Raw genomic sequence first — 72,089 nt, forward strand, 5'->3', positions numbered from 1 at the left:
AAAGTAATGGCAAATACTCTGGTACCAGGAGATGGCAAGTTAGGGTCTAATTGGGAAGATCCATACAAAGTGGTTGGCTTAGCAAGAAAAAGGGCATATCACTTGGAGGATGGAGACAACAAAGCAATTCCCAAACCATGGAACACTGTCAATCTCAAACTGTTTTATTTTTAATTCTCCTTTAAAATACTTATTATTTTTCTTCTTTCAATAAAACAAGTAGTTCTCTTTTCAGTATGATTCTTTCTTTCTATAAAAGTTGTTTCAGTGAAACTAGGGGCAATGAAAAACAGAGTTAGCAGGAATAACCAACTTTGAGCTTTCTTCATCCAAGATCAGGATCTAGGCTGAAGAAGTTGGTAAGAATAACCAGCACTTAGCTCTAAGTTGGCAGGAACAACCAACTTTGAGCTCTCTTCAGCCAAGATCAGGATCTAGGCTGAAGAAGTTTGGCAAGAATAACCAAACACTTGGCTCTAAGTTGGCAAGAATAACCAACTTTGAGCTTTCTTCAACCAAGATCAGGATCTAGGCTGAAGAAGTTTGGCAGGAATAACCAAATACTTGGCTCTAAGTTGGCAGGAATAACCAACTTTGAGCTTTCTTCAGCCAAGATCAAGATCTAGGCTGAAGAAGTTGGCAGGAATAACCAACACTTGGCTCTAAGTTAGCAGGAATAACCAACTTTGAGCTCTCTTCAGCCAAGATCAGGAACTAGGCTGAAGAAATTTGACAGGAATAACCAAACACTTGGCTCTAAGTTGGCAGAAATAACCAACTTTGAGCTCTCTTCAACCAAGATTAGGATCTAGGCTGAAGAAGGTTGGCTGAAAAAACCAACACTTATCTCAGCCGAGATAAGGATCCAGGCTGAAGAGTGGTTGGCTGGAATAACCAACTTCTAGTACTCTTCAACCGAGATAAGAATCTAGACTGAAGAGTGGTTGGCTGGAATAACCAACTTTTGGTACTCTTTAACCGAGATAAGAATCTCGACTGAAGAGGTTGGCAGGTATGACCAAATAGATTACAAGGTTAAGACCGAGATAGGTATCTCGGCCCGAAAATGTTATACTAAATACAATTTACAGTTGAAAAATTAGTACAGGTATGGAACAGACCGAACAAAAAAAAGAAGATTTTCATTCAGAATTCAAGTCAAAGGTACAAAAAGTGGGGCTGCAACCCTATTACAAATTTCTTACAGTTAAGCATCAAAAGAAAAGAAAATACATGGTCAAGCAAAGAGGTCATCCAAATCAGTATCCAAGTCAACCTAAGCTTCACCAATCGGTAGCCCGGCATTGCCGGGTAGGTCGGTCCCTACCACGTCATCAACCGCAATGGGCACCGATGGCTCCACCCGAGATGACTGGGCAGTTGGGAGACCAGGATCATTGGTAGCAACAGGGGTATCGTTGGGCTCTGGAGTTGCCTCTTCTTCCTCCTCTGTTTGAAAAAATTTCTGTTGAATAGCATTAGCATACTCCACCATATAGCTCGGGATGAAGTGAGGAGGGGGATTCTGGAATACCTCGGTTTCATCTCCCTGACCGAGCTTCAAGACGGCTGCCTTTCACCCACACTTGAAAAAAATGTCTTTAGCAACTTCACACTGCAAGATGTATGTGGCTTTGCCTTCCTTGTAGCCGCGGTCTTCCGCGTCTTCCATCTTCTTCTCTAGCTCCATTATCTCGGCGTTCTTCTTCTTCTTGACCTTGGCCAGCTCACGCAGATAGCGGTCCTTCAGCTCGGTCAAGGCCTTTTGTTTTTTCGCCTCCGCTGAATTTACTAGCCCGGTGAATCGAGCAACTTCTGATTGAAGCTCGGCCATTTTTTGTTTGGCCTTGTTTAGCTCGGCCGTCTTGCTATCGGCCTCAGCTACGGCCATCCTTGTCGTCTTGCGCAGCTCCAGCACACGCTTATGTGCAATGTGGTTTTTCTGTATGGCCTGCAAGAGGGCGGTAAGCAATTTTGAGTGAAAACCGAGCAAACAGACACACAAAATGGGAAAACAAAGGAAAAAGTACTCACCAGCACCATCGATTTGGTGGCCGAACGGATGGCTTTAAGCTCGGTGAGATGGTTATGGTGTTCCATGTCAGGGAGCAAGCACACGCTCTTAGCGAGGTTGAAGGCGAGTGTGTGGTCTTTGTCCGCCACCTCTAAATCTGTGTCTCGTATGGCTCGGTTCCTGTATGATACTTTCAAGGCCCACTCAAAAGAGCTAGCCCGGTCAGAACGCTCAGGCTCTGGGCTTGGCGAAGTGATTGGTGGAATCATGGTTTCATCCTCGTCAACAAGGCGTGGCTCGGTTGTGGAAGTTTGAGCACGCTTGCTTGGCCGAGATGATGAAAGCTGGGCGGTTGAAAGGGCTACCCTGGCCTCTTGTGTTTGGCTCGCTTGTGGTACCTCGGCTTGATTTGTTTCGGTGATGAGGGCCGTAACTGCTCTCTTCTTGGCCATTTCTTGTTCTGCTGTTAGTGGGACCAGATTGATTTGAGGTAGTGTTAGATCTGGTTCTGGAGAGGGTTCCTATAAAATAATTGAGACATATGGCTTTCTATAAAATAACCATTTTCATTTACTTTTCAAGCAAACAAAATTGTAATTCTACATCTACAGGTAAGTGATGCTATATTTTTTGATTTTCAGGGGTCCTGGTGTTTCTGCACTCGTAATATCATGGGTTGTCACTTTATACACCTTATGGCAAATGGTTGAGATGCATGAGATAGTACCTGGAAAACGTTTCGACAGATACCATGAGCTGGGTCAGCATGCATTTGGAGAAAAGCTCGGTCTTTATATTGTGGTGCCCAACAGCTTATTGTTGAAATCAGCGTGAACATACTCTATATGGTCACTGGAGGAAAGTCACTCAAGAAATTCCACGAAGTGGTTTGCAAGGGCTGCTCAAATATAAAGCTGACCTACTTCATCATGATTTTTTCCTCTGTCCATTTCGTGCTCTCCCATCTTCTGAACTTTAACTCCATCTATGGTGTGTCTTTGGCTGCAGCAGTCATGTCCTTGAGGTACAGCCCTTTCTTCTTCTATGCATTTTCTCATTATTGTTTGCTAGCGTGGAAACTTGAAAGTTATGTCTAAAAATAAAAAGCAGGAAAATAAATCAGAAGACAAAAATACAAGAATCAATATAGTTCAAACACTAGTAGTTGCCACATTGACTAGCTAAGAAAGATGGACTGTTCTAAGAATGTAATGTGTTGCGTCCAACACGATACAACACTTGTCAGACACTTCCAATACTTGGACATACATAAAACATATAACAAGTTTGAATAATTTAACTTGGAATCCAATGATAAAACAAAACAATTTAAATTTATACCTCTTCTCCTTCTTTAGACTTCAAAAATTATTATATTTGACTAAGATGTTCATATAATAATTATCTATCCTTATATATGATATTTAATAAATATATAAAATTATATATTTTGCATGTATTCCTCACGTGTCATATCTTACATTTTGTAAAAATTCATGTGTCGTGTCTGTGTCATGGATGTTCTTCTTAGTTGATTGAACAAGATTAGTAGGCAGAGAAATGCTGCAATATAGGAGAAAAACCCTCATTCTCAATAGTTCAATGTTTAATATTGAATGGCAAGTACTAGCATGTTTGAGCTTTAATGTTGTCTGTCCTACAGTTACTCTACCATCGCTTGGGCTGCTTCTCTGCACAAGGGTGTGCAACCACATGTCGAATATGGATACAAAGCTAAGACAATAGTAGGAACAGTTTTTAACTTCTTCAGTGCCTTGGGTGAAGTGGCTTTTGCCTATGCGGGTCACAATGTGGTCTTGGAGATTCAAGCGACAATCCCTTCTACACCTGAGAAGCCTTCCAAGGGCCCTATGTGGAAGGGAGTGATAGTTGCCTACATAGTTGTGGCCTTGTGCTACTTCCCCGTCTCTCTAATTGGATAATGGGTATTTGGGAACAAAGTTGATGGCGACATCCTCATCACATTAGAGAAACCTGCTTGGCTCATTGCCATGGCTAACTTGTTTGTCGTTATTCGTGATATTGAAAGTTATCAGGTGCAAGCCAAAACTTTATTTGATTAAGTTGTTTCAAACGATTCATCATATTGATCAGTTCCGATGATGTTTCTCTTTCTAATTTTTTGTTATTTTCTGTTGTTTTAGATTTATGCAATGCCAGTGTTTGACATGATAGAAACCACTCTCGTAAAAAAATTGCATTTCAAGCCAACCATGATGCTTCGCTTTATTACACGAAATATATATGTTGGTAAGTGAATTGTACTCTTTATTCAATTACTGCATTATATGAATAAATTTGTGATTTTCTCGAAGTTGAAATTACATTTCTCTGATCTAAAGTTAATGTAATTTGTTTTTTCTTGCAGCATTGACACTGTTTGTTGCCATTACCTTCCCTTTCTTTAGTGGTCTTCTAGGATTCTTTGGAGGATTTGCATTTGCCCCAACAACATACTTTGTAAGCAACTATCTGACTCTTTGTTATTGAATTGACCTTGTTCAGTGCAGTTTATGAGGGATGCTTATAGCTTCTTCTTTTTTTTAATTTTATTTTAGGAATATGTGCCAAAATAAATAAATAAAGCAAGTTATAAAAAGGGTGTCATTTAGGCAGTTGACCAAATGGTGTTTCTTTCTTATTTTGCTTTCTTTTTTTTTTTTTTGATTGGCACCGGGGTATTCGAATCAAAACCCGACTAATCCTCAGGAGTGCACAAGCCCTCGGCAAAGATTTTTCCTCAAGTGCATCACGGTTAATTCAAGTGTTTTCCTCTAGTTCGATGACCTCAAGGAATTGTTAGCACCTAAGAGGTTTCAATTCCTGAACCTTCGAGAGAGCACACCCCCAAAACCCAAGGCCTTGCCACCAAGCCAACCCCTTAGGGTTCAAATGGTGTTTCTATAATTTTTTAAAGCTTAAGCTGAAGGAGGGAGATAATAACTTTCTTTTTTGTTCCTTTTTTTAAGTGCGATATCTTTAACTTGTGTTTAGATAATCAACTTTTTTTTTTTTCTTTCTTTTAAATAAGAATAATATTATTAAAGAAGCATCAAGATGATGCAAAGAACCCAATAACTACAATCAATGAACAAATAAAGACTCAATAATTGTCAGCTTTTAACTTGGCAAACTGCATCAAACCGGGTTTAGTATGGTTTATACAACAAAGATGATATAATTGTTTAAATATACTGTAATTGTTTTTCTTTCTGCAGCTGCCTTGCGTCATGTGGCTTGCCATCAAGAAACCAGAGAAGTTTGGCTTGTCTTGGCTTATTAACTGGGTATGACTCTGACTTAAAACTTTGCATTGATTTCATTCTTTACCTTACGCTTGGAAGTTTAAAGCTAAATTAATTTTGATTTGGCTTCATCAATTTTCAGATATGCATTATACTGGGTGTTCTTTTGATGATTGTGTCACCTATTGGAGGGCTAAGGCAAATTATAATTCAAGCAAAGACCTATCATTTCTACTCTTAAGTCTTAATCAAATCGTCCCACACCAAGAAGAATTGTCACAAATAGTGGAGAAACGAAAATCACAATGATACTTGCAATGGCCATGGAAAAATGGCAGCAACTCATGAAGTAACGAATGGGACCTCAAAAAGAGAATATTGCCCATGGAACCAATAGAAAGCTTCCTAGAGACCTTCATTATTTACACTTATCATTAAATGGTGTGCATATGTATGTCACTTTTCATGTTTGTTTTTTTCTCTAAAGCTTCATGTTATTTTTTTGAAGTTTACTCTCAGTGGTGAGATAGAAGTAGATTCTATAATAAGGTTGTGCAACTTTGTATTGTGTATGTTGTTGCCACTTTTTTTTTCTTTCTTTTTTTTCCCTTCCAAAGTGCAATATTGTGAGAATAAAATTCAACATTAAATGCTTTCATACATTTTTTTGCAGAAACTACACATCTCTTGCACAATCCTAATTATGTCTCCCCCTGTTGAGATATCAAGTTTTAATACCTATGGCCACATTAGTGTCTCAGGGAACTTTGGTTTCATAATAAAATTGTGTTACAGACGGGTCTTATCAAGTGGGAAACAAGTAAGGCAAAAAAAATTGTTCCTTACGAGAAAATGTGGCTTGAAAAGAGTCAGATGATTATGCATACTGCTCTGTTTGGAATATCAATGATGTCAATCATGTGGTGTTCCAAGGACAACAAAGGTACTTGAAGTCCATGGTTGCCAATATGAGAAACAAAAACACACAATCAAAGAAACAGGAAACGGAAATGTGAAACATGGTCCAAAAATAGCTAGGTGATTTAAGATAAAAGAATGAATTTAACATTTACAAAATAAACTATTAAGAACTTTAAAAATAGCAATATGAAGATTAGAATACTTTCATAATCAATTACATAACTATTCCCTAGAAAAGCACAAATCTTAAGTGGATACTTCACTATGAAATGACCAAATAGAGGAAATATAGGAAAACCAGCCAGAATTGTAACTGGAGCTGGCTGAACTGATACATGTGTTGCTTTTACAGCCTGTATCTTTTTCTTTCTCTACTGGACTTGGCTCGAGACAGGAGGCTCATTCACATCAATATCAATATTGTAAATCCATACAAATGTACATTATATAAGGCGATATATCAAATATGGTTTGAGATGCAGTAAAGATGCCTGCAATTTTGGTAGCAACCAAATAGAATGGCTAATAACCTTTGCACAAAAATTGCATGGATAAATCACTAAGCCATGATCTGTTTAGTACCTGCAACAGATATGAATAGCGCATTAATTATGATAAACCATACTTGTTTAACAGAAGGCATTCATCTTCATTTTCACAAGGGAATATTGCATCAAAGGTAAAATACCTCTATTTCACAGGGTTTGGCTTTTGCTTAGTTCTTTCGTATTTCTCGTAAATAGTCGTCTAGAAGCTTCCGTAAAATGAACAAGGTATTATCACTGAGATCATCAATATAAACTTCAATCTCATCCTCTCTAGCTTCCCATCCATTTGAAATCTGATCCCTCACAAATTCAAAAATATTGTCTGGCAACTCTCCCAGCAAAGCCTCAAAGTCTCTACTTAACTTATGTTTTTCCTCATATGTCATTATTCTCTTTGCATGGCCAGGCATAGCTTTATGTTGCGGTGAAGTAAGTTTTCTTTTTTTTGATGGAGGCATTGCCTTAATAGTCCCCTTTTCTTCATGTACGTCTGATTTTTCTGGTAATGGCTGGGAATCCTTCGGAAGTTTATTCACAATAACTTTCCATCTTGCTTCAAAAAATTTACTCAAAGTATCAGCAATGATGTGGAAATCATTTCCTGGTGGATTGTAGGTCATAGCATTAGAGAAAGTTAGTCTGACATCAGCTACAAATTCCAACGCACTTGAGTACTCACTGGAAGCAATCTTGCTCTTTATTGTCCCCAAATCCATTGGATGCTTTATAACAGTCAAATAATCAGGAATGTTCAACTTTACTACATCAACGGGAGTGTTAAAAACCCAACCATACTGATGTTGCATCAATTTTTTTAATAATGTCTTGCACTGTTCAATCGAAATTGCACTCAAAGTGCTTGATGCCCAACTTGCAGACACAAACCTTCCTGAAGTACCACGATTCCAGCCACGCCTCTTGCAGCCTTTCTTCCCTGGCCCAGAAGTCAACCCTTCCGATTTCTTGAAGTTCTCTGCTGAATACCCAATTAATAATGCTTCAGAGTGTTCAATCAAAATTGCATTCAAAGTGCTTGGTGCTGATGCCTGACTTGCAGACTCAAACCTTCCTGAAGTACCACTATCACCTGCAGGGTTTACTTTCTCTATCGAAGGCCCATTTTGTGTGTTGCTACAACTAAGAACATCACTTGATGACAATAGTGCAACAACATTTGTTCTTTGCATCTTCTCTCTTCTGGAGAATCTGCGAATCTGTTTGACTTCAACTCTCAATCTTTTAGTTTTGGATTGTGAGGTGAGAAAAGAAAGGAACTGATTATAGTTTCTCACCTAGCTGAGAGAAGAAAAGAAATTATTGTGGCTTCTCCTCTTCTCGTCTTCTTGTTTGGATGAACATTGTTTAAAAGAGGATACATGTATCTTTTTATTTTATTTGTTTTGCATTTAGAGGGGCAATTTAGGTATTATAAATTTTTTATAAAGAGTAATTTTGGTTTCTCACTACTTTGGTGAGAAACAACTTAAATTTTGAGTGATTTATCTTTCTCACTATTTCTCTTCCTTTCTCACCATTTTTCACCTCATTAATTATCCAAACAAGTGATGAGAAACCTCATTCTCTCCATTTTCTTTCTTTTCTCACCAAACCTCTCCATCCAAACGGTAAATCCTTTCTCTTGGAAGGTGATACTTTTTAGAGACACCAAAACCATGGCAAGTAGCAAAATTCAAATGGATGCATTTCCTCCTTGGACCACTTGAATCCTTCGAAGTATCTATGTCAACATGCCTTGAGCTATCCGATTCTTAATCAAGGAGTTAAATCAAAAAAATACCCTCCACGGTACCAATCCTTTCTTGACATCATCCACACGTAGCATGATTCTCAGACCGCTTATGTTCCCTTCTATCCAATATGTAACATAAATTGCTTACTTCTGCAAATTTTAATTGCGGGAAGTTAATTTCCTAGACCTGCACACTTTTTATACATCATAATAATATACATAAGAACATATACACATATTTTAATATTTAATTTAGAGTGCTACATTCGAACCCTATATTTCTGTTCCTTCTTTTCTTCTGTCTCCCCGTTTTTTAATAAGAAATCAGTAAAAATGATTCACATTCTCTAATGTATATATTCTTTTGCAACTAGAGTCATTAATACATGTTCTATTAACTTGATTAACTATTGTATATTCTTCAATAAGTTCAGCATTCATATTAAAGTAAAAATCCAACGAATCAAAAAAGTAGGTTTCAAGTACAAATGCAATTTCTGTTCAAAAAGAAGTACAAACGCAATTTATATCGAAGAGTGAAAAACAAAAAAGAAATGATTGTGGTTTCTCATCTATATGAGAAAAGAAAAAAAGTGAATATGTTTTCTGGTTATCATGTTTGGATGAGTGAAATATTCTTCCATTGCTCTTTATAAATCTTTTATAATCTAGATATTATAAATATTTTACAACCAATCAACTTGTATCTTACCAAATCTCACCATTTTAGTGAGAAATGAAATAGGTTTGGTAAGAGATTTCTCTTTGGGCAAATTACATTTGTAGTCTTTCTATTTTGGCCCTTGTGTCATTTTGGCTCCTATAATTTCAATTGGCTCAAAATTGACCTTGAATTTTAAGTTTGTCTCAATTAGTCCAATTTATCACAAATGTTAGCATTTTTTAATAGAAAATACATACATAAGTGGTATGTGTCATGTTTTAGAAGCAAAATTACAAACTTGGTCTGCTTAGTAAGTTAATCTCAACCAATTTAGTTATTATTTCTATAATAAAATAAATAAATAAAAGAAGAAGAAGAAGAAGAAGAAAAAAAACACTAACAATATTATTAATTGGACAAAATTAACACAAAATCTAAAATTAATGGTCAAAATTTAGTCAATTGAAAGTGTAGGGCCAACAATGACACAAGGAGCAAACTGTAGGGACTTCTGGTGTAACTTGCCCTTTCTCTTTTCTCACCATTTCTCACTATTTACAAACCAAACATGAGAAAAGATTATCATTTCTCACGAAATCACCCCCATTGAATGAATCAAATGAGTAGGTTTGAAGTACATGCTCCAATTTATACTCACACATGGCCCTTATTAGAAACAAGAAATGCAGATAAAAACCAAACCTTGAAGTCTTGTCCCAAAGGTCATCCTGAGTTCCAAATAGCGAAATCATTCAGCAAAGCAGAATCTAGGACACTTCTAGACATTGAATGAACGAAATTTCATATACAAAACCCAGAAACTATGACTCGTGTACCATGAACAAAACCCTAGATCAATTACTTCAACAAATTTAAAGCTCAAAGTTACCTTGAACAGCGACATTGTGATCCAAACCCTAAAAGGTAATAACATCGACTGATTCACAAAATCTGAATTTGCGAGCTGGAGCTCCGGAGGCGAAAGAGAAGAACTATTGAGGACAGAGATACAGAGAGAGAGAGAGAGAGAGAAAACAGAGAGAGAAGCGGGGTGTACTAGTGCTCCACTCCACCTATGGCTTTCTAGCAATCTGGATCGTTGATTTCCACGGCTTCGAATAATCTGACGGCTAGGGATACTGGGGACGTTTGCTATCAGATACAGATCCGATGGATGAGATGGGTTCCGACTTTCGAGTAATCTGAATCGTTGGGTTGGGTCCCACTCAAAAAGCGCGCTAATTATCCGGTTTGATGAATCCTATAAATTGGACATATTTTTTTTATTTTTTTTTAAAACCTAAATCCGATATCTGATCTGAATCTTAATCCGACGAGAATTTCACCGGCGACGATCATCTTCTCCGGCGAGCTTGTTCTCCTCCCAAACCTCGCTTTCATGGCGTTGGTGTAGTGAGAATTGACTGTAGTTGTTCATGGCTTCAGAAGCTGTGTTATAACCAGTGAAAACCTTAATTTGTTCATCAGCCAAAGGTACTTCAAATTAGAAAAGCTTCTATTTTCAGATTGCTTGTTTTCTGTGCCAAAGATGTGTTTGTTAATTCTTCAACGTGCTCAATTGGAATAACTATTGTAATTTATGTTTTTTTTTTTTTAAAAAAATAATTTATCACAGTTTGGAGGTGAGGCTTGAGAGTGTCAATGACACATGCTTGCTAGCTCACAGCTTTGAAGGCTTTGTGAGCACCCTTTCACTGAATATCTTGTTTAAATGCTCTCTTTACTCATTTTTTGGACACTTCACACTGTTTGGACATTTAGGAAAGAAGAAAAGGAAAGAAATGATTGTGATTTCTCTCCCATCTTGTTACCAAAATAAACTTTTATGTTCTTATTTCTTTTGTAGTTAGATGGGCAATGTTGGCAATAGACAAAATTAGTAATTCTTTTCTCTTTTATTTCTCCTCATTTATCTCCTGTGTACTAATCCAAACAAGTGATTAAGATTAAGAGAGATTGGTTTCTTTTCTTTTCTCTCCAAATCACTCAATCCAAACACAGTGTTAATGTGATGTGTGCTCTGTTTGGTTGCTGAGAAACAAAGGGGAATGAGCAGAAAAATAAAGCTTTATGTCAAATCCTTATGCTTTTGCATTTTCGAAGAAAGAATATCACCTCAGGTTCTTAGCTAAGCTAAATACTTCCGTTGCATTGGATTCAGACGACAAATGGTGAAATCATTTCCAACTGTGAAAAAGTTTGTTGAAATAATTCATATCATTTCCCTTATTTTCCCTAAAAACTTGTCAGGATCCAAACAGATCACTTTGTGTGTGTTGTGTGGATTGTTAGCCAAATGATAGATTATCATTGCTGAAGTCTGTCTCTCTGACTAATTGTTAGCTATGTTTAGAAATTTTGGGGTAGCAGGAACTCGACGGTCATTATTTAATTTGAAATTTCCATTCAAGTCTTCAATAAGGCAAATACACATGAAAAATAATCACAAAAGTGATTCAAGAGGTGCTTTAATTGTACTAGAAGGGTTGGATCGAAGTGGGAAGACTTTACAATCAAGAAAGCTGATTTCTTACGTGGAGGGACTCAGCTATTCAGTTGAATCATGGCGTTTTCCTGATAGAAATACTGGTGTTGGGCAAATGATTTCCTCTTATCTTGCTAACAAGTCAGAGTTGGATGATCACGCAATCCATCTACTCTTTAGTGCAAGTCGTTGGGAAAAGAGGTTCGTTTCAATGTCTCATGCATTATGCTACGTTCTGCTTCTTCAGAGGTCTTGTGAGAACCTCAAGTTTAAACCTTATATTTGTGTTTAATGTTGCTTCTATTAGTAGTTTGTCATTCACATGAAGAATTTTTAAGTTCAATGCACATCAATCAAATTTGTGCTAGAATGGAAATTCAATCCTTTAATTTGAAGCCATCCCCATTTCATCTAGGAGCAATATCAATGCCAAAACTGAAATACGATTGTTCAACTTAAGAATAAAGAGAGATTATTATACCCTAAATGGTTGTTAATTTTAAAATTACTCTCATACGTAGAACAGTGCTTGTTTAAATTTTCAAGACAAGGGCTCAGCCAGACCCCTAATTTGACACACTAGTTTTTGAAATATTTCATTATTATGCTCTTTCTAGTATTATTTTCTGATTCAAATTTCATTTCACTGCATAAATTTCATTCTTGCGATGCTAAAAAAATAATGATTGAATTTTCAGAACTTATCTTAATTTGAATATTGACTGGATTAGCTGTAGAATTTGTCTTCAATTGGTTTAGCACCCAGATCCCAGCCCAAACTTTTCACAATTTCACATAGATTTTGAGAGTTTTATTGCCATCTTGAAGGTAAAATAGTCTTACTTTGATAACTTCACTTTCTTTAAAATAAAAAATAAAATAATCATTATTGCCTTTTCTTTTTCCATCAACAGACGCATCTATTTACAGAAAAAGTTGTTAGAATGTTGGATTTGTATTCCCTATGTGCCCTTTTCATGGGATCAGTCTGTGATTGATAATGATTTTGATTTGTGCACAAGCAAATGTTTGACATGTCAAGACTTATAAGTCATAACTGATCATCTGCGATATATTTGCAGATCCTTGATGGAGAATAAACTGAGAAGTGGAACCACCCTAATTGTAGATCGCTATTCATTTTCTGGGGTGGCTTTTTCATCTGCCAAAGGACTTGATATTGAATGGTGTAAGGTGAAGACATGCTTCAAACTATTTTTAAGTGGGAATTTTTAATTTTTTATTTTTTATTTTTTATTTTTTATTTTTTTTTTCTGGGTGCCATTTCTTCCCTTTTGGTAGTGAAAAATGAGTTGTTACACAGGCACCAGAGATGGGGTTGCTCGCTCCAGATTTGGTATTATATCTTGACATACCACCAGAGGTAATTTGTTCTATTATCAAGTTTGTTGTTGAAGTTAAGGTACCATGACATCAAAGATCACAACCATGTATTGAACCTTGCAGATTGAGTAGTTTTCCACTCTCTTTCTCAACAAGTCCTGTTTGTCTGATGGCTAATTTAGTCCTTGATGATAAATTTAACTTCCTTTGTCATTGGTTGATGTTGTGTAAGGCACTTTAATTGGCTACATAGTTAGGGGACTCTTGGTCCAGTATGTGATGATCCTTGGTCAATTTATCACTCCTTCCTCATTCCATATGGTAAAATATAAGACTACTGTTGATTGAGCTGTTGAGGTCATCTATTTAAGACTGATTTTTGTGGTATCATATTATATAAATGAAGAGAGTCTATTTATTAGTTTCCTTTGTGTGTGCACATATGTGTCCACCAAGTAAAACAGCAGCCAGGGTAACTGAAAAGTCCTTTTGAAATTGCCAGAAAGCGGCTGAAAGAGGAGGCTATGGGGGGGAGAGATACGAGCAGCTTGAGTTTCAAAGAAAAGTTGCCCGCTCATATCAGATACTCCATGATGCCTCATGGAAGGTAACATATTTTTAATAGCTCTTTTATTGTTTTGTTTTCCAGTGCCAATGGAAATGGTCTGGTGGTGTTACTCTGACGAGACTATGTACACACTCCTTGTGATGTCATCCTTTGGGTCTCACCTCAGAGTTTATCACAACCTTTTAGCTTTAACATCAAGTCTTGCAGTATATTTTCAAAATGCTTTTTGGTTTTCATATGGAATGATAGTGAGATGGGGGAAAAGAAAAAATTGAAGGCATTAAATGTTAATACCGACAAAACTTGAACAGTGATCCATTTATCTTTTTATCATTTTTTAGCATAACAAAAAAAAAAAATGGTCTTTTGTTTTTAAAGTCAAGATTGGTGAATGTGTTCCGTTTTTTAAGGCTCCTTTTTTTGTGGATGTCTTGCAGACCATAGATGCCTGCCTCCCCATTGAAGATGTTGAGAAACAGTTGCAGGAGGTGGTATTGGATTGTGTGACGACATGCCAAAAGGGGAAACCCCTCTCACAACTCTGGTCAAGTTGAGATTGATTCCCTAGAAAGGAATGGGATAACTTAAATGTTGGCAACTAAGATTATAAACAATAGTTCAATCCGGTTTATTGTGAAGACATATGCTTTTGATCCTCTCTGCCATGTTTTTATAACCATATTTAGCTTTTTTGACACAACTTATAGATTGGTATATTTGTTCAGCGTATTTTTGTTTTTTATTCAATTTTGAGTCCTTTTTTATTTTTTTATTTATTTTTATTTTTTTATAGATCCGCTTAGATTAGATGATTTTAAATTTTTAACAAAATCAACTAAAAATGAAAATAAACCAAATTTTGAAGGAAAATAAATAAATAAATAAACCTTTAACAAGTGGCTTATTTTATTTTCAATGGCGCTAAAAGTAAAAAAAAAACTGATACTTGAAAACAAAATATAAATTAACCTATAAATCATAGCCAAAAAAAAATTCCAAAATTTTTGAAGGTGGAACAATATTTAAGCAGGTTCTAGGAGCGATGATTTTTTTTAATAATTTTTATTTATTTATTTATTTTAATAAAAAAATCGTGCTTGGTAAAAAAAATTTGAAAAAAAATCTTTAGTTAGTGAAAAAGTTGAATATATCCTAAACTTTTTTTAAATAAAAACTAAGGTATCATAGACCTTGAATTGAAACTAAAATCAATATCCATTTATAAGCAAATAGATTTTTTTTTATTTAGTCAAACTGGTTTTTATTTTTTATTTTTTTAGAGATGGCCAGCATTACTGTTCAATAAGACTACACCAAGCTCTCTCAACTCTTGTTCCCCATACATAGACACACCAACAAGAAACAAAAAGTTCTAACTCAATCTTATTTCTGCAACTACTATGAAAATTTTGCTTTCCTAATTTCTTATTTCCAATCAAACAATATTCCAAACAGTCGAAAAGAAAAGCGGGAAAAAATTGAGCTTTCACCGATTACAAAATTACACCATACTGTCCCCAAGAGAGAGAATGTGGTACCGTTTCAAACAAGGCCAAGAGGACTTCACTTGCACACACACAGCAACTCAATTCATGGACATTGTTCAAAGCTCCACTCTTATTTTCACCACCACCAACCACAACAATGATCAATCTGAAAATGATAGCATCAACCAAATACATACTGGAAGCTATCCAGGAAAATTTTGCATTCAACAACTATTCTAAACTAGTTCAAAATTCCAAAAGAACAACACATGTTTATACGAGTCGCTTATTTCTCCCTGAATTGAAAACTTAACTCTTTGGGTCACCCACATTACCAATGGACAAGTTGAACAAATTCTTCACAGCAGAAAAACATAATTGGCTTTATAAAATAATTATAATTATTGCCAATTCAAGTCCTCCCACAAGAGGATATATCTAGTTGACGACATCGAGCACCAACTTACGAGACTTGAGAACAGACCACCTCATGCGCCTGTAATAAGCAGCTTGAAGCAATGCCAATGACAGTACAAATATCCACTTGGAATCCCATCTGCATTAAGAGAAGTACACGCACGAGAAATTAACTACCTCCTAATGTAATGTCGTGTGATAATATTGAAGCCAACATACCAGTTTTCTCTCTTCCATTTCTGGTTCTGCAGCCCATGACAAAAATGTCACAACATCTTTTCCCATCTATACCAATATTAGAATATGAGCTTAACTGTCTCATATGATTTATGATAATAAGCACAACGATATAAAAGTACGAGAGAAACCAACCTGAGATTCCGTTGCAGGGGTACCATCTTCATACTCAACAGCACCATCGATAAGCATTTTAGGCATAGCAATGGCTCCCCCAGGAAAGTAAGGATTATAATGCAACCCTTCTCGGATCTACAATACCATTACAACTTGGCTGATTATGGAAAGAAACGTTACCCAAATTTACAGAAAAAACAATTTCAAAATGTAAGCAACCTTGTGGTGGTTAACCCTATTGTGTATTATCCTAACTTTCACAATTAATAAAAAAAAAAAATACAACCACCCAAATATAAGTTAATCGGGAAATAAGTGAAACAGTATGAACACAGGCAATTCTTTTCACCAACAATCCTTGAAACACGTGTTCTACCAAATAGAACAGATGGGGGGTGTATTATGCCTCTAATGAAAGCTTCTGCTTAAGCATACCTTTGAATCTGCTTATTCACCACGAAAGTCTACTTTTAATGCACCAAATCTAAAAAGTGAAATGCACCAACTACTAATGTCTAACAGAATATCAATGCAGACCCCAAAAAAATAAAAAAACACTACTTATAGATGGCGAAAGCTCCCATGCTATCATGATATAAATCTCTCAGGAACACAACAATGACATCCATCTGTAAGTGACATGAATTAATTTGCATAAATGACAGTATCAGCACTCCACATGATGCAGAAAAGGCTAAACTACCTACCACCCCCCAGACCTCAAACAATGAATAAGAATAATAAGAAGAAGCAGAGGACAAAGACAAAGACAGTTCCCTACATGCAAAACTACGACCAGCACAAACCATTACAAATTTATGACCATTCTTTGGGAGCTGCTATTGCCACAGCAGCAGAGGCTACTAAGCCTTCAAGACAAAAGTTCTAAAATCTGGCCATAGTTGCATTCGTCTTTTTCTATTACTTTTATTTGATTATTACTTTCGGGGTATCAATTCATTAACCAAAGTGATTATCATTATGGAGCATCTACATGATGGCAAACTATAAAATTCTCCAAATGCGAACATACAAAACCATCATTGATCATACTACAAGTTCAAGAAGAAAGTTGCAGAAGAGACTACAAATCAGAACTTACTGAAACACCAGCAGGAGGATCATGGTAACCAGTTAGAAGGGCAAATACATAGTTCTGACCATTGTGACGAGCCTGAAACGCCAAATAGTAAGAAACTGTAGAGATAGATAAATAACAAAAAAAAAAACCTTGAAATGAAGAAATTAAAAACAGAATAAAGGAATTTACTTTGGTGATAAGACTTAAATCTGGAGGATAGGCCCCTCCATTAGCAAACCTAGCAGCTTGTTCATTTGGATATGGCTGCGGAAAACGATCACTCAGTTTACCAGGCCGAGTAAACATTTCACCCTCATCATTAGGCCCATCAACGACCTCAATCTCAGCTGCCATAGCCTTTGTTTCCTCCTCAGTATATGCCACACCCACCAAGTCACGATATGAAATCAGGGACATTGAATGACAAGAAGCACAGACTTGCTGGGAAACTTGGTGACCACGACGGATCCTGTTTGTGTAAAATTGAACATATTAAGATTAGTGGAAGCATGAAACAGTAAAACAACTGCAAACAAGTGAATCAAAAAGCATTATGGCGTTCCAAAGGAAATGAATCTATTTAGAAGATATCATGTGTGAAACAATTCTTCAGCACCATGCTGCTGGCGGAATAGGAAGAAATATGTTTTGTAGTTAAAAAAGCTAAGAGAGGCGAATGGGATGAAAATATTTCATATTGATTTATCAAGAGAAGTGGTGATCTATGATTAAAATGGCTAACTCTCAGATGCACAACTGAGAAGTGAAACAAGAAATTATCAAATTGGAAAATTAAGGCTTAAGTAGTTTCAATTCAAGGGTTGACCATAAATCAACCAAACTGCAACAAGTTGCAACAATAGGTGGAATGATTTAAAAAGCAGTCCACAGATGACCTACTTCATCAGGCTAAAGATGTATTCAACTGCAATAGAACGCATCTGAAAAGCATGTCATAGGCTCAACAGATACTCATGAAGCATGGTCATATGAACTAAGAATGCCTTCGCGAGGCCAAGGATAGTTTGGACAAGGTAGACCATGTTCAGCCTCATCAGCAACTGCTATCGTTGTGAAGCTCAAAAGCCCCGATACACCTGCTCCAAGAAGTGCAAATGCTCTCAAGGAATTCATTCCAGCAGATCCAGCTCCCTCTTGATCTTTCTTTGAAACAAGGGATGACAAAACTGGAGGGGCCTGACAAATGAACACCACAAATCAAAAGTTCAAATTGCAAGTATGAAGTGAAAAAAAATAAAATATAAATAAACAAATAAAATTAAATAACCTAGTCCCGGACTCCCAACCCCGATATAACAACCACTTTTATCCAACACCACCCTTGCCCAACCAAGAATAACACTGATTCAACACCAACACTTTTCAAAGTCAGTTGCAACATGCATAGCCATTGGTTCAAAAAAATTTCCTTTCTTTAAGTTTTGCGTATATGTAATGGCAAACACATCAAAACAATACTAAATTCTTGGGAAAAAAACTGGAGAAGACCACAAAGAAAAACAATTATGAGAGTAAGATTCTAATTTCATATTATATTCCACATAAATTAAGTTTATAAGACCAAAAATAAAATCGTACAACTGATAAATAGGGAATGCTTGTGCAAATATTAATATATTATGAGTGAATTACTTAAAAACCTCACCGCTTTAAAACAAGGAACTTCGCTAACGCTGTGTTTGGTTGGGAAACTTAGGAAGAGATTTGAAAAAGGAAAGGGAAAAAGGTAGGGTGAAATGTGAATAAAATATGCTTACATTTCACCAAATTTCACACACATTTTCCCTTTCCCTTTTCAAATCCCTCCCCAAATCTCCCAACTAAACACACCATAAAGGTGCAACTTCCTGAATTGTGCCAATAATTTATTAGAAACTAAAAATAGAAGTATTTCCAAGCAGCTCATATTATGTCTCTCTATGACGAATTTTCAAGGACTTTTTGAAAGTTTAGAAAAAACAAAATAAACTTGAAGTGCATCTTATAGTTTAAAATATTCTATCTTCAGTTCAATTTGAACTTCATAATGACGAAATCCTTAACAAACATCTCTGTTTAACCACCTAGAAAGGGATATCTTCGCTCACACCGTTGATCAAGACAAGACATCAAAAAGAATGACTCTGAAATAACTTCCAGACTATGATCTCATTGAGTTAGAACCTCATCTTATTTCTAGCTTGAAACAGGGAAAAAATAGAGAAAATAAAAGGCATGAAACAATACAAGCTAACCATTCACACATGGCAGGTCATCATTATAGTAAAGAACCAAATGATATATGGCATGCATGTAGATGTAGTTCACTTCTGAAAGCTATTGTGCAACATTTTTATAAGGCTGTGCTTGTTTCAGTGTGAGAAATCTCCCAGAAACCATTTTTAGTTAGTCCCCCCCCCCCAAAAAAAAAACAAAAAAACAAAGGGTAAACGGTAAAGATTCATGTTCATGAACTTGTTAGATGATACTCATTGCAATTGGACAGCCTAACAAATGCTTCAATCTCTTTCTAAGCGATTTGACCAAACACACAAAAAATAAAAAGGTTTTCATAGATAACCTTCCATTTGGTACCTTGAAAACAGTACACCCAAGACTGAACTCCTTAACTAAAACTTCACATATTTTGTCTCTAGTATTTGTTTCAGGAAAAGAATAAAAAAAAAGAAAAAAAAAAGAGGAAACAACATATTTTGTGGGAACGAGGAAGAATGATCCCACAAGATATGTTGTTAGGTTGCTGTTTCACTGAACGTGGATTACAAAAGTCTGAGGGCTAATAATAAGCACCAGCCCTCCGTACCACGGGGTACCCAATTGGTCTCTCATTCTTGATTTCAGCGGCTCAAGTGCCGTGGTTTTCTTGCCTAAAAAAGAAAACACATAGATACAAACCACAACCAAAAACACAGAAAATTGATGAAAACCAGTCTTCTTTGCAACAGAAAATGATGGCCCACCAAAAACAAATACTACGAAACATTTGAACCTCATATAGTATACACCTAATAGGAAAATGCAATGAAGTTCAAAAGCTACAAGATTGCACTAGTGAAATACAAATATGAAACACTGCAAATGAGGAATGAGATTCTTACACTGGACTGAGATTGAAGTCTCCCCCTCAGTAACTGGCGGATAGCTCTACCAGCCATGTTAGTCAATCTGTTGATTTGTTCACCAAAAGAAACACAATTTTAATGAAAATAAACAAAAACTATGGATCTGGAAGAGCTCAACATTGACTTTATCAGAAGATTGGAGGCATCACTGAGAAGCATGGGAGATGAATCCATACGCCCAAAAAGGGCAAAGTAGTGACCAGATAATAAATTTTACCCCCAACCAATCAAACAAGACACTGCAAAAAAGGCTTGGTTTAGCGAAGTTTCATTGTATTTAATGGTATGTGGACAATTTTATGCATATCGCAAAGCAAAATCTCTACTTTTCAGCAGCAACTATCTCTTATAAACCACATATACAAAGCTAAGCCGCCAAAATTTGACAGCTCTGAAAGTCAGATGCCAAGAAAAATTTGCAAACAATGAGAAGTTGAGTCTTGCAGTGTGTTTGGAATTGTGGGATTTGACAGAATTTGATGGCATTGGCATTTCAAAATGGAATTCAATATGTTTGGAATGAACGGAATCTAAAATGGGGAAGGGGGAAAGCAAAATAAAGAAGTCTTGAAATCCAATGAAATGGCTGAATTTAAAGGAAATTAGAATTATAAAATCTTATCTAATCCCATATACCCATAATACACTCTCTTTTTATAAGTTCCCTACTAGCTAATAAGGGCATGATCTTCAACAAACAAAAAAACTCCTTTCCAATTCCTGATCAAACCAAACAAAAGAATGGAATAGTTTCCTTCTAATTCCAATTAGTTCTAAACACAAACACATACACACACATACACAAAAGGAATTCCTTAGAAACGTTTTCTTTTCCTTTCCCATTTTGAAATCTACAATTCTAAAAAGATTTGGTCCCAAACACAATGTTAAGAGCCTAGAGGTAGAAAAAGAAGAAAGTTGGGAGGAAAGGCTGACGAAATCATATATATGGTCTTGACCATGACCACAAAAATAAAATAAAATCACATATAGAGCCCTAGTCATCTAAGAGGTGGTGTAATTACACATTCCAAAATAAGAATGTAATCACAAAGTGAATAGTAGCTACTAGCTTCAAAGGATCTCTCGTGAGTTCCTGCCTTCGTACACATCACCAGCACAGGATTTTTCCATTGCCTCAGCAGCACTCTTGCAGTGAACTTTAGAAGACAAGGCAAGCTAAGAGTTGGTTAAACCTAGCTGAGCTGAATATAGAGTACACACAACTAGGCCTCATAGTATCAACCATTTTAAGTCGTTTAAGTTTTAGCTATTGCTTGCTTCCAAATTCACTTAGTTTATATCCCAAGTTACTTAGTTTATGTCCCAAGTTTCCTGGTTTCCCAAACTTGAGTCTACACGGGGTCATCTATATAAGCTATGAAACACGGGTACTCCAAAAATGATGCCGTATAAGTATCGGATACTTACCAAGTGCGGGTACACATACCGATAGAGCGGTACACGTACCGATACAGCGGTACACGTACCGGGTACGCCAAATACATGCGGGTACAATAAATACATTTGGGTACGTCATGAGTATGGCAAAATAATTTTATTTATTTATTTTTTTTAACTTCTGCTAGAATTTATTGCAACTTTTATTATTCTTTTTTCAATTTTGAAAATATCAAGTAATTTATTTCTAACACCCTCTATCCATGAGTCATGATTTTACTCTCTTTTGCATCTTGTTTTAGACAATCAAAAAATAAAAATAAAGAATTATATAATTTTTTAGATAAATTATTCTTTTTTTAGTTTTGATATTGAAACTTATGATTTGTATGTTGGATGTTTAGCTATAAATTTATATAATATATATATATATATTAAATAAATTGACATACCCCAGCCTCACCCGTAGCCTACATTTTTAAGAATTTGCAGTATCAACGTACCCATATCATACCTGCACCCATGTTTCATAGTATATAAGTGATGTACTCGTACATTTTCGGCAAACACTTGAAGTTAAAGAAGATCATCTGAGTCCTTTAGTTCTACATCCCTCATCTCATGGTAAGATACAATAAAGACACATCAGTAAGTGCTACTCTTAATGTCCTGGGAACATAAAATGCCTTAACCCATCTCTCTTTACTTTATCCTTCCTCTTCCTTGATTCATAACTTTTAGCAATCGCACTTGTTCCTCAATCTATCTTTCATTCAATTCTTCACCTTACATTAGCAAGATTGTCTTTTCACCTTACACAATCATGTACAAATTTCCATAATGTAAAAACAATGCTTGAATAGTGCTAAAACCCAAAATGAAAAACTAATATCCCCTCCAACAGAAAACCAAGACACCAAACAAAACAGAATTCAAAACCATAATCCATGTCAAAATCAGACATTTAGGGTGTGTTTGGTAACGTTTACGTTTTCAGTTTATATTTATAAAAATTTTATAAACTGATTTTTGTTTATTTTTAGAAAAACATAAACTACAAACGCGTTTGGTAATTGACAAAATGTTTAAAAAATTTTAAAAATATAAAAAAGAGTGAGAAATGGCAAGTGGTGGCAAGTGGCGGCGGAAGACGGTTGTGGAAAGTGGTGACGGTGGGTAGTGGGTAGCTGGTGGTGGCCGGTGGTGGCCGGTGGGTGGTGGTGGCCGGTGGGTGGGTGACGGTGGCGGGTGGTGGGTGGTAGTGAGTGAGAGGTGGTGGTGGCGGGTGGTGGGTGATGGCGGATGGTGGATGGCGAATGGCAAGTGGTGGTGGGTGGCGGGTGGTGGGCGGGTGACGGTGGTGGGTGGTAGTGAGTGAAAGGTGGTGGTGGCGGGTGGTGGGTGATGGCGGATGGTGGATGGCGAATGGCAAGTGGTGGTGGGTGGTGGGTGGTGAGTGGCCAATGGTGGGTGGTGGTGGGTGGCGGGTGGTGGTGGTGGGTGGGTGGGTGACGGTGGCGGGTGGCGGGTGGTGGTGGTGGTGGTGGCGGTGGCGGGTGGGTGGCGGGTGGTGGTGGGTGGATGGTGATGGTGGGTGTGTGGGTGGGTGACGGTGGCAGGTGATGGGTGGTAGTGAGTGGGTGGTGGTGGTGGTGGGGGCGGCGGCGGCGGCGGGTGGTGGGCAGTGGTGGTGGTGGTGGTGGTGGTGGTGGGTGGGTGGGTGACGGTGGCGGGTGGTAGGTGGTAGCGAGTGGGTGGTGGTGGTGGTGGTGGCAGGTGGGTGGCGGGTGGTGGTGGTGGTGGTGGTGGTGGTGGGTGGGTGGGTGGGTGACGGTGGCGGATGGTAAGTGGTAGCGAGTGGGTGGTGGCGGTGGTGGTGGTGGTGTGGGTGGGTGGTGGCGGCGGGTGAGTGGCGGGTGGGTAGTGGGTGATGGTGGTGGTGGTGGCGGGTGGGTGACAGGTGGCTGGTGGTGGTGGGTGGCTGGTGATGGCAGGTGGTGAATGGTGGTGGTAGGTGGGTAGTGAGTGGTGGTGGCAAGTAAGTGGCGGGTGGTGGTGGCGGCGGCCGGTGAATGGTAGTGGCAGGTGGTGGGTGGTGACGGGTGGATGACAAGTGGGTGGTGGTGGTGGTGGTGGTGGTGGTAGCGAGAGGTGGGTGGGTGGGTGGTGGTGGTAGTGATGACGAGGGGTGGGTGGTGGTGGCGAGTAGGTAGCAAGTGAGTGGTGGCTGGTGAGTGGTGGTGGTGGCGGGTAGTGGCTGGTGGTAGCAGGTGGGTGGTGAGTAGTGGTGGCAGGTGGTGGTGGAGGGTGGGTGGTGGGTGGTAGGTGGTGGGTGGTGGTGGCGGAAGATGGTGGTGGAAAATGTTGGCGGGTGGTGGCTAATGTTGGGTGATAAAAAAAAAAAAAACTAAAAACTCAAAATGGAAACACATTTTTTGTGTTTTCATTTTTTGGCCAAATTTATAAACTGAGACCACTGATTTATAAATCAAAAATTTTACCAAATAAGTTTTTATTTGAGTTTTTAAAATTTTTGTAAATATAAACAGAAAACTGAAAACGTAAGTGTTACCAAACGACACCTTAATATCATGTTATAAAAGATGAAAAATGCTTGGGAGCACTAGAAATGGAGCACTAGAATGAACACTAATGATGTGGCAGTGGGTCCCGCCCACTTTCTATGCCTTGTTTCTTTTTTTTTCCTTTTTTTTTTACCATTCCCAATGCATTAGTGCTATTAGTGGTGTATTTTTTAGTGGTCTAAATCATTGTTGATAAAAGATACCACTGTAGAAATTCACATCCATAACACTACAAATTATGAGACTTGATTGGATCCTAAAAACCAATTCCGTACATTAGCTTCAACGATGAATTGCCTTCCGCACCCTAAATAGATGGTGAATTTCCACCTTCAGAACCCACGAAAAAGAAAAATAAGGGAGGAAAAAAAAAATGGCTATCAGACATGTTATTTATCGACAGTATTTAAGGTTGACGTTGACCAGTAAACAAAAATAGTGTGTTTTCTCATCTGAAATTGCGAATACATGTGATGTGAGGAATAAGATACGACACACAACCCTAATGAGATACGATGTAACAGAGCAGATCGTGAAAGCTTTCAGTTTGGCCAGAAAATGATGAGAGACAAAACTCACAGGGGCGTCGTTGCTGGAGATAGCTAGATCGACGGATTTAATTAGCTCTTGTAACAGGGAAAGAGGTTGCAATAGCACTTACATCACGCAATTTGTTTCTTGGAAGCATGCGTAGGACAGCTTTGCGAATAACTTCTGTAGGATCCTTTGCCAGCTGATCTTTTAAACTTCTTTCCTTGCCAGCTGATCGCTTTCGCCACGTCAACAACCTGTTCCAGACTCCCAAATCTCCAATTTGGAACGATTCTCATTGACTCGTTAAAGTTCGAGTCAATGATGACGAGTTCAACTCGGGAACCCAGCCGAGTGGAAGTGAGTCAAAGTGACATTGCGGCGATCATGTACTCGTCGGGGACGACCGGAGAGGTTAAGGGAGTGATGCTGACTCACCGGAATCTGATAGCTGCTGTTGCGAGCTATTATGTGCAGCGGGTGGAGGAGAGGGATTCGGCGCCGGTGCTGTTGTAGACGATGCCATTTTTTCATGTGTACGGCTTTTTTAACAGTTTGAAGTCGGTGGCGGTGAGCGAGACGGTGGTGGTGATGGAGAGGTTTGATTTGAGGAAGATGATGAGGGTCGTGGAGGAGTTTAGGGTGACGAATGCTGCCGCGGCTCCGCCGATGGTGGTGGCGATGGCGAAGGAAGATGTGGCGGAGGGGTATGATTTGAGGTCGTTGGAGGGTATTGGGTGCGGTGGATCTCCGTTGGCGAAGGAGGTGATTGCTGCGTTTAAGGCCAAGTTTCCATTTGTGCGGTTGTTGCAGGTCAGTTTTGAGTTCGTGCTTGCTTTGGATTTTGCTTGTTTGGGTTTTTTTTTTTTAGAGTGAATTTTTAAAAAAAGTTTAAACTTTCAGACATGCGGATGAACTAAAAAATTCAAAATTAAGCAAAAAAATTTTACTCTTTTAATAAATAAATAAACAAAAAACCTTTTTTTTTTTAATTTTTTATATTCAACTCCACAATACATATTAGAAAAATAAAAAAAAAATTGACATAATTTTGAAAAAAAATTGCTAAAAACAACAAAATTCAAAGAAAGATGTAGCTTTTTTAAGTGTTCCCAAACACCCTTGTCAACTTCGGTCATAATTTTTTTTTTTCATAAATTATCTAGTGTCTAGGTTTACTTACGTGTATGTCAACTAATTTCGAGATCCTGAGTAAATAATTCGACAAACCTCGTACTTTCAAGGTTTTGAATAACTATGATCATAGTTTGTTATAGGTTTGAAAGTTAATAATCAAAATACTAGTAAAATTCTATTCATATACATAAATTTTTTACAAACATATTATAAAAATAAAATTGTCTATATTTTTTCAAAAACAATCTTATCTTTATATATGTTTTTTTAAAGAAAAAATGAGTAAAAATGTCCATTTCACTCACATGTCAATAAGTTAGATTTGACAATTACCAATTAAAAGTAAATTTATATATCATTTTTCTTAAAATAATTAGATAGAATTTGTAATTGTTCCAAACAATGTGATCCGGCTTCATCCACGCCTGAAAGTGGAGAACTATGAAGTAATGACAAGAAGTTATGAATAGTGTACTAACTGATTTTGATGCAAAATGCAGAGGGTTATGGATTGACTGAATCAACTGGGACAGCGTTCCGAGCAGTGACTCCAGAGGAATGTGAACGTTGGGGCTCAGTGGGGAGGCTTCTAAGAAACTGTCAAGCCAAGATTGTAGACCGCACACTGGAATTGCTTTGCCTCCATGCAACTGAGGGGAGCTTTGGATCAGAGGACCCATGGTTATGAAAGGTGACGACCCCACATTTGGGCCTAATTTAACCTTTTCCTCCTTCTAATATTCCCTTATCAAATAAGATGAATCAAATAAAAGCTAAATCAAATATAAATCCTAATCCAAACGCAACCTTACAGTCATTAAATTTGCCTCGAGATTTTTATATAATTCAATTCTTGGCTATATTTGGAGGCCATGAGTTGAAATATTAATAAACAAATACTATTGACATTATAATTGTAGGTTATGTTGGTAATAAGGAGGCAACATCCGCAACATTACTGGCAGATGGGTGGTTAAGAACGGGTGATCTTTGTTATATTGACAATGAAGGGTTTCTTTTTATTGTTGATAGGTCGAAGGAACTAATCAAATACAAGGGTTACCAAGTATATCTCTCTCTTAATTCATTTATTTATTTCAGTTGTTAATTAAAACTGGATACAAATACATTTTTCAAGTGCTAAATTATTGTGCAGGTTCCTCCAGCTGAACTAGAACAACTGCTTCAATCCCACCCTGAGATAGTAGATGCTGCAGTTGTACCGTAAGCCTCGTATTACTTGTTCGCGTATATCACGCCTTTTTAATTGGAAAATGAATATTTTTTTTACAATTTTATATTTCATATCAATCATCATAAAAAAATAATAAAATCTATCATTTTTCATCATAAGTATTTATGTCACGTGATATAAAATAGTGACAAAAAATTTGAGTGATATATAACATTTTTTTATTTTAGCAGGTGAGAGGGTGGTCATTTAAATCCCCTTAGGAAGAAAAAAAAAAAACAATTTGCGCTGAGCTTAATAGGAAACAAAATTATTGATCTTTGAAATTTGCACTGAGCTTCAAAATGGGTCTCCACTTTTGATAGTTTAGTCAAGACAATTTCAAGTGTTTTGACATGAGTATTGAGTCTCTACACTTGTCATTACTTGTTTGAAATAAGAATATAAAGCCATTGCAGAATTCAATACAATACAAAGGACTTGTTTGTTGCTGTTTTTGCATAGTTTCTAAATTTTGGAAGTTGAATCATAAAATTCTTCACAGATACCCTGACGAAGAAGTTGGTCAAGTACCCATGGCTTTTGTGGTAAGGCATCCCCAAAGCAACCTCAATGAAGCACAGGTCATGGATTTTGTTGCTAAGCTGGTGCCTCTCTCTCTCTCTCTCTCTCTCTCTCTCTCTCTCTCCCATATTTGTTCTATGAGCAATGTTATATATACAAACAAAAAAATATATATTAAAAAAAAAACTTATACAAAATGATATGATGCCACAGTGAGCCTACCACTTTATACTTATTAATTATAAAAATACTAGAGTCATATCATTCTAGTGATAAATTCCAATAAAAAAAATATATTTCTTTTTCCACTTTTTAACATCAGCAATAAGTGATTATCGAATACAGACTTTTAAAATTAAGAGAATCAAACTTTTCATGAAATTCAAACTTATAACTTACGTTTCATGAAGCACACTTGTCACGATTCAATAAACAACTTGACTAACCCCTTATGCATGATTTTATCAGCTACTGATCCACAAAGCCAAAGATTGATCTTAAAATGTATGCATATTTGGTTCAACCTTTGACTAATCTGATTGATAAATTGTCAAAATGGCATACATTAGGTCTGATACTCTTTTCTTCATAATAATTGCAGGTTGCACCCTACAAGAAAATTAGGCGTGTAGCATTTGTTAATTCAATACCCAAAAGCCCAGCTGGAAAAATACTGAGAAAAGAGCTGAGAAAAATTGCTATCCCGCCGACTTTTTCTAAGCTGTGATCTTCAACTTTTGTTTGTGTTTGTTTTTTTTTTAAAAAAACATTTTAAATCTAAAATGTACACAAAATATTTAGATCATTGGCTCGATAAATAATACTTGATGCATGCAAGTACATCATGTTACGCATGTATGTAGCCGATCTCTTTTTGATTGATATATAAACAAAATGGCAAATTACAGAAATGGTCCTTATAGTTTACCCGTGGTTTCATTTTGGTTTCTGTACTTTTGAATGTATCAATTTTGCCCCTGCAATTTTGTTTTTGGCTTGAAATGGTCTAATAATTAACAGTCGTTAGATTTTTTGACCGAAATTTCACACGTGCAAGGCATGCACGAGACTTGCACAACCTCTATGTTTTATTATGTTTATCAATGAACAATTTTGACTTTCTTGACTATTTTTGCAACAATTCAATTTGTTCTCTAATATCATCACTCAAATTTAACTCATTTAATAGATGTTTTACTTAATTTCATTATTTAATTATTTTTTTATTGATATTTTATTTATTTAATTTTTAAAAATAAATTTATTTAATTGTTTAAAAAATAAAATAAATTAAATTTTTATTTAATCTAGCTAAAAATAATTAAAATATTAAAAGTATGTTTAATATTGCTATTATTTAGTAAACAATTGAAAAATAGTAAAATAGTCTTTTGCACATTTATCCTTATCCAGTCCGTCTGACCAAACATTAGATTTACTAAAAATAGTCATTTCTAGACATCTAATCCCACGAGAAAACAAACACGGGATGCACATCTAATCCAATCAAATAATCCGGAGGATTCACAGTCCCAAGATTCAAGATTCTAATCCCCTCTTTTCTAATTGTTTACTAAGTAATAGCATAACGATAAAATAGACATTTCTCACATTGGTCCCATAGGATATCAATCCTATGAAAATAATCCCACCCCCCCTAAGATTGTTTAGTCCCTCATATGAGGGATATGGAGTTAGGTCGGATTCTATATCCTCCATATTCGGCAGACGAAATTATTAATAAAAAATAATTTATTATTAAAATAGGCATTTATAAATATATTAGTAAAAAATATAGACATTTATAAATTATATTTTTAGTGTTGTTAATTTAAAATTATATATTAATAAAAAAAACATAAATTATAAATTTAATTTAATTAAAAATATTAAATTAAAAATTATGACTTTATAATTTATATTTTTTATTGTTTATCCATCGTTTGATTCAAATTGTTGTTCATTTAAATTATTTTTAAATTATTAATTTAGTCCATTGTTTGCTTTAATAAATTATTTTTTATTAATAATTTAGGCCATTGAACATGCAGTTCGGCCGAACTCCATATCTCTCATGTGAGGGACTAAACAATTCTGGGAAGGGTGAGATTATTCCCATGAGATTGATACCCTATGGGAGGGGTGGGCAACGGTTTATCCGAACCGCTCAAACCGCCCAATCCGCCCAACCCGCATATAAATGGGCGGTTTCACAAATATAATGCGGGCGGATGCGGTTTGAAATATAACAAATTTGCGGGTTGCGGGCGGGTCGCGGTTTAAACCCGCAACCCGCAAAAACCGCCCGCACTTTAATTATTATTATTATTATTATTATTATTACTTTTTATATACCAACTTTGTAACTTTTACAGGAACACCATTATATTATCTATGACACTAGGATCCTTATTTTTAAGTATTTCTCAACTTTCTTAATGCCGTAGAATTATCAAGTCCTAAACTTGGTTTCTTATATGATTTTCATTAATGATTCATCCACTTTTTCCTAATAAAATTTTCCTTCTAATGGTCGATGGAACTTATAGTTTGATTATTGATTACTGAACTAGCAATTCTAATTGAGTACAACCTTTAATGCATTGATATACATTTTTTTCATAGCAAAAATGCTAGTGTAAGGTCTCTTTGTTTTGGGTACTTTCATTTAATGCATTGATATTCAACTTTTATTTGTAAACTCATCAAAAAATTGTTATCACAAATATATAAAATGAATTTGATGCCTAAATTCACTGGGAAAAAAAAACTCGAAAATTAATTTTTAAAGAAAAAAAGTGTAAACCGCAAACCGCCCGCACATTTGCAAACCCTATCCGCACAAACCGCAAACCGCACTGCGGGCGGTTGCGGGTTGACTTTTTCCCAAACCGCATAGGTGCGGGCGGGTCAAAACCGAACCGCAAACCGCACAAAACCGATCCGCGAACACCCCTACTAATGTGTGAAACGTCTATTTTACCTTTATGCTATTACTTAGCAAACAATTAGAAAAGAGAGCAATAGAATCTATTAGACTCGAATCCTGAGACTCTGAATCCCCCGGACTATTTGGTTGGATTGGATGTATATCCCGTGTTTGTTTTCTCATGGGTTAGATGTTTGGAAAGGACTATTTCTAGTGAATCTAATATTTGGTTGAACGGACTGGATAATGATAAGTGTGCAGAAGACTATTTTACAATTTTTCAATTGTTAACTAAGTAATAGCAATATTAAACATATCTTTAGTTAGATTAAATAAAAATTTATTTTATTTTATTTTTTACACAATTAAATAAATTTATTTTTAAAAATAAAATAAATAAAATATCAATAAAAAAATATATTATTTTTTAATTAAAATTTTAAATAAATTTATTTTAAAAAATAATAATAATTAAATAATGAAATTAAATAAAACACCTATTAAATGAGTTAAATTAGAGTGACGATATTAGAGAACAAATTAAATTGTTGCAAAAATAGTCAAGAAAGTCAAAATTGTTCATTAATAAAAATAATGAAATATAGAGACTGTGCAAGTCTTGTGCGTGTTTTGCACGCGTGAAATTTCCGTCCAAAAGTCTAACCACTGTTAACTATTGGATCATTTTGAGCCAAAAATTAAACTGCAATGGCAAAATTAATACATTTAGAAGTGCAGGTACCAAAATGAAACCACGGATAAATTATAGAGACCATTTCTGTAATTTACCCTCAACAAAAAATTTATATAAAATTTATCACAAAGGTAATGTGACAATAATATTTTGAAAAATAAAAGTCATTTTAATGAATTTTTTATTTTAATATAAGACAACCTAAGGAAGCCACATCGCTAAATTGAAATAGAAGCGTGTGTAAATTTTCTATTTCTTTAGCAATACTCTTTTGATAATAATAATAATAATAAATAAATAAATATCTCAAATTCTATCTCTTTTTAAATTTCATGAGATTATAATAAATAATTTTTGTTAAAAATTTGATTCATTCTTAGTTTGATATAAAGTCGACAAAATGAGGCACGACCAATTTTTTATTATTATTAAATTTGAATTTAATGAAATAATTAGATATGCTATAGCATAACCAATCAAGTATCAAAAGCAGGGAAACTATATACATCCTATCACAAAAATATATAAATTTATATAAAATTTCATAATATTAATCAAAAACTTTATAACATTGTCATAAATTAGCGTAACAAAATGTTTAAAAATTTATGATTTGATTATATCAATTTATGACGAAATTATACATATTATGATAGAGCGCATATAACATGCACACCATAATATTTCCCTTGTAATTCGTTAAAATCTACAATAATCCTCTATTCTCAAATAATCATGTCTTCTATCCCAATTTACTTACAACCATCAGATCATATGAAAATTTTAAAATATAAAAATCTCAAAACATATCGACTAATTGTGAATAAATTAAAATAGAGAATAGAATTATTTGAGCACGGAGGATCCTTGCACCGTTAAAACACTATGCCCTGAGTGGGATGGTTATAGGCCTTTGGCCCACTTATTTGCAAGCCCGTAATTCGTTATCACACACCGAACTTCATCGAAGCAGATCTCGAGAGAGAGAGGGTTGATCGGAGATTCAAAAATGGCGAACTATCACTTCGTGTACAAGGACGTGGAAGGAGCTTCGACTCAATGGGACGATATTCAGAGAAAATTGGGAAACCTCCCTCCGAAGCCCCCTGCATTAAAGCCCCCATCTTTCACGCCCGCCGAGGACGAAGACTCTAAACACAAAGACAAAGCCTGGATCGATGATAGGACCGAAGAACAACTCGAAGATCTCGAGGACGATCCCGATCTCGACGACGATCGCTTCCTTCAGGAGTACAGGTATCATTTTCCGTCTTCTGATTCTCCTAATTATGCGCTTGGTTCACAAACAAATGAAATGTGGAACTTAAGCATCAGTCATCAAACAAAATTCATCTGCTTAGGCAATATCCCCACCAAGAATTGGCCTAATGATCTGTCTAAATATTAGCATATCACGGACCATGAATTAGTCAGACAAGGTCCAGTGCTTTGAAGATGAATTACTGATGCAAAGAATTACATGCTCACCCAGGATCGTTTGAAATTCTGAATAAGTGCCTAAATGCAGGTCGAATATCAGGTGGACTATCTGCTAACCGGTTGACTGGAGGCTGTACATAAGCTGTTTCAGTTAATAATTCTATCAGACGACATCCTAGCTGTATTACATTAGAAAAAGAAAATAATTAGTAACTATAGAACATAAAGAGATATATATATACCCATCACTTATTCATTTCAGAAGGAATAAATATTGATGGCCACAAACCTTAGCCTGTGTGTCACGACCCCAAGGCTTAATTTCTTCATCTTTCACCAGCTTTTGCACCTCAAGTATCTTTCTTCTTCTGATCAAACTTTTTACACGTTTCCTTCGTATCTCAACATCCTTACGAAAGCTTTCTTCAGTTGGAGCTACAATCTTCTTTCTCTGGTACATCTTAGTTTTCTCCAAGAAACTATGAATTCTAACCTGTACTAATTGCAAAAATAATAAGATTATCAATAATTTTATATTTATCCCAAATAAGAGATAATGGATAAAAGAAAATTTAATTAGACAAAATCTTTTTTCCTGATGGCTGATATCGATACTTCAAATAATAATCGAAGTGAGATTAAAGGGCTCTATTCATTTCTCGAATTAGATGATGCATGCATATCGTTATGCCCAACTTAATCAATTCACTTAGTCTCATTATTTGCCAATCCCCTAATAAGCTGATTTGCTTATTCAAAACGGCTTGCATTAGTTACAAGTTACAACTTATGCGTAAGCTCCCAATGAATGTCAATTAAAACGGAGATCAATGGTTAATGCAATACCTTCCAATGCAATTCAAATTTGATTCGAAATTTGATGAAACCTTTAACCAAATCTCTCCAAACTAAAAGTCTGAAGTAAGAAATACACATTTATCTAATGCTTGAATACAAAAATAGACTTAATGAACAATGAAGCCACTTGTGTTCCTAATGAGATTAATCAAAATACATAACACTGACTGGACATAAATTCATTAAAAATGATTGAGATTACTTGTCGACACTACAGATGAGGAAAGGCTAAAAGGATTTTATTTGGGGTACGCCAATAGATCTGATTGTGACAAATGACAGAGCCAGATATAGTAAGAAAACAAACTTATGAAATCAAAATTAATCTTAGATGTGTCAACTGTAGCAGTATAATTGGAAATATCTCAGTTTGCTAGTGGACCCACAATCACTTCCCATTGCTTCTTATCTTCTTTAAGGCTTCAGTCCTTATAGAAGCAGGACATAATCTGTAAAAACCCAATCCCAAATATGATTGTAACTGACTTATTACTAGATATATCTTATACAGAAACACACATGTAGGTATACAAGCTCGAGATTCTAATTCCTTATTCTCTTTCCCTAGAAAACCGTAACAAATTAAGAAAATCCTTCCACACTGTACACTACATGCTAATGCGGTGTAGTGGGAGTAGCCTTATACAATGGTATAACTGAAGTGAACATCAAGCTACTTATAGATAAGAGTCTGATTTTCTATCAACAATTAGAAATCAATTATACATATCTACTAAAATGCATTTATATTTTTCAATTTTTCTTATGGCCAAATTAATCATCTAAAACATTTCTAAGTGCATCCTACAATAGTTGAACTATTGATGCATTATGTCCCTAGTTTCTTCGATCTTCTACTGTAAAAATTCCATTGTTTTTAGCATTAATATATTTTAGTCAATGCTTTTCTTCATTAGGAAAATTAAAAAAACTGTTTGGATCACTCTGGATAGCTTTAATTTAGTATTTTGGTCCAAAAATGTAATATATTTCTGTGTATTGGGTATTTCTGGCTTCATGCACCTAAACGCTCGTTGTTGACTATAGAGGTTTTGGTTCCACTAAGAAGCCCCGAGTCCTATGGAATAGTGTGATTTGTGTTGTGCTTTCAGTTAGAACAGAAAGAAATACAAGATTTTTAATGATAAGTTTAAATAAGTTGCAGACCTATAGGGGAAGATTTTTTACTTGTCTCCTTTTTGGGTTTCAATATCAATATCTTTAAAAGAATGCCTTTGTTTTTTTATTTCTAGAGATTGGAAATTGTCTGTTATTTGTAGTTGTGATTAATTTTTCTCTTCCTTTTCTTATGTTTTGATGCCTTAGCGTACTTTGTACTTTCTTTATTCTCTGACTTTAACAATAAGTCAGCCACGTGGCCCGAGCCAAGCGAATAAGGACCAAATATCAAAGTCTGTGATAATCACAATAGATCACTCAAAAAATATAATGCAAAAATGAATTACTACAAATGCAATTTCAAATAATCAAATAATATATTTCCCTGTAGTTCTATAAATTATGAACACATGATGCTATTCTATAAAGGCAGCTTGAGAGGTCAAGAAAGTAACAAAACAAAATCCAATTAGTTGAAAGAAAAACTAGATCCGAAATTTCAAATGGATTTAATTAGCTCTTGTAACAGGGAAAGAGGTTGCAATAGCACTTACATCACGCAATTTGTTTCTTGGAAGCATGCGTAGGACAGCTTTGCGAATAACTTCTGTAGGATCCTTTGCCAGCTGATCTTTTAAACTTCTTTCCTTGAGGTGGCCAATGTACCTATGAGCCAAAATAGTTCATTTTTAAGATAGAAATTCTACACAAAAAATACATAAAGTTGGGACATTTGGTTAACTGCATAAATGATGTCATACTATGACAGTCATTTACTAATGTTTTTTCAGCATTTGACTAGTCCGTGTTTTAAATCAATCTATATATTAGAACTTGCTAAGAGAAAGTCATAGCAGATTTCCACAGCACCAAAATACAATCTTATGATTCTTAACACATTTTTATTATAAATTTAAATGGGGTAAGAAAACCAGACAGAAATATTTCATTTTCATGCAATAAGAAGTCAGCACTAGAAAATTGGTTACTTGCCCAGTATGCCAGCGATAAAACTTGTCCGTAAGTTTCCTTCCTGTGACACAAATATCCTTCGCATTGAACACAATGCACATATCCCCATCATCACAATTAGGTGCATATGTTGGTTTATCCTTGCCTTGAATCACAGTAGATATTTGAGATGCTAACCTCCCAAGGACCTATATGACAAGTGACATTTATTATTTAATCACGACTTAAAAGAAAATAAAGTTGGTAGCAAACATCTGTGCTTTCCACATAGATGGGACAGTTGGGCATCTCAAGACACTGTGAATAACACATTGCAATGCATCAATGCTTGAAAACATAAATGCAAGAGAAGAAAATAATGACTATGTCTTTGGAGTTCAGGACAGCTTAGAAGCTAACTTCAAGGATAGTAAAGCAGGCAGAAAAGAAAATCCTGAATGTTTGAAAAGCTAGGCACGTATCATGCTGAGTATGTTTAAAATTGTTTTAGGCATGAAAAAGCATAGTTGATTATTTCTCAAATTCGAAATTAACTCATTAAACAAATCCAAGAATCAAAGCATACCCACTATGAAATAGAACACCAAAACTCAATCATTTCATTATAATATAGCATTACATGAGTCACTCGGTACTTTCCGCAAACATCTGGTATGCATTCTCAATTGTAGACAAAATTATTTCTTTTATCAAAGAATGACAAAAATGTCACAATTTGGCTAGATAAGCTTGGCAATTCAAATTTCCTTTTCTTTCTATACATTTATTTTCCTTTGCTTTCTCAGCAGCCAAACAAGAGGAACGGTAACGAATAAAGATCGAATTTTTTTTTTTAAAAAAAAAAAAAACAAAGAAGTAGAGAAGCTTGCCTTCAAGTTGCCATTGAAAGACTGAGCTGCGGTCGTCATAGCTTCCTGGATTCGCTCTCCCCGAAAGCTACGATCATTCAAGGAAACAGCGAATCAACAGAGATCGCAAGATGATGATTTGGGAATGAAGAAGTGACTTCGATTTGTAAAACCCTAGAGAGAGAGTTTTTGGGTCATTACCTTCTAGTTGCGCACACAATTTTTCCAAGTACACGCACCAATGAAGTAGCCTATTTGATTTTTTTATTATTATTTTAATTTGATTAAAAAAATTTCGTTTAAGAAAATAGTTGAATTTTTTTTTATAATTAATTGGATAGTGTACGGGAAAGAAATAAACTTTCTCGTATAATCCTGTTGACCAAGTCTGCGCTCCTCCGTACGACGTCGTCTTATCACCTGAAAACACAAACGTGAGCGAGCTAGCCAGCGGGTGTGTGCCGGAAACCTCTCCGATGCCTAAGTTAGTAAGTTTGACAAATAAACAAAAGCTCTGTGTATTCAGAAAGCAAAGTTGTGTGTTACCTCTCCCAATGTGATATTTGTGAGCTTTTATAGGTTTCGTGTGGCACAATCCTAGTAGGACTTCTAATATTTATCCTTCAACACCCCTCACTGCTTAAACCAAGTGAGATGGTTCCAACCATGGCCGAACTACAACATGACCGAAATAAAACTGGCTATGCTGAGCTACAAAGTAAGCCGAACTATCCTTGGTTCGGTTCTCTCTTTTCTACTCCCTATCTCGGTTCTTTCATGTACAAACCATGGTATGTTTAGACCGAGCTACCGAGTAGCAAGGTTCTGACCGTTCTAACCACACTACGTCATGACCGGACTAACTCTGAAACCGGCCTAATATCAAGTTGCTTCCGGACCGGAGTAACTTTACATCATCTTGGGCTGGAGTAACTTTATCTCTCTTGGACCGGAGTAACTTTTCGACCATTTTACCCAGTCCTTCATACTTTGGGCCATAAAGTCCATCTCATAGCTCGGCCCAATTTTCACAAAAATTACCCTCTCAGCTGGTTGTGAAAGAAAAAATAAAATGATTATAAGTTAGATGTGATATTTTACCTTATTGAATCTTTTAACTTATTTTATCTTTTAATAAGTTATTTTAATCCAATCTTCTTCCTAACACCTTCAAAATTATAATTTCCTTTTATGATTTTCAAAATAGAGATAAAAATATTAAATAATTAATTACTTTAATGTATTTGACAAACCAACAAAAATTAGACCAAAATTTCTTTGGCTCTTTTTAAAATGACACCAACCTACTAAAAAAATATATTGAAAGATTTTGAAATACGAACAAGGCTACAGTTACAGACTAAAAATATCAAAAAAAATGTCTAGAAGATAGCATTAATGGCCTAAATTCCCATAAAATATGATCTCACAATCACAATAACACCTTTAAATCTGCACCATTGATATAAGGATCTGGTTAATTTTCTGGTACACTTTTTGAACCTAGGCTTTTCGTTCAAATAATGATCAAAAGTAATCAAACACCAAAAATAATGATCAAACTCAGAATTTATTCTTGAAAAAAAAAAAAAAATCGGTAGTTTAAATTCGTGGTAGTCATGAAATTTATATTTTATTAATTTAATTTTCACCACACAAATATATTAGAGATAAATTATGAGTTAATAAAGGTTGATTTATAACATTTTTGCTTGAAAAACCTTTCCACAATAAATTAATACAATCATACCTTAAAAATATTTGTATACAAAGGGATAAGAGCTTAACGTTGTATTCAGATTATGAATTTAAGTAAGAATTTAAAAAAATAAAAAATAAATAAATAAATAAAATATAATTATATTTCACTCATTTTCCAATACTTTCATTCTAAATTCTTACCAATTATCCAACCCCAAAAATGACAGGAGAGCAAAAACAGAGTGGTAACGAAAGAGGGAGGCATGCGGTAGAAGAAAAGGGTGCCAAAGTAAAATAAATGTTCATTAAAAACATCCATTCATCAATAAACCAGTAAAAGAAACTGATCCAAACCAAGTTAAAATAAATTTAAATTTTGAAAAAATTGGTAAAGTTTGACAGTTTAATTTGGAACACGTAATAGTTATGTTAAATGACTTTTAGTAACGGTTTTAATTAATTTATTTTTATATTAAAAAAAACTGACTTTATCTTCTGTTTTTTTATAAAAACAACTGAAACCCACACTTTGACAACTAAAATACAACTGCTTTAGAATGTTAATTCGAATTTTAAGCTAAATAAACTACAAATAAATTAAAATAAACCAATAAATCTGGACCATCACTAGGCAATAGTTAAAACTGGACTTGAATAAACATTCTTACACCTGATAATTTAATATACAAGCTATCCGGGTTGCAAAATTCTAAACTCTCTCTAACAACTACTGATGTATGTACATGAGATGATACATATTCTGTTAATTAAACACAGATAGACCCTACAGCTTTGGATCCCCACTAGCATTTTACTTCACATCAGCTTCACAACATTGCAGCAACTTTGGAGTTTCTAGTACAAGTATGTCATCATAGGCTGCATTCTGCTTCGTATCTATACATCCTTTGGTTTTCAAAACCTGAAGTCATCGGATTTTGATTCATGTTAACTCTTCATTTAACTCTGCAAAGTTGGGACAAACACTGGTATAGGAAGAAAGGAATGGAAGGAAAACAGCGTACCAGTATCTCGTAGAATACCCTTGCACTTTCGCCCTTGGTTTTCCGTTTCAGAACCTGTGATAAGTTTACTACCCCATCTTCTCTTTGTTTCTTTCGATGTAGAATGCTTCTGTGCAGGTACCTTGCTAGCGTTCTGTTCACCACAAGTTAAACAAATTGAAAGATTTTTTTCATAAATTCACAATAGGAGCTGTGAAATTAAAGCGAAAAGAGAAATTCTATCCATCAACCTACCTGGTTCTGACCGACCATTCACCTGCAACCAAAATAAGAGTTGGATAAGAGCGCCATATAAAATGCACCAAAACCTGTTTGGAAGAACAAAATAAGCAGTTTTTTGGAAAATTTGTGAAAAAATTATTTTACCCTCAATACTTTGAGAAATTTCAGTCCCCCATAGGGCTCTACAACACTATAAGGGTAATATGGTAATTTCCCATCAAAAAGCCAGTTTGAAAAGGCTCAAAAAAGTAAAATAAAAAAATAAAAAAATTAGCAATTACCAAAAGCATAAGCTTTTTTAGATTTTAAAAAAGAAAAGAAAAAGCAATTGCCAAACCCCACGTAAATGTCCAAAATACTGTTTAATTTTTTAAAAAGAAAAAGAAAAAGAAAAAATGAGACCATATGTACAAGAATGGAATTAATTTGGAAGTGCCCTTACTCATTTCGTGACTAACTCCTTCGCATGAATTAATCTCCTGACATGGAATTAAGAGCAACATTCTATCATCACAGTTTGCCAGGTAAGTTGAATTCCAACAAAATTGTGCACTAAACAATCCAGCATTTAAGAACAGAATATGAAAATGCAATCAGCGTAACAACGTAGCATTTGATTAGTCTGAACTTATCACAAGCAGACTATAGAAGTCTCTCTATTCTGTACTATTCTTTTGACAGAAATTTTGTTAAATGCTCCCAAGAAAAATTGATAGACAAGAATGCATAGTCTACATAAACATTAAGTCACCTCATTTAGCAGGCTAAAATCAAATTCTTTATCCTCAGATGACTCTTTCTCTATGCTTTCAAATGATCTTGAGGGTCCCACTCTATCCAACTTAGTAATTTCAAGAGCCACTTGCAACCTCAAAGGAGGAGTTGAGCGGGTAACAGGTGTTGAAGGAGCAACAATTTCTGTTTCATCCAAAGATCTATGAACAGTTGGGGATCCTAATGTCTAACTTTTCAGGAGCTTCCGTAGTTTTAACTGCATCTGGACTTAATATATCTAATTTTTCAGAAGCTTCCACGGTTTCAACCGCCTCTCGGCTTTTTAATTTCTTTCTGCAGAAGAGAGATATGAGCTCTGATGAAATACCTGCAGGAAAGGTATCATTAGTAAAATAGAATGACATCTATGGCCACCACATATCAGAAAATTAAATAGAACTCACAAGGAATCAAAGACTCCGAGAAAGTGTGAGGGCGATTTGAAATTTGATACGCCTTCCAGGCATGGAGAGAAGTATGAGGAACTTTCCTTTGTTTACAAATCAAGTCACTCGAGTCATCAATGCTTTCCTTAAGTACCCTGTAAGAATGAAATGATGAAGTACCGTACAAAATTAATTTTCTCCTCCGCATAAGTTTGGACCATTTTAAAGCGTGTATGATAGTGATCAAATAGATGTCTCCTATGGATGTCAACAGATTTTCAAATTCCATGCATATACTAGCGAATTCCAGATGTTACAAGGCTTGGTCCGAGCGCTAAGATCATTAGAACCAGAAGTGAATTCATAGCTAGAATTGTAATGACAACTCAAAAACAGGAGTTCAACCTTATAGCCTACCAATTGATTGGAAATTCACCAGTTTTTCTTGCAAGTGATTTAATTGTAGAATTGATTTGAAATTAGATGTCATTTCCACTAAAGAGTGTTCCCCGTTGTGTATATATACTCGTATGATTGTCAAAAAGAAGGAGTTAAACTTTTTTAATAGAACAGTTAAATATTGATTTAACATGTCCAATATGGACTATTATCAAGAGTAAAAAAATTATTGGAAGCCACAATAATTACAATAAAAGACCCATCACCTTTGAAACTACCAATAAGCACCATTAGGATTATCGGTTAAAAGCCATCATAAAAACCATTTTGAAAAGACAATATTATCTAGCGTAGAATTCTAGCATCAGCAAGTTGGAATCACCTCTATGTAGAATTCAAACACAAACTTATTCTCACATACTTGTTAGGCAACACGATGATGTCATCAAACAAACACCTTCTCTTCCTTGAAACTCTAGCTTGCTCCTTAGCAGCTGGAGTTGGACAACCATGAACTCTGGTGTAGTGGCGCCTGCATTAATAGAAGAATTGTCGATCTATGATAAAATTTTCAAACATAAATAACTTCTCAGAAATTAATATCATAACTTTCACTTGATTTCGCAAAACATAAAACCAGTAAAAGCTAAGAATTGAAGAAACAATAAGAGCACAATCAAGTAAAAGCTAAGGTTTGCAGAAACCAGTAAAAACCAAGATTTGGCCAATCTCAAGTTGGTGAGAGCACAATCAACCCTTTTACTGAGGATACAGTCAGAAAAGATTCTACAATTTTCATTTCCAATATAAAAAAAAAAAAGGATTGAGCCAGCATATACCTGAAGCATTTGGGTACTTGGACTGGAAAGTTACATCAACAGTAATGGGTTCCAGGTTGTCTTCTGTATTAATCCGACACTTTCCGCTTTCTGGTGATATCATTTCTGGGATTTTTATCTGCTCTGCATTCATATGTTGCTCTTGATCAAATGATCTAATACGGTCTGGGGGCTTATCCTCAGCCCTAACAGTTACAGTGGCGGGAAACTTTATCTGCTGTGTGTCAATCTGATACTTCTCACCCAATGGTCTAACAATACCTGGTTCTCCCTCACACTCACCAAGTGGCATAGGATCCAGACGTTCTTCCAGTGAAAAAATATTGCCTCTAAGTTTCTCTATGCTTGCTTTGCTTAAATTATGCGATGCACTTGCCACCATCACGTCATTCTTCATGATGTAATGTGAAAGAACACTGCAACAGGGATACGAAAGTATATTTTCAACAAGCTCAAAGAAATATATCTAGAGCAATTCCAAGAAGAAACATGAGGGATTTTGTGTACATACTCTTTAACCGGAGTGTAAGATGTAGAGTAAGTTTCAAAATTTGCAGCATCTTCCTCAGAGTGATACTGCAAATTGAAAAGGCTAAATTATGTATATTCAATGAGAGAGAGAGAGAGAGAGAGCATCTTAGTGATACTGCAAATTGAAAAGGCTAAATTATGTATATTCAATGAGAGAGAGAGAGAGAGAGAGAGAGAGATCCAAATGTTTGTCCTATAATTAATTCGAATTTTCTCAGCACCTTCATAGCAAATTTCTCCTTTTGCATGTCAACCTAACAATAACATTGTATGAGTACATAACAAAACCAACCAATTTCTTGGATTGGTAATTAAGGAAAAGGACATTATCCATGGGTTAAGCAGGTTCTTTGAAGAGGAAAGAATGATCTAGGGTGTTGTGTGGCTGAAGAATTCCTTTCAAATCATTAGAAACTCTTGAGAGAAGATCACAAGGCCAACTATGATTTGGGTGGAGAACACTCATTAGCGAAGAGTAGCTTAATTAAATGGCAATAATATGAGCAAGATAAGAATGGGCACCTAAAAAATACACTATACAAGTAAGTAGAATTTTAAATGCTTATTCAAGCAATAAGAGTTGCCAAACAGAAACTGAAGAAATTGAGTAAGTTGGTTGTAGCATTTATTTGGTTTAGTTAATAACCCATTAAGTATCATGCTGAAGAAGAAGAATAATGAAAAAATAAAATCTTTGCACAGATGTTTTCAATACTGTTTTACTAATTATGCAATGAGTCACTACAATAATCTGCTGCTGGGTGCCACTATGAGAAAATGAACCAAAGAGACCATCTATACGAGGATGATACTGTCGCTTGACATAGGCAGAGAGATAGGGCCATACTGTCCCCTCACCTTTATTTTGCCAATAATACATACAATACTAATCCAACCATTTCGTAGCAATTTGCTAAAAGGAAAAAAACTATTGATCTTTAAGTTCTGAGCTAAGAAGATGGGAAAATCCTAACCACCGCCCAATGGGTCTTGATTAATATTGGTATGTGTAAAATGTTTATCGAAATAAGCGAAAGGTGTATAGAAATATATGTGTGTAGGGAAATATGTCAAATGTGTATTGGATTTCTAACTTTTTTTATATTATTTGATCCCTAACCAACGCCCATTAAAGGTGGTTATCAAGACCCATAACACACAAGTTAACCAACAAACTTTCAAAGACATAATCTTACAAAAAAATACCATCTTAAATGGTTTTTGTGGTATCAAACAATCTTACACATGATTTTGACAGAATTTGAACGAAGTAGAAACAAATCATGAGAAATCAAATTTGAAGAATAAACGCGTGCATAATGGGCTAGAGAAGTCAAAAATAAATTTATAACCTCCTATGTTCAATTTGATCCTATGGTGTTCTCAAAAACTTAATTATATTCTTTCATAAACAGGGAAAAAAGACACTGAAGATGTTGCATTGCAACACAAACAATGCACACCTTGTCGAACGAGTCATGTCCAGCGCCGTCATTTTTCCTTGCATCTGTTTTATATAAAGGCCAAATTATGTAAAGTGCAACCAAGCCAATGAAATTATAAAGAACTTACTGTAATTTTAATACCTGCAAGCATAATATCTTCATCAGGTCTTTCATTGACCCTGCAAAATCAGAGTAAAGAGGTGGCCAAGAGTTAGCAGGAAAGATGAAAACTTCAAACTTTTGAAATGGTGATTATTATATAGCTCACCCGCTTCCATCTTCCAATATCTGCAGATCAAAAGCATCGAGTTCAAACCTTTTTGGTCGAGTGATGGAGAGATAAGGTGGGCACATAGCTTGAATATGCACATTAGTTATTTTGCTACCCACAAAATCATTAACTTTAACCAGCACCTTACGGCAGTCATGGAACAGATACTCAACCTTCTTTGAGTATATCCTCACAACACCTAGGAGAAGGTGCCCTAGTACTCTATATGTGACAACAGGAACTTCATCTACCAATATCTTGTCTGTATTAAGAAAGAAGAAGATAACTAAGGCTGTCAAAATATTCAAGACACCAGCAATTGGAAGTAATTGGCAATAAGATAACCATTCCAAACCAAACACTAAAATTGACTAAAGATATGAACTCCATTCACAGTGCCGCAAGAAGAAACATATCTTTTGCTTTGGGAGTCTCAGGCCTTGTTTGGTTTGTATTTGTATTTGAGAAACATGTTTTGAGATAAAAAGTACGAAAATTTGTTTGGTTTGGTTTTTTTTTAAAAGATGTTTTGAAAAATTATTTTAAGAGAGAGTTTTGAAAAAAGTGATGGATTTGATGTATATGAGAGAGAGATTTGTTTGGAAAATTTGTAAACCAAATAAGTTTTGGAAAAAAAAAAATTGGAAAAATTTGTTTGGTTTGATTACTTTTGAAAACTTATTTGCAGAGAATTTTTCTCAAAATTTTTTGAGAAACACAAACCAAACAAGGCCTCAATCTCCCCCACAATACCAGAGTTACGCCTTAAACATTTGGTCAAAACATCTCAAACACTGTTCATTTTTTATTTGTTTACTATGATATTGTGAGAATATTGTTGATAAAATTGATTGAGAAAAATTGGATTGAGAGACTAAAATTGACAAACCTTTTAGCCTATTCAAACCCTTCTAGGCACAAACATATCCACCTCTAGGGGTGAGCATCAGTCTGTTTGGTTCAGGTTAGCACTAAACTTATAACCAAACCAAACCAATCATGATCGGTTTCAAGTTTTTGGGCCTAGAACTGAACCAATCGTGCACTAGAACTAAACCAACCCAATGTAGCTCAGGTTGGAACCACGGTTCCACTATACTAAAAATTAGTGAACCAATCAACAATAAATGATTAGAGAAAATAAGCCTGTAACATTTTTTTAACATAACACAAACAAAGAAGAACAACATATGGTTTTAAAATATAATACAAGCCAACAACGATAAATAATCATGTTATGTTAAGTAGCTTGTGTACATTCCAAAAAAGTTTATGTGAATAAGTCAATATGAAAAAATAAATACCCTTAACTGTTAATGAGCCAATGTAGAAAATTTTAAAAAAAATTATCTAGTTTCTATAAATGAGTTGTCTAAATGAAGGTAAGAAATGAATTCTATTTAATCCAATATGTGAACATATATAGAATTTTATACAATATATATATATATAGGTTCGGGTCTTGGTTTAATCATGGCCTAAACCAAGGCCTAACCCAATCTTGTTGGGTTGATGATTGTAAGACCCAAAACCGAACCAATGTCTTGAAAAAACTGAATTTACTGGGTATTTTGTGAACCCTACCTTTTTTTTTTCCAAAAGGTTTCCAATAATTTCACAAATTAGGAAAAGGTTAGCCGATAACTATTTCATTCATTATATCACAAGTTATTGTTATCGACAATTTTCAAATCACCTGATTTCAACAAACAAACAATTATTTCTCAATTAATTCTTATCATCCAGTTCCTACAATGTCCATAGTAACCTACAGAAAAGTAACTAATCAATACAATTCAAAATGAAGTACCCATGGAAAGCCCAAAGCTAGGTTACAAATACATGTAGTAGAGAAAAGTTAACACAGTAAAAAAATCGAAATTTTAGGGTAGAAAACCCAAAAATAAATAACATATATGAAATGCCCATTTCTCTCCTTGCACTATCTTTCCAAAAACAGAACAAAACCAGCACACCATCTGTTTGGTTATTGGGAAAATTTATAGAAAGAAAAATAAATTAACTCTAAAAAAGGGTTAGAAAATGAAGACATTATCAACTAAATTAAAGCATTATTCATTTCATTTCTCACTTAAAGCTCTCCGGGAAAAGAAAATCAGCAGAAAGTATGAAATGGGCAGTGAAAAGAGAGACAAAAAAAGATAAATTGGGAACTTACCCACTGAAAAAGAGATGTTAATCTGAGCAACTTGGTGTTTCTTCACCCTTTTGAGACAATGAGCAGCGACCCATATGGTTCCTAAAGGCCCTTTCCTAGAAAGGAAACAGTGCGAGTAGAACATGTTTCTCTTCACTTCGCTCTCTCTCTCTCTCTCTCTCTCTGAGTTTGATTCAGAAATTTCAAAAGATGTCCTGCAACTGATACATGAGAGGGTGGTTTTGTGTGCGCATGAGAAAGAAGAAACGGTCGACCTGAAACAAAAGAGTATCAGAGAATTCTCAGGGAAAAAAATTGAATGAGAAGAGTACCAAATAAGTCTTAAAATAATAATAATAAAAAAAAACAATTAATGAATTAAATTTAATTACAAATGCATCCCTAGCGTTTATTTAAATTACAATTAATTTCCTGAGTTTTTTTGGAAAATACCTCTCACCCCTTGAGTTATATGGTATTTTAATTTCTCTGTTGGTTGGTTAATTATTGCATCAATTAGTTGATGGCTGTTGGTTGGTTAATTATTGCATCAATTAGTTGATGTCAATAATTTTATTTTTCAAAATGCCTAAACTTATAGTCTATCTTTATTATTATTTCTAAAATGCCTAATCCATATAGACGAAGGGAAAAAAAATGTAATAATGCAATGGAAAAAGTGAATTATATCACATAAATGTTATATGCTCTTTCATATTGCAAATATTATTGAAAATCAAAGAGGACTTTTGCCAATTGATGGCAAACTTGAGGTTTTAATAAGTTCGGCAACAATATTTGACCTTTTGTTTGTTAATTGTTATCAAATACCCCTTAATATTCTTAATAGTATAATGCTTAGGATCCTCAGTGGGCGGTCATTGGCAAATTTTTTTTTTTCTTCTCTCTAATCACTGACCCCATGTGTAACGCCCTCAAATTAAACCCATAATGTACATAACATTAACGTGCATTATTAAAAGAAAACGAATCTTTTGAATTATTCATCAGAGTACTTTTATTAAAAGTCATTACATGGAACATCAAAATAAATGCCCTAAGGGCTTACATCTTTCCAAGCTAACACTTGGACACAAAAGAATGAGTATTAACCCATTTACAAGTTAAGCCCTTGGCTTGAATGTTTACATGTAACCTTATTTAAAATAAATAATTAAAGACAAGTCTTCAAAATCCGCATCCTTCCAAACTAAGTCCTGGGAGGTTGCTTGTCACCTGAACCTGAAAATGATGTTCCCATAAAGGGTGAGCCACAGCCCAGTAGAAATATACTAAACCACATATAAGCAATGAATAAAGCAATAGTATTTGACAGATGGTTAACCAAGATAATCAACCACTTCATTTTACAGTCTCATGACACTATTGTCAAAGATACAATTTACTCTCCAATTTTATCAACATGGCTCAGAACCTGGCCAACCTACAACAGTGAATTACATATACCATATTCACATCCTTCCAATAACAACAAACAAATGAGACTCAAGCTCAATTCACAACACTTCATACTTCCAGATTGATACACATTTTAGTGCTGTATCAATAAAAACACTTCAATATAATAAGCACACATAAAAGTGATGCTAATGGAGTCCATCCCCTATCTCCTCCCAAACAAAAATCCGGTTTAGAGGTCCATCCCCTATCTTCCCCTAAACCGTGGAGTACATCCCCTATCTCCTCCCACACAAAACAATGTATGCAAATGCAATGCTCAATCAATACACGTATTTTCTGTATCAATGCAATAGTCAAAGTTAATGACTTAACCAATGTGATTAGTTTCAGTTATTCCTAATCCACATGCAATGTCTACAACAATCACGACTATCCTCCACCGATAGCCCAAAACAGTTATTTCTAAACAGGAAATAAATGTATCAACTAACATAATTCCAACATTTTCATAGGTGAGTGATTAAACTAACCAACTACACCATTAAATCAATAAATTCATTAATTCCATGAATTCAACTAAATTCCCCAATTTTCCCTGAATTGATTATATAAATTAATTTATTACAATAACTGGGGTTTTCCAAAAAATTACCAAAGTAACCCAACACATCAAAATACCAAAACTTAGAGCAAAACCTATAAAATGGAGTAGGAAATCCTTACCTCAAAGAAAACAACCCAAAAAGGTGAAGAAAGAGATGAATGCCCAAAATACCAAAGTGCTCCAAATCGTCAAATGCTCAGATTAAATGGTAGCCCTTGCCTCACTCTATCTTTTAAATGAAGGATCTAGGGTAGAAACACACCCTAAGTGGATAAAATCTAAGAAAGAAGGTGAGTAGGGAGAGAGAAAAGTCGAACCTGGGGTTTTGAATCAAAAGAATATGAAAAAGACTGATCAAATCCCGCTGCTGTGTATATAAACTGGACAGGCTCGCTCGAGCGAAGACTTGGTCGCTCGAGCGACCAGACACAGAGAAACTACGCTCGAGCCAAGGAAACCTTGCTCGAGCCAACAACTCAAATGCTCGCTCGAGCGAAAGAAAGCTCGGTCGAGCGAAGAACTCAAACCCTCAGGTCTGAACCCAGACACACGCTTGAGCGAAGGAACCATAGCTCGAGCGAAGGATGAACTAACTCGCTCGAGCGAAGAAAAGCTCGCTCGAGCCAAGAATGCACAGCTACAGGTCCAAATCAAACACTACCACTCGCTCGAGCGAACAACTCCTCGCTCGAGCGAAGAACCAAAAACCTGGACAGCAACTCTTGGTTTCTAAACCCAACCAACCTGAAACAAACCTACCCAACACATCCTATAATTCCAAAAGAGAAAATAAGGAATAACAACAACAACCATATACAATGACAAAATCTACGGAACAGTCCGGATACAATAATTAAATGGGAAAAGACCAGGGTCGCTATACCATGTGTGTGTGGGAATAGTGGCAGTGGGGAATCGTGAAGGTCTGTGTCATGGTTATTCTTAATATAAACAATTTAACTCTTTCAGATAAAAGATAGTCGATAATGGTTGCGCCACCAAACTATCAGATATTAGGCATATTGTTGGTCTTTTTCACAATTTTTGCTAAACTTGTTTTCCATTTAGAGCACTTTAGGTTAATTCAATATGATAATACCTCAACAAAATTGCTAATGCCTTCAATAATCTCCAAATATCAGATAATAAAATTGTCAATTTTAGTTTTTTTATTGCGTGGGAGTAATAATGTTGAGTTTTAATAGCTAACTTGAACAATTGAAGTCTATTGTATGATTTGAAACCTAAATAGATGACTACAAACAACAAAATTTGAAAGCAAGCACATGCTAATACAGCAAGTCATTGAAATATTGAGAGCAACTTTTTAATTTTTTTAAGCGTTTCAAATTACTTTTATTTAAGGAGGGATGTAAAGTGACGAAAGTGGCCATGATAGCCAAGAACGGATGGTAAGTATAAAGGGTAGAGAGCGAAGGTTTGTGATAGAGTGGCTTGATAATACTTGATGTGTCATTTTCTTTTAGTATTAATAATTTATTTTAAGAGAAAGAAACTATGATAGGAGAATTTAGAATTCATATGACTAAGGGGGAAATTTATTGTTATTTTTTTTTATAAAGTTTAAGGAGATTGTTATAGTTGAGTTCAAAGGCTATGGTCTTGTTTAGGAAGGTTATTTGGATTAAAATAGTCAATAAAGATAAATAATTTAAAATAGTCAATAAAACAAAATGTCACATTTAATTTATAATTATTTTATTTTTTCTCTCATAACTATCGAATTAATTGTATTTGTAAATATAACTTTTTTTAGTTAACTTAAAATGATTAACTTTCCAAACGAGACGTATATGATGGATGAAAAGAAATGCAGGGTGAAGTTGTAAAATAACATAAAATTCGATTTATGAGCAAATTTTAAATTTTACCGACAGTAAAATTTGACGGCTTTGCGTTTCATACTTATCCTTTTAGGGCCGCACACTTCAATTAGCGGATTGTGGTAAGCCATATGATTAATTTGACCATGCCACGTGTCATTGTCCACGTTCCTTAACGAACTGTATTCTGTCGTTTGGTTATGGGTGATGATTTTGTCTTTATTTTTTTGGAAATATTAAATTATTTATATTTATAAAAATAATTAAAATCAATAATAAATTTTATAAACATTAATAGTTATAATTATAATTTTTTTTATGAATTTATAATTATTTTTTAAAATGTGGACTGAACAATAATTTTTATTTATTTATTTTTAAATTGTCACATATACTTTATTATTTGGTATACACATAATTACATTATATTTTTGAAATATCAAATAATTTCTTGACAATGTTATGACAATAAGATCATGTTTGATTCACAAGACTAATAGTGAAAGTATTAATAATCTCATTAAATTAGTGTGACATTCACTATTTAATTCGATTAGTAGGATAAATTATTCCCTTATCTATTGTTTGATTTGCATTGGATAAGAAAACATATAAATGTAAGATTATAATTATATTTATTTTATTTTCCAATCTTACCCTCCATTAATATTTCTTCACAATCTTTATTTTATCAAAATTTCTTCATAAACGTGGTTTTAAAAAAAATTGTAAATAAAAATAATTAAAAGCAAAATAAAAATACAAAGCCATGTTTGGTTTGTTTTTTATTTTTTATTTTTTAAAATATAAACTAATTTGATAAATAAATATCAAAAAATATTTTTAAATTTTTTTAAAAAAAATTTAGCCTTCTAAAATATAAAATTATATAAAAATAATAAGTGTTTTACTTTTTAGTCAAGGGTAAAATAGTCTTTTATTTTATTTCCCAACTCAGGATAAATAATCTCACCCCTAACCCATTACTAATAATCCTACAAATTTGTTAGATTAATAATCCTGAAATAAAATTTCGAAAAAAATACAGAATTATTAGACTCACGAATTAATAATCCCAATTTTATCATCTAATTTTGTCAATTAAACATGCCTAAAGAATTTAGGCAACATATTACCGTTTACATTCCTTAAAACTGTATTTGGATCATAAAGTATAATTTTTTTTAAAAAGGTGAAAATATAAATGAATCAAAAATTATACGGACCCTTTTTTTTTTTATTCTCACAACCCTCACAGACACATGTTAGCCAAAGATGAGAGAAAAAAAAACAAAAAATAAAAAGTTAACCAATCACAATACATCGAGAAGGGTAGGAATTCCCAATAGGAGCCCAACCTTTTCCATATAATTATACTTCAGTCACATTTTCTTTTCTATTTCCCTACCTGTATCTATATCTAAACACAGGCTAAAAGATCATTAACAAACCCCTTTTTTCCTAAGAAAAAACTCGGAGCAATCAGGCACCATAACACAAAAATATGTTGGAAGAAAGAGCTCACGGAGCAAGGTGAATATTTCCTTCATATTATCTTTGTTTATACAATTATACATGAAATAATTATCTACTCTTGTCCTTGAATACACGCATCAAAACAACAACAATGAAATGCCCAAAGTCCGGTAATTTCTACTTCTTAAACAATGCATCATGAGTCATCACTTAGGCCCCATCCAACAAGTTACTGGGTTTGTGGACCAAGCAATCACAAATGTCTCGTTGTTCCATGCCCAAACCTAGATCATGGCCGCTAGATCAGACACCCGGAGTCATGTCATCCAGTATTCTTCTTCATTTTCCGCTTCAACACCTTATCAAACTCGCCATCTGAAAGAGATATATAGCACTTGGTTCAGCAGCAACAGCAACCTTACTCCACTCTCAGTCACAATTGCATACCTAGGTTTAATCCTCTCATCCAAGCTGTAACCGAAATACTGAGGAAATTTAATCAGTTCAGATTTCGGGTAATCCATTGTCAAAAAGAACTCCCACTTGGGTATCAAATTATCCAACAAGCTAAAAGTATACAGAGAGCTCCGTATCTTGAAATCATAGTTGCAACATCCTCTATACTGTAACCCCTCTCCAAGAAAAATTCTGTCACGGGCTTCAAATTGGCCTCAATACTTAGACCAAAAGTTTGTGGAGATCTGTGGAGAAGAAGCGCAACATCAACTCCCAAAGAACGAAAATATTCAGTTGTAGGCCGTAACTTATCCTCCACACTATAGCTTATAATATGTGGGCAGCGTGTTAGAATCCTGCCCACGCTCTCCGCTGAAAGCCCCATTTCATAAAGAAAATCCCCGGTTGACATCAATTTTTGCCTGCTATAAGTGAGAAGTGCTGGGAATCGGTAAATCACCTTCGCCCATTGTTTCTTGTCCACACCCAAGTCCTCTAAAAATGTCATAGTGGGTATTAAGTTTTCGGAGAGGCTGATTCCACAAAGTTGAGGCCTTTTGGTGAGGATGGTGGGAATATCTGATTTTGATACCCCGAGATCAAGAAGGAACTCAACAATAGGCTTAACTTTCCCCTCTAAGCTGTACTAGGCAAAGGCAGGGAATTTACGTGTCACTTCTTTGATCAGCTCAAGTTCCATGCCAAGTTCTATGAGGTAGATAATGTGAGGAGGGAGCTTCCCAGGACTGACATTAGTCACTCTGGCCAAGTCTTTTAACTTCTTGGAGTTGAAGGCGGTATTGGGGGCCGAAACTGGCACAACCGATCTGTGTTCAATTGATGGGTTTGGTAACTTTTCTAATGGCTTTCCTTTAATTGGTGGATTTGGAAAGTTTTCCACTACATCTATCAGAATGTCTCCATACTCCTCATAAAGGGTATCAAGATATGAAATAAGAGCATCCCTGATCTCAAGAGTTGTAACTTGTAAGCTCTCGTCCTGCAATGTCAAAGAAAAATCCAATAAGTGGGGCAGTAAAGCTTGAAACAGAAGACAATCATAAAACTTATGCTTCAGGTAAAACAGTGACGTGTTTAACTCGAACCTACTAGATACCGGGCTTTATGAACAGAATGAAGCCTTGAAACGAGGTGATCAATGAAAAGTTCTGACTTGTTGATAGTTCTTGCTGCAACTGAATTGCTTAAGCCTTGTTTTTTCAAGAACAAGGTCAGTACAGCCTTGGCTTCTTCTTTCTCAGCCACTAACAAATTTGAAGGCACCACTCTTAAGCTGAACGACCCATCATTCCCAGATTCAGCTGCTAATGTATCAAAACAAATTCTCCGATATTGTTAAGATGAACCAAATAATACAAGCATGATAGTGAACTTCTGAGTGAAAGTAGGATGGTCCATCAGATGTAACGAGAAGATGAATGAAAAAGGAATTGCTTACCAAACTTTGCCTGGCAGAAGAACAGTTTCTTAGGAAAATTGAGCTGAGTCCTGAGAAGATACTAAACTATAATCAGTTTTGCCAACTTGGAAATAGAAATATACATATATATATATATAGAGAGAGAGAGAGAGAGAACTGGTAGCTGTTGTTTCCATTACCATTTGCAATGTTAGCCATTAAATATCTTTAAAAAAATTTAAAAGATTTCACAATTACTGGGGTTTCACAAAGTTCTCACACTTGGGATTGCCTGCACATTCCATGGATACCAATGAACAGTCATTGTCTTATTACACCCGTATGTTTTCGTGCCACCAAGTAATGAACATGTGATTTACTTAACATGTCCAGAGCCTGAATTGTCTCCAATCTCTTCCCCTTATTGCACCACATCTTGAAATTTAAGATGATGTCTTAAGCTATCCCAAACATATTTCCTCATAGTGCCATGAATCATAGCTTTAAATTATTTATTTTCCTTTCTTTTTTCTGCTCAATCATATCATAATCTTAATACTCGCATTGTTTGGTTCACTAGAATGAAGTTTGGAATGGTATGGTTATGCCCTCGTAATATTCATTCTCATGCTTAGTTGGGTAAAAAAAAAATAAATATAAATTACAAATAAAATCACCATTCACTAATTTAGGAGAATTGTCATTCCATTAGGGGCCAAGGAATAGTCATTCCATTCCTACCTAAAATACTAAAATTTAACTAAAAGGTGCATGAAAAGTTTGTCAATTAAGCAACATCCAGTGTCAGAAGAAATATGCTTTCAAGGCCTCAACTCAACCATTCACACACACTATGATGATTAACAAGCCCAAGTACAATACATTCACAGCCAATTCACCAACATCCATAGCACAATAAATAAAACCCCAAAATTTATCATCAAGTTTCTTACAAGTGCAGGAAATGTGAATCTTTAAACAATAACAATGGGCAATCACAATACTATATAAACATGCCACATATTAAAAAAAAAAAAGACAGTAAAAGAAAACCATGACAAGACATCGTTACCTTGGTGCGGAAAAGGTTGCTCTGGCTAGAGAAGAAAGGTCGGAGAACGGTATGGTAGTAAAAGCTTTCATTTTTCTGATAGATGAGTGCGTTATGCTTTGGGGAATCTGGGTTTCCCAAGAACCAGTATAATGGGTTGTTTTGGGGAGTTTGTAAAAAGTTGGTTTTTGATTTTTTATCAAGTTTTTTGGCTTTTTTGGAAGTGATTTGAGAAGTTGATAAAAAGTTAACTTTTTGCTTTTTAGTTTAATATTTATTTATGGTATCAAATCAAATTAAAATGACCAAAATACCCTTACCCAACATAAAAGATTTATTTTTTTATTTTTTTTTCATAGGCCCTAATTTATAATTTTACAGCTGCGTTTTGGCACTTGCCAAATAACTTTTCTGGCGTTTTTGGTAGCCACGTTTTTGGACATGGCACAATGAAAATGTCCAAAAACGTGGCTTTTTTCCATGTTTCCAAAATGGCACAATGTATATATGGATATGAAAATATTTCAAGGGTTTTGATTTGGTGTGGGTTTGGAGAAACAGGGGAAGGAATAAAAAAAAAAGGAGGTTTATGAGGGTGGCGTTGATTTGGAGATGGATATGATTTTATAAGCTATTAGATAGATAGATAGATACATACATACATATCAGCTGCTGAGTGAGCTGACCTTGGGGCAGCAAAGCAAGTGGAAGAAATGTCGCATGTTGTTGGGCTTTATCTAAGCAACTACTGGTTTGCAAAGTAAGCCCAATGGGTTGAGATTTTAACAAAAAGTTCATTACACTTTTTATACCCAAATTTTACTTTACTTTTTATTATTTTATTTTAAATAATTTGATTTTTATACTTTAAGTTCAATTTTAATTTAGTTCTTTTATCTAAATTTTTATTAATTTTATCTATGCATACCTTAAAAATTGATAAATATTTGAAAATTGTTATTTTTAATTTTAATTTTGAATGGAATACGCAAATTAAAGCTACACATTGTGTGAACCAAATTATTTAGTTTAAAATTATATGAATTAAAGTGAAACTTAGAGTAAACTATATTGTAAAAAGCGTAACTAACCCTTTTACAAATATAGGTAAACTATGTCTCGTTTAAAACTTAATAATTAATTATCCCAAAGTATCATATTATTACATATAATTTAACTCTTTCCGTTAAGATTTTATTAGAGATTATTTGTACAAAATCAAATCATGTGTGAAACACATAAGGCTTTTTAAATTTTGAAGATAATATATCTTTTTCTTATGATCTAATTTTACACTTTGTCTAATAAAAATATTATTATCTTGAAAAATTAATAAATATATTAGGTTGCTTTACACATGATCTAATTCATACAGATTGCACTATCAAATCTACATATTTCTCACATCCAATGTTTTCCTCTTTATTCCATAATTAAATACCATGCTAACATTAAGGCCTCTTTCGGGATGTCCTAATTAAAGTGTTTATTAATTTATTTCTATCGTATCACAATTTTTTTTTTATGCGCCAATTTGTAATAAATAAAACAAAATAAGTCATATGCAAAATAACTCTTAAGTCTCACGTGTTGATGTTTTTCATGTTGGGGTATATCTCCTTAGTGGAGCTTGGAACCCAATTGATTTATTAAAAATATTTTAATTTAGCTTGGTTTAGGTATAATATATTTTATATATTATATTTGACTTTTGAAATCCTAATAGGTATTTGATAGTCAATTTGATAGCAACTAAGATTTTGATAAAAATCCAAGATTTAACAATATACATATGGTCTTTGTTGTTCCCGAAGCATATAGTGTACGGCTGCTATAGATTGAAAATTAATTCGGTGGAATCAAATTTGGGTGAGTAAAAAGTGCTACTTTTCTGCTCCTGTATGTGGAATTGTCCGTGTGCATCTTGATTGTTTTGGTGAAGTTGATTTGGATTATTATTTTAGATCTTCTTCAATTCTGGTTTCGAAGATTTTGGTTCATCTATTTGGTGAGGTCTTTCCTCTTGTTTATTTGTGATTTTTTGAAATTCATCTAAGGGTGATTTTGTGAGAACATTCGTGTCTTGTTTGTAATCGTTTAGAAACTTTTTGGTTGATAGTGGAATCGGATTTCGATCCCGTGGACGTGCCTCACATTGAGGGAACCACGTAAAAATTCTTGTGTTGCTTTTGATTTAATTTTTTCGCATTAGTTTTTATTCCCATTGATTGATTTACTTGTGGGGAATCATATATTTTCCCTAACAACTGGTATCAGAGCTTACAGTTTATTTGGATCTGTTTATTTGTGTAAATCAATGGAGGGGAATGTGGATCGTATGTCTAGCTTTAATGGAAGTAATTGGGTAACTTGAAAAACTAAAATAGAGGACATATTATTTTGTAAAGATTTGTATGGACCTATTGAGGATGATAGTGGCAAACCTAATGATATGAAAGATGATGAATGGAAGAGGCTTAATCGAAAAGCCGTTGGTGTTATCCATCAATGAATTGATGACAATGTGTTTCATCATGTTGCTATTGAAACTTGAGCACATGATTTATGGAAAAAATTAGAAGGCATTTATGATAGGAGATCAGCCACAAATAAAAAATTTCTGTTTCGTAAGTTGGTTAATTTAAAATATAAAGAAGGCAGTCTTATTCCAAAACATTTGAATGAAATAAAGAGTATTGTTAACCAACTTGCTTCTATGAAAATTATTTTTGATGATGAGTTGCAGGTTTTGATGCTACTTAGTTCTCTACCTGAAAATTGGGAGACTTTGGTTGTAACAGTTAGTAATTCAGCGCTCGATAGAGTTGTCACAATGGGCCAAGTCACTAGTAGCTTATTGAATGAAGAAACTAGAAGAAAATCAACAGGTTCCTCTCATTCAGAAGCATTTGTCGTGAGAGGCCGAAGCAAAACAAGGGGAGGAGTAAGACTCCTCATGGTCATGATCAAAGCTGTGACAAATCAAGAGATGATTCTTTTTCAAAAAAAGACATTGAGTGTTATTATTGCCATGAGAAAGGACACATGAAGTGGGAATGCTGAAAGCTCAAGAACAAGGAGAAAAGGCGTGACAAAAGTGTGGATAAGAAGTAAGAAGACACAATGGCAGTTACTGCCGATAATCTCATGGTCGTTTGTGAAGATGATTATATCAATTTTGTGGGCCAAGAGAGCAATTGGGTGATTGATTCTTGTGCTTCTTTTCATGTGACTTCTCGAGTTGATTTCTTCACTACCTACACCAAAAGAGATTATGGTTCTATTCAAATGGGTAATGAAGGTTTGTCCAAGATTATTGGCATGGGTAATGTTTGCTTGAAAACAAATTTGGGCTATAAGTTATTGCTTAAAAATGTGAGGCATGTTCCTGACATTCGCCTCAATTTGATCTCTACTGGCAAGCTAGATGATAAAGGCTTCAACAACAAATTTGGTGATGGAATATGGAAGCTCACAAAGGATTCTTTGGTGGTGGCTAAGTGCAAGAAGACTTATACACTTTATTCGATATAAGGAAAAATTTATAAAGGTGTTGTTAATGCACTTAAAAATGATACTTCTACCGAATTATGGCACAAGCGGCTTGGCCATATGAGTGAAAAGGGGCTACAAGTTTTGTTCAAGAAATAGTTTTTACTAGGTTTGAAAGGTACACATCTTAAAACTCGTGTTCGTTGTTTGGCAGGTAAACAACATAGAGTTTCTTTTCATAAAAATGTTGCTTCTAGAAAATAAAATGTTTTGGAGTTGGTTCATTCGTGTTACCCAAAAAGAAACCTAAGAGGGAGGTGAATTAGGTTTTTACAAAATAAAATTAACTACTAGTACAACAAATTATTAACAAGCACAATGATGAACTTAGCAGTATATGATCAAGCAAAATAACAATGAAGTATAACTAACATATATGGTAAATCAAATAATTAACACATGAATATTAGATAGTTATAGCAGTAGTATGAAAGTAAGGAGATTAGGGAAGAGGAGACAAGCAGATTTATAGTGGTTCGGTTTCAACCAAGCCTACATCCACTCTTCAAGCTTCACTGGAGATTTTTCACTATCTTCTAACTTTATTGGGGTGCTAGCAACCTCTTTACAAATGGATCAATCCTCCACAGAATTTACACAGACTTCACAAGCCCAAACCCTTGCAAATCTTAGGTGATTCACAATCACTCCCAAGATTTCAAGAACACAGTGTTTGTAACACTTTTACAAGATGAAATGGTATTTTTGCTTTCAAAGAAAGCTTACAATAAATATCTCTCAAAGATAGATATATAAAATGAAGCTTTCATTTTTCTATAAATCTCACACGGGAAATATAGGCTTAAAGCTATAAGACTCAGTGTATAATTTATGAGAAAAGATGTGAGTGATTATAGATTAAAGAATATTTTCAGGTTTTTTTGTCATTTGTTTACATTAGAGGCTTTGATATATATAATGAAAATTATAGTCGTTGTATTAATTTGAATTTATAGTCGTTTATAGCCGTTGTAGTCATTTGAATTTATAGCCGTTTATAGCCATTGTACTTCTATCATTACCAATTTGAATATCTTTCACTTGAACCTTTTGACCTACTGCTGTTCTAGGCTATTTGAACCTTTGTTTTGGGCTGTTTGAACTCCTGATTTAATCAAATATTAAATACATTCTAACAACATTTAGGATAAAGGTTTAAGTGAGAAATAATGGGACAAAATAAATTTTGATTCTATTTTTCTCTTTCAAATAAATCATCAAAATAAATTTTAATTCTATTTTTCTCTTTCAAATAAATCATCAAAATAAATTTTGGATTATATTTTTCTCTTTCAAATAAATTAAAACATAATTAAATAAATCATCAAAATAAATAAGTCTAACAATTCGGATATTTGTGGTCCTTTGAAAGTTAGAACACATAGTAGTGCACTTTATTTTGTTACTTTAATTGATGATTATTCAAGGAAAGTTTGAGCTTTTATACTAAAAACTAAAGATCAAGTTTTAGAAGTATTTAAGCATTTTCAGGCCATGGTTGAAAGAGAAACATGGCAGAAATTGAAGTGCATCCGATCAGACAATGGTGGTGAATACATTGGACCATTTGATGAGTATTGTCGCAGCCAAGGTATTTGGCACCAAAAGGCAGTTAAGAAGACTCCTCAACAAAATGGTGTTGCTGAGAGGATGAACCGCACCATTGTGAAAAGAACAAGGTGTTTGTTTTCACAAGCTAAATTGCTAAGATCCTTTTAGGGTGAGGCAATGAGGACAGTGGTTGACGTGATCAATTTTTCTCCTTCCTATCCTTTGAATGGTGATGTTCCAGAAAGAGTTTGGACCGGTAAAGATGTATCTTATGAGCACTTGAGAGTGTTTGGTTGCCGAGCTTTTGTTCACATTCCAAAGAATGAGAGGTCCAAGCTTGATAGTAAGTCAAGACAATGTATTTTTCTTGGCTATGAGCGTGATGAATTCGGGTATAGATTGTGGTATTCAGTCGACAAGAAAGTCATTCAAAGTCGTAATGTTTTGTTTCTTGAAGACCAAACAATTGAAAACTTTAGCAAAGGTGATCAGACAAAGCCAAAAACTAGTGATCTCATTGACATGGATCCACTTCCTTCATCTTCAGTTGATGATGAAAATGGGGGAAATGTACAGCCACCCATTGAAGATGTAGAAGATGGTGCTAATCCTAATGAAGTTTAGCCAGAAATTGAAAAAGAGCATCCAACTCAAGAACCGCCACCACAACTTGAGTTGAGGAAATCTACAAGGGACCGGCAACCTCCAAGAAAGTATCCCCCCAATGAATTTGTATTGATATCCGATCAAGGGGAGCCCGAGAGCTACCAAGAAACAATTGAGCATGCAAAGAAAGGTGATTAGAAAAAGGCCATAGAAGAGGAGATGAATTCCTTACTTGAAAATCACACTTATGATTTAGTGATGTTGCCCAAATGGAGGAAAATTCTGAAAAATAAGTAGGTTTTCAAATTGAAGAATGATGGCAAGAATCTGAGGTACAAAGCACGTCTTGTTGTGAAAGGCTTTGGGCAAAAGAAAGGTATTGACTTTGATGAGATTTTTTCGCCGGTTGTGAAGATGTCATCTATTCGGGTTGTACTTGGCATGGCTATAAGTATAAACCTTGAAGTTGAATAACTTGATCTGAAGACCGCATTTCTTCATGGTAATCTTGAAGAAAAAATTTACATAGAGCAACCAAAAGGTTTTGTGGAAAAATGGAAAGGGAAATTTGTTTGCAAATTGAAGAAAAGTTTGTATGGTCTCAAGCAAGTCCTGCGGCAATAGTACAAAAAATTTGACTCTTTCATGATGAATAACGATTTTTCTAAAACCACTTCGGATCATTGTGTGTTTGTGAAAAACTTCCCAGATGGTAAATTTATTATTCTTTTGCTTTATGTTGATGACATGTTAATTGCGGATCAAGATTAGACTATGATTAACAGGTTAAAATTAGAGTTGAACAAGTATTTTGCTATGAAAGATTTGGGGCCGGCAAAGCAAATACTTGGTATGAAAATTGTTCGTGATCGCAAAGAGGGGCTGATTTAGTTGTCTCAAGAAAGCTACATTGAGAAGATTCTTGAGAGATTCAACATGGATAAAGCAAAGTCGATTGGTTGTCCACTTGCGGGTCACTTCAAGCTTAGTTTGAATCAATGTCCTACAAGTGACAAAGACAAATAAGAGATATTGAAAATTCCTTATGCTTCAACGATTGGTTCTTTGATGTACGCCATGGTTTGTACAAGGCTAGATATTGCTCACGCCGTTGGTGTGGTGAGTCGGTTTCTCTTTAAACCAGGTAAAGAACATTGGGCAGCAGTAAAATGGATTCTAAGGTATTTTCGAGGGACTTCGAATGTGTGTTTGTGTTTTGAAAATGGTAAGCCGATGCTTGATGGGTTCACAAATTCTAACATGGCTGGTGATGTTGATTCTAGGAAATGTACTTCGGGGTATGTGATGACATTTGCAGGGGGAGCTGTGGCATGGCAATCTAAATTACAAAAATGTGTTACTCTCTCAACTACCAAAGCTGAGTTTATTGCCATTATGGAAGCTTGCAAAAAAGAGTTATGGTTGAATTTTTTTTTTTCAAGAATTGGATTTGAAGCAAGAAACGTATATGCTTTATTGTGATAGTCAAAGTGCTATTCATTTGAGTAAAAATTTTACTTTTCATTCGAGATCAAAACACATTAATGTGAGATACCATTGGATTCGTGATGTGTTAGATTCGAAGTTGCTGCAACTCGAAAAGGTTCACACAGATGATAATATTTCGGATATGTTGACTAAGACTTTGTCGAGGGACAAACATTTAAAGTGTCGAACTTTGACGGGTATGGTTGATGTCTCCACCTAAGTCGGTAGGCAGAGAATTGTTGAGGTATATCTCCTTAGTGGAGTTTGGAACCCAATTGGTTTATTAAAAATATTTTAATTTAGTCTGGTTTAGATATAATAAATTTTATATATTATATCTGACTTTTGAAATCCTAATAGGTATTTGATAGTTAATTTGATAACAGCTAGAATTTTGATAAAAATCCAAGATTCAACAATATATATATATGGTCTTTGTAGTTCCTGAAGCATATAGTGTGCGGCTGCTATAAATTGAAAATTAATTCGGTGGAATCAAATTTGGGTGAGTGAAAAGTGCTACTTTTTTGCTCCTATGTGTGGAATTGTGCATGTGCACTTGATTGTTTTGGTGAAGTTGATTTGGATTATTATTTTGGATCTTCTTCAACTCTGGTGATTTTGTGAGACCATTCGTGTCTCGTTTGTAATCGTTTGAAAACTTTTTGGTTGATAGTGGAATTGAATTTCGATCCCGTAGACGTACCTCACACTGAGGAAACTACTTAAAAATTCCCGTGTTGCTTTTGATTTAATTTTTCCGCATTAGTTTTTATTCCCATTGATTAATTTACTTGTGGGAAATCATATATTTTCCCTAACATTTCATTTTCAATCAAACGTGCTCCTAATGTTATCATATATGATAAATTGACTTGTCATAATATATTTACCATAAACGAGTTGGGATAATAATTTTCAAAAGAAATTATTTGAGATCCCAAAAAAACTCTCACACTTTATCATAGTAATATATCATGGTAGACATCATTTGATTAGTTATAATTTCTATTCACATACCATAAATGTGTGGGCTTGCAGATTGACTTGTCATAATATATTTACTATGAACAAGTTGGGATAATAATTTTCAAAAGAAATTATTTAAGATCCCAAAAAAACTCTCACACTTTACCATAGTAATATATCATGGTAGACATCATTTGATTAGTTATAATTTCCATTCCCATACCATAAATGTGTGGGCTTGCGGATTGCTCTTTTTTTTTTAAAAAAAAAAATATAAGCATGGAAAATATAGAACAGGAGAAGGGACTACGGGGCTTTTCCCAAACTAAGCCCCTACACTATTTTGTTTTTCAAATTAAGTTTAGTTTGGCCGGATTTCCCAACCTAAGCTGAAACGTGTTTATTAAATATGCTTTCAGCATTTTTGTGGTCTAGACAGACAAAATAAATAAAATTATGAAAGCGTGTTTAGAAAACGCGCTTTCAATTAAAATCGCACGGTTACAAATTGCACGTTTACTAATTATCGCATTAATTAATAAAATGCAATTGAAAAACGCGCAACATGAAAATATGTTTTGAAAGTACGCTTTTAATAAAAATAATAATAATTAATTTTACACGCACTTACTCTTTCTTTATTTTTTTTATTCAAATGAAAGGTAAACAAACAGAAGTTACATTATCCTTACAATTCAAGAAATTATTCCCTCACAAGACTAACTCCAGTCATGTCATCAATGACTAGAGATCTCACTTCTGCAGGTGGGTCTTCTAGGACCACCACATGGTCATCTTGGACTGCCCCCAAGTTTGCTAGTTTGTCAGCTACTCTGTTGCCCTCGCGGAAGGAGTGTTTGATTGAGCAGTTGCAGTGTTTCAAGAGAAACTTGGTGTCTTCAATAAGGGCCTTATAAGGTAAGTGATGATTTCGTCCATCCTGGATTTGTATGATAGCTTAGGCAGAATCAGTTTCAACAGTCACACTCATGGTACATTTTTTAAAGAGAATGGTGAGTCCCCTGTATATGCCCCATAATTCAGCTTCTAGACTAGAGCAGTGGCCTAGTTTACCATAGTATCCCCATAGCCAAGTACCAGTTTCATCCCTCAACAATCCTCCTTATCCAGCTTGGCCTGGGTTATCTTTTGAGCATCCATCTGTGTTGAGTTTGAGTTGACCTGCAAGTGGAAAACACCAGTGAAATAGTTTAGGATGAGAGGGGTTGAGGTGGAGAGGGGAGTGGAAAGCCTGTTCAATCTTTTGAGCATAAGTCCTTATGCTCTTAAGATTGGTTTGAATGGGTATCAAAATGTTGTCAAAAAACAAAGAATTACGCTCCTTCCAAATTTGCCAAAGAGTGACAGTAAATATGAGGGGCCATTTAAAACCACAAAGCAGTATTTTATTTTTCAAATTAGATGATACCTATTCAAACACAAGTTAACCACATCCTTGCTCCCACCAGATATGATTGGTGATTTCAATCCAGACAACTTTGGAAGTGGGGTAATCTCTGAGAAGGTGACTCATATCCTCACTAAACAGCCCACATCGAGGGCAAAGATCAAATGATGCCATGTTTCTCACAAGTCTCAAGTGGTTGGTAGGTAATCTACCCTTTAAAATAAGCCAGAGAAAACATTTTAATTTCTGGGGAAATTGTAATTTCTAGATCCATTTCCAATCTCTACCAACATCTTCTTGGGCAGTGATAACTTTGTAAGCGGAGGCAGTGGTAAAAAGACCATTAGTTGATCCATTCCAGGAGGGGGCATCTGGATAAGTCACAAATCTGGCCTATAGATCTTTATGATCTCTTGGAGGTCCTGTTGGTTAACAAGGTTGGCAAGAGTATCAGTGTCCTAATTCCTTTCATCATCAAGAACATTGCTGACCTTGGTTGAATCATTGGCATGAGTGGGATTATAATTATTGGCCAGTTGTTGTGTTCCACACCACCAATCATTCCAAACAGAGATCGTATCACCATTGCCTACTCTTCACTTAACACAGTTTTTGAGGGTATCTCTGGTGTGGCAGATACTTTTCCAAATGTGGGATGAAGACTTCTTTTGGGGCTAGCTGAATAAAGAATGGTTTTTCGGATATTTGGATTGAAGAATTTGGCACCAGAGTTTACTATTGTCACTCAGTAAAGTCCACCCAAGTTTCGTGAGAAGTGCTGAATTTTGTTCTCTAGTTTTTCTAATTCCAAGACCACCATCCTCTTTACTTTTGCATACATTGTACCAGTTGACAAGATGTATTTTCCTTTTATACTCAGTATCTCCCCATAGAAAATTCCGATTGATTTTATCTATTTCATCACTAACTTTCCTAAGGAGTTCCATGGTTTGCATATTGTAGGAAGGGATAGCAGAGGTGACTGACTGAATGAGAGTAAGCCTTCCTGCAAGGGAGAGGTTTTTAGCTTTCCAACCTGATAATCTAGACTTTAGCTTCTCGAGGACATCATTGAAAATATGCTTACTAAGTCTAGTGTAAAGGAGGGGAGATCCCAAATACTTTCCAAGATCTTGAATAAGGGGAATACCACACTGGTTACTTAGAGACCTGGCTTGGGTAGAAGAGATATTGGGAGAAACAAATATTTTGAACTTCAAGTGATTAATTTTCTGACTAGAGATCTGACAGAAGTCATTAAGGACAGCCATAATAGTTTCACAATTGGGGTGGTCAGCTTTAGCAAATAAAATAAGGTCATCAGTGAAAAACAAGTGGGATAGAGGAGGGCTATTCCTAGAAGCTTGGATACTATGCCAAGATCCCTCACTCACTTTAAGGTTTATCATGTTGGATAATCTTTCTATACAAAGCACAAAAAGGTAGGGTGATAGGGGATCACCTTGTCTAAGCCCTCGCTCAATAGGAATGCCATCCAGAATTTCACCATTCTAAATAATAGAAGATTTGGTATTGGTAACGCAACACATAATCAAATCCACCCATTGTTCATTGAGTTTAAATTCATATAAAGTATCCCTAATGAAGTCCCATGAGAGTCACCCATGCCAAGATCCCTTGCACTCTTCTCTCTCTCTCTCTCTCTCTCTCTCTAACACATACTTACACCCACATCACTCACACTCACATCACTCCACTCTCTCTTTCTTTCACACACATCTACATACACTTATAATAAATAAAAAAAAATAAAAATAATTAGTTTTATTCATTATATTTATTTTAATAAAAAAATTATTTTATAAAATTGAGACCAATATTAAATATATATAATAATAATTTATAATAACAAATAGTAATCAAATATATAAAATGATCACCCTTTTACTTTAATTCTTAAAATTTTATTTTTTTTTATTTTAAGGTTTAGGATTTAGGGTTTAATTCTTAATTTTTTTATTATTTTAGGGTTTAGGGATAAATTTTTTATTTTATTTTATTTTAGGATTTAGGGTTTAATTCTTAAAATTTATTTATTTTTATTTTAGGGTTTAGGATTTAGGGTTTAGAATTTATAGTTTAACTCTTAATTATTATTTTTTATTTTAGAGTTTAATTCTTAATTTTTTTTTTTTATTTTAGGGTCTAGGGTTTAATTTTTAAAATTTATTTATTTTTATTTTAGGGTTTAGGATTTAAGATTTAGGGCAAAGTGTAATTTATGATGTCAAAAAACATAGTAAGAACATAAAAAAAAAAGAAGAAGAAGATAAAACTGTGTCGTTTTAAGCACAATAAAAAACACAATAGGGGTCACAGCAGTGACCCTGCGACCAAAAAAAAAAAGATAAGGCTTAGCGTCAGACATCACACACACCAACACTCTTTTCTCTCTCTCTCTCGCTCTCTGACACTCTTACACCCACATCACTTACACATACACTTATAATAAATAAATAAAAATAAAAATAATTAATTTTATTCATTATATTTATTTTAATAAAACATATATAATTTTTAATATATATAAATTTTATTTTTATAAAATTAACACCAATAAAAAGATATCAATCCTTTTTTTAAAATGAGACCAATATTAAATATATATATATATATAATAATTTATAATAATAAATAATAATTACTCTGCTTGGTTTAGTTATATTTTTTAAATATATTTTTTAAAAATTATTATTCTCATTTTAAAGATAATCGAACCAAATAGAGTGATTGTTATTTTTTATAGACGAATATCAAATATACGTAACAATAATTTATAATAATACATTATAATCAAATCAAACAGAGTGATTATTATTTGTTATTATAAATTATTACATATATATATATATATATATTTAATGTTGGTCTCATTTTAAAAATATGATTGATATCTTTTTATTGGTATTAATTTTATAAAAATAAAATTTATATATATTAAAAATTATATATGTTTTATTAAAATAAATATAATGAATAAAATTAATTATTTTTATTTATATTTATTTATTATAAGTGTGTGTGGATGTGTGTGAAAGAGAGAGAGAGAGTGGAGTGATGTGGGTGTGTGTGTGGGTGTGTGGGTGTGTGTGTGTGAGAGAGTGAGAGAAAGAGAGAGAAAAAAAAAAAAAAAAAGAGTGTGAGTGTAATGTCAAGTTTGGCGATCCAAAAATAATCTATTTTTTTATCTTTTTTTCATCATATCACCTCTCTATTTTTCTATACATTTTTTTCGTAAAAGGATAAAAAGTGCACTTATTTAGGTCATCCCAAACAACCCCTTAAGTGTGTGTGATGTGAATGTAAAATTAATTAATTTTTTTATCAAAAGCATATTTTCAAAACATGTTTTCATATTATGCGTTTTTCAATTGTATTTTATTAATGGGAGTTTTTTTGATAAATCTATTTTCTAGGAGCTTTATTCCATCCAACCCATATTCTTTTTGACTATTCTATTAGGTTCAATTTGAGATAAAAAGACCAAAATATTCTTTTCATCTACTTATGTTCCATTTAGTTCACATTATTTTCTTATGTTTCAATAAGTCCTATGGGTGACATAATTACAAAAATACCCTTAATGTGAATGTTCACACCGTCAATATAAATGTTTATATCGTCAATGTGTAGGGGCCCGGCTCATAAAGATCCTCGTGGGTGCCCGGAAAAATTCGAGTAGGGCCGAGCCGGCCCACAAGCAAAAAAAATAGGCCCGACCCGACCCGTTAATAATATGAATATTTACATTGACAAGTTAACATTCACATTGATAGGAGTGTAAAATTGGGCTGCGGCCCGTGGGCGGCTCGAAACCAGCTCGTCGCCCGGGGCGGGCCCGAGCCGGCCCGTTCACAATATGAATATTCACATTGACATATTAACATTAACATTAACATTGACAAGAGTGTAAAATTAGCCATGACCCGTGGGCAGCCCGAAGCCTGGGCCCGGGCCCGGGTCGGGGTGGGCCCGGCCCGGCTCGTTGACAATGTGAATATTCACATTGACATGTTAACATTCACATTGATAAGAGTGTAAAATTAGCCCGCGGCCTGTGGCCGGCCCAAAACCCACCTGCGGCTCGTGGGCTGCCCTGGGCGGGCCCGGCCCGACCCGTTGATAATGTAAATATTCACATTGACATGTTAATATTCACATTGATAAGAGTATAAAATTAGCCCACAGCCAGTGGGCGCCCCAGGGCGGGCCCGACCCGACCCGTTGATAATGTAAATATTCACATTGACATGTTAATATTCACATTGATAAGAGTATAAAATTAGCCCGCGCCCCGTGGCTACCCGAAACTAGCCCACAGCCAGCGGGCGGCCCAGGGCGGGCCCGACCCGGCCTGTTGACAATGTGAATATTCACATTGACATATTAACATTCACATTGATAAGAGTGTAAAATTGACTCGCGTCCCATGGGCGGCCCGGGGCGAGCCCAGTCCGACCCGTTGACAATGTGAATATTCGCATTGACATATTAACATTCATATTGATAGGAGTATAAAATTGGCCCGTGACCCGTGGGCGGCCCGAAGCCCGCCCACTGACCAGGGCGGGCCCGACCCAGCTCGTTGACAATGTGAATATTCACATTGATATATTAACATTAACATTGATAAGAGTGTAAAATTAGCCCGTGACCTGTGGGCGGCCCGAAGCCCGGCCCCGAGCCGACACGGGCCCGTCCCGTTAACAACGTGAATATTCACATTGACATGTTAACATTCACATTGATAAGAGTGTAACATTAGCCCATGCCCCGTGGCTGCCCGAAACACGCCCATGGCCCGTGGGCAGCCCGAGGCGGGCCCGGCTCGGCCCGGCCTGTTGACAATGTGAATATTCATATTGACATATTAACATTCACATTGATAAGAGTGTAAAATTGACTCGCGTCCCATGGGCGGCCCGAAGCCTGTAGGCGGCCTGGGGTGGCCCGGGTTTGGGTCTGGGCCTACCCCGGGCCGCGGGCGAGTTTCGGGCAGTGGACAAGTTTTACACTCCTATCAATGTTAATGTTAACATGTCAATGTGAATATTCACATTGTTACGGGTCGGGCCAAGCCCGCCTCGGGCTGCGATCGGGCTTCGGGCCGCCTACGGGCTACGAGCCAATTTTACACTCCTATCAATGTGAATGTTAACATGTCAATGTGAATATTCACATTGCCAACGGGCCAGGTGTAGACACCCCATTTTTGACCGACCTTAAGACTCAGACGTCACCAGTTGAGCGCTCGGTGATACTACATGTTATGCTCGTTTAGAAGTCTCAGAGTCGCGGCCATGAGCCCTGCCTCCGGATTTCCGAACCCTCTTCTGTGCCTTGCCTCGGTTTGCGAACCAGACTCGATTTTCTTTGTTTCTTTTCCTGAGGGGAGGGAGAGGTCCCGTGGACCATCTCTCAGTGGCCGTGGGCTACATTTTGTGGCTGTAGGCCATTTTTCCCATTTCGGAGCCCGGTTCCCGGTTTTCGGAGCCGTCAGGCCGTGTGCCTCGGTTCGGGACCGCCTAACCATCTCCGTTTGCTCTGATTTTTGGCATACATATTATTTGCTCCCTTTTGAGGGACACTATGGTCCGAGAGACCAACTTCGTGGTCGGACACCACTTCCGGTGCCTAACAGCCCACTTTCGGGGCCCCGAACTGCGTGTTTTGGCTCCCGAACCTTCATTCTACATTTTTGGGCTCCGACCCGAACTTGAGATAGTCTTATTTTGAGGTCCTTTTCATGTTTGATTAAGGACCTTTTGCTGTTTGAGATCTCCTCTTATCACTTGCTTCTTTAATGCTCTTTTAGGCCTATTTTTGCGTGGTATTTTAGGCTTACTTGTGAGCTGTTTCGGACTTGGTCATAAACTACAAAGTGTCTTATTTTGAGCCCCTCTTCAACTTTGTTGAAGGGCTCTCGGTCATTTGGGTCCAGCAACTACCACTTGCCATTATATCCCACTTTTTGGCTTTTTTGGAGGGAAACTTGGATTGTTTTCCCTCCATTTTTTCCCTCCATTTTTCCCCCCCATTTTTGCCTATATATCAGCAGCTCCAGCTGCTGGTTTAGGGTTAACAAAATTCCTCCCCTAAGCCTTTGCCTTAGCTCTCTCTTCCTCTCATTTCCAACCTTCAAAATCCTTAAGTTCCTACACCCATTTCTTCACCACCACCAAGCACAACCACCACTACTCCATTCCAGCAGATAGGGGTGGCTTTCCAGCAGCTAAGAGGCAACATTTTTCAGTCCTAGAGGTTGCTAAAGACTAGTCTTCAAGGGTGAGTCTCGTTTTTCCCTTTTTTGCTCTTTTCTTGGTCTATATCTTAGCCCTTCTTGCTTATACATTTGAGCTCCGACCAAAACTGAAAGTGGCCATATTTTGAGCTTATTTTCATCTTTCATTAAGGGTCTTACCCTATTTGGGGCCTCCTTGTTGCACTTGCTTCATTACCCTCTTGTATGCCATCTTTCTTGCATGATATTTTTGGCTTGTGTGTGATCTGTTTTGAGGCATGTTATAAACTGTAAGTGTGCTTATTTTGAGCCCTTCTTCAACATTGTTGAAGGGCTCATCACCATTTGATGTTTCTATATGCCACCTACCATTATAGCCCTCTTTCCCCCTCATTTTTGCATATTTTTTTAGCTTATCTTGCTTCTGTTTTTCGGCCATGATCAGAACTGAAAGTGGCCATAGTTTGACCCCCTTGTCATGTTTCATTAAGGGTCCTTGGCTGTTTGATGAATATTTTGCATACTTCATGTTATACCCCTTTGTTGGCCTATATCTTGCGTTGCATTTTGAGCATGTTTGTATATTGATTTGGGGCTTGCCATCTACTGTAAATGTTCATATTTTTAGCCCCTTTTCAGTGTTGTAGAAGAGTATTTTTTTGTTTGGGCTTTGAATCTACCACTTGCTTCTTTGTCCATTTTTCGGTCCAATTCTTGCATAAGAGCTTAGCCATACCTATGTTTGTTTTTGGGGATTTTACAGTTCTGTAAAACATCATATTTTTTGCCCCTCTTCAATATTGTAGAAGGCCCCTAACCTGTTTGGGGTCAGCAGCTGTGAGTTGCTTCTTTGTCTCATATTTAGGGCCATTTTTGCATGCTAGTTTTGCCCTATTTGTGTTTGCTGTTTGGCCATGCTTTGAACTGTAAAAATGCTTATCTTGGGGCTGCCTTGCTTCTGTCTTTTCATTCCATGTACCAATTATGCATGCTTTGTATAGCTGTAGTTCATTCTGTGCGCCTAATTTTGCATTTCGGGAGAGATTCCATGCATCGGGTGTACTTTCGCCTCATTTCGGGGCTGTTTTCCCCCACATTTCAGTGCTGAAATTCCATTAGCATGTTTGCATATCATTTTCCATGCTATTGCATTGCGTATGCCATTTCCTCAGTTTGCGTGCTCGTGTGCACGCATTTCGAGGCACTTCATTTTCATCCATCGGCCTCTTATGTGAGTGTGGCTGAGGCTCTCTCATGTTAGTGTAAGTCCATGTTGCATTCTATATGCCATTTTAGCCATATTGCATTGCGTATGCCATTGCCTCAGTTTGCGTGCCCGTGTGCACGCATTTCGAGGCACTTCACTTTCATCCATCGGCCTCTTATGTGAGTGTGGCTGAGGCTCTCTCATGTTAGTGTAAGTCCATGTTGCATTCTATATGCCATTTTAGCCATATTGCATTGCGTATGCCATTGCCTCAGTTTGCGTGCCCGTGTGCACGCATTTCGAGGCACTTCATTTTCATCCATCGGCCTCTTATGTGAGTGTGGCTGAGGCTCTCTCATGTTAGTATAAGTCCGTGTTGCATTCTATATGCCATTTTAGCCATGTTGCATTACGTATGCCATTGCCTCGGTTTGCGTGCCCGTGTGTACGCATTTCGAGGCACTTCATTTTCATCCATCGGCCTCTTATGTGAGTGTGGTTGAGGCTCTCTCATGTTAGTATAAGTCCATGTTGCATTCTATATGCCATTTTAGCCATATTGCATTGCATATGCCATTGCCTCGGTTTGCGTGCCCGTGTGCACGCATTTCGAGGCACTTCATTTTCATCCATCGGCCTCTTATGTGAGTGTGGCTGAGGCTCTCTCATGTTAGTGTAAGCCCATATCA

The 72,089-nt window shown here is 35.4% G+C and overlaps 2 protein-coding genes, 1 long non-coding RNA gene and 6 pseudogenes across 7 annotated transcripts; 3 read left to right on the plus strand and 6 right to left on the minus strand.

Moving 5' to 3' along the window:
- Positions 1–2,859: 2,859 nt before the first annotated feature.
- LOC145816072 (lysine histidine transporter 1 pseudogene) lies at positions 2,860–3,957 on the plus strand (annotated as a pseudogene).
- Positions 3,958–6,310: 2,353 nt separating this feature from the next.
- Positions 6,311–9,131, minus strand: LOC145789408 (transcription factor GTE8 pseudogene; annotated as a pseudogene). The gene is made up of 2 exons (XR_014358650.1): positions 6,890–9,131; positions 6,311–6,783 (listed from the first exon to the last, which is right to left on the minus strand). The product of XR_014358650.1 is annotated as a transcription factor GTE8 pseudogene (transcript).
- Positions 9,132–10,436: 1,305 nt separating this feature from the next.
- LOC145816217 (thymidylate kinase-like) lies at positions 10,437–14,348 on the plus strand. 3 transcript variants are annotated; one of them, XM_082912516.1, is made up of 6 exons: positions 10,437–10,657; positions 11,538–11,870; positions 12,752–12,863; positions 12,994–13,053; positions 13,516–13,620; positions 14,019–14,348. In XM_082912516.1, exons 2-6 carry the CDS (start codon positions 11,617–11,619, stop codon positions 14,133–14,135), a joined length of 648 nt encoding a protein of 215 aa, XP_082768642.1. In that variant the 5' UTR covers positions 10,437–10,657; positions 11,538–11,616; the 3' UTR covers positions 14,136–14,348. The 3 variants fall into 3 exon arrangements, 2 of the variants coding, with proteins under 2 accessions (XP_082768642.1, XP_082768641.1); XM_082912515.1 differs by lacking the exon at positions 10,437–10,657 and having other exon boundaries at positions 11,400–11,870; XR_014358651.1 differs by lacking the exon at positions 10,437–10,657 and having other exon boundaries at positions 11,405–11,870; positions 12,994–13,334; positions 14,019–14,049.
- Positions 14,349–15,038: 690 nt separating this feature from the next.
- LOC145816220 (cytochrome c1-2, heme protein, mitochondrial-like) lies at positions 15,039–43,720 on the minus strand (annotated as a pseudogene). The gene is made up of 8 exons (XR_014358654.1): positions 43,674–43,720; positions 20,040–20,106; positions 17,897–18,117; positions 17,110–17,389; positions 16,942–17,013; positions 15,858–15,974; positions 15,705–15,770; positions 15,039–15,624 (listed from the first exon to the last, which is right to left on the minus strand). The product of XR_014358654.1 is annotated as a cytochrome c1-2, heme protein, mitochondrial-like (transcript).
- Positions 20,161–28,200, plus strand: LOC114260276 (4-coumarate--CoA ligase-like 9; annotated as a pseudogene).
- Positions 38,846–42,544, minus strand: LOC145816196 (sister chromatid cohesion 1 protein 2-like; annotated as a pseudogene).
- A 47-nt stretch (positions 43,721–43,767) lies between the features above and the next one.
- On the minus strand, positions 43,768–46,380 carry LOC145816073 (sister chromatid cohesion 1 protein 2-like). The gene is made up of 3 exons (XM_082912313.1): positions 46,106–46,380; positions 43,924–44,188; positions 43,768–43,834 (listed from the first exon to the last, which is right to left on the minus strand). Exons 1-3 carry the CDS (start codon positions 46,227–46,229, stop codon positions 43,768–43,770), a joined length of 456 nt encoding a protein of 151 aa, XP_082768439.1. The 5' UTR covers positions 46,230–46,380.
- A 5,011-nt stretch (positions 46,381–51,391) lies between these two features.
- Positions 51,392–52,913, minus strand: LOC145816074 (transcription termination factor MTERF5, chloroplastic pseudogene; annotated as a pseudogene).
- A 25-nt stretch (positions 52,914–52,938) lies between these two features.
- LOC145816050 (uncharacterized) lies at positions 52,939–54,502 on the minus strand. The gene is made up of 3 exons (XR_014358542.1): positions 54,379–54,502; positions 53,346–53,395; positions 52,939–53,208 (listed from the first exon to the last, which is right to left on the minus strand). It is a non-coding gene; the product is annotated as an uncharacterized LOC145816050 (long non-coding RNA).
- Positions 54,503–72,089: the final 17,587 nt, after the last annotated feature.

This window comes from Camellia sinensis, unplaced genomic scaffold, assembly GCF_055761805.1.
Source record: "Camellia sinensis isolate YWXY unplaced genomic scaffold, ASM5576180v1 Unanchor3, whole genome shotgun sequence".
Taxonomy (NCBI): Eukaryota; Viridiplantae; Streptophyta; class Magnoliopsida; order Ericales; family Theaceae; genus Camellia; species Camellia sinensis.

Excerpts from the sequence above, each read along its gene's own strand:
- LOC145816217 (XM_082912515.1), top strand. The coding sequence starts at position 11,530 with ATGTTTAGAAATTTTGGGGTAGCAGGAACTCGACGGTCATTATTTAAT. Across the intron at positions 11,871-12,751 it reads GCAAGTCGTTGGGAAAAGAG|ATCCTTGATGGAGAATAAAC; the intron begins GTTCGTTTCAAT and ends ATATATTTGCAG. Across the intron at positions 13,621-14,018 it reads TCCATGATGCCTCATGGAAG|ACCATAGATGCCTGCCTCCC; the intron begins GTAACATATTTT and ends GATGTCTTGCAG.
- LOC145816073 (XM_082912313.1), bottom strand. The coding sequence starts at position 46,229 with ATGTTCTACTCGCACTGTTTCCTTTCTAGGAAAGGGCCTTTAGGAACC. Across the intron at positions 44,189-46,105 it reads TAACATCTCTTTTTCAGTGG|ACAAGATATTGGTAGATGAA; the intron begins GTAAGTTCCCAA and ends TTCTTAATACAG. Across the intron at positions 43,835-43,923 it reads ATATTGGAAGATGGAAGCGG|GGTCAATGAAAGACCTGATG; the intron begins GTGAGCTATATA and ends CTGATTTTGCAG.